Raw genomic sequence first — 70,938 nt, 5'->3', positions numbered from 1 at the left:
ATGATCCTATCCATTCTCATGGATTTTGTAACTCGAGAATGAGTGAATTGCCCATTGGATTCTAGTGAGATCCGTTAGTTCTCTGGGAACTGTTTCTTTCGTTGCTGCATTGTATGCATCGATCTCATTTTGTACTTCCGTGCATCCTGGAAAGTGGGCGACAAGTAAGGCTTATAGTGCCTCTCTGTTTCTTTCCGTCCAGCTGCCATCGCTTGTTTTGAGTTGGCATTGAATTGACGGTTTAGATAGTAATTTTCTTAACAAGCCTGAAGAGAATCTGGACGTTACGCTCGCTTTTTAGTTGAGGGGTCCATCAAGGTGGTTTCCGGCTTTGTCTCGATGGGATGCACGCTTACTTATATGCTTCTAGAATTTTGCTCCGTAGAGTCTCCACCACTCTTTCTAGGTTGCCTACTAAAGCAATTTAAGGACAAATTGCTAGACTTTTCTTGATTCTTTTTTAGTATTTTTGCCAATCGGTATTCCGAGGGTTTCTGGCTTATTTTTTTTTTTTTTGCTAATTTTCATTGTAAATGTGTAATGTGTAACATTTAATATATTTGTGGTCAGAGAATGAGGTGAAGAGCGAATGAGTTTTTGACTCTGACCTATAATATCTAGTACTTTGGAAGAAGTTGGGCCCACATACGAGGGCTCCTCCCCGACGATTTCTATACCTACATATGTAAAATCAAAATCCCCATTATCGATAGCTATATGTAGCTGTACAGCAGCTTATTCGTTGTAATATTTAGTAACTCTAAAGAAATACGAGTAACAACTTTTTCTTCGGTTTACGGAGCTCCTATTATTATTTTAATCGCCTTTCATTTTTTGAGCTTATTGCGCGTGGAAAAACAATTTGATCGAACTGCTCTGATAAATAGCGTAAATGATGCGTTCGCACAATGTACGATCAATTTCTAACCTTAAGTTGGGCCCCTAAGCTTAGCTTTTTGTTACGTCAATAGAGCCATCTATATACCTTCACATACCTTGCTGTTGGAGCTTCAACAGCTGATCGTAAGCTGTTTTATCACTTTTAACTTTATCTCTCCACATTCGCTTTTCTCATTTACGTCTGCCTTATTTATCTCGCCGCTGAGGTGTGTGCCACAACTGTGGGCTTGTCCATACACTTCTTGTTTTGAGTAAAACTTAATTTGTTCACTTGAAACACGTCTGTCGCTTGTAGAAGCCCAGCTGTATTCTCCACTAAAAGCAATTACAGATTTAAAAATGCGCGGCTATTGTTCGCTTCACTAAGTAAATAGACCAACAACAAACAGATAAAGAAATTCAACGCCATCACAGCGCTGAAAACTGTATGCACCGCACCAAAATCCGTAAGCTCCGATAAGCAGCCATACAGACTGGTATGGATCGCTATATCCAAATTAAAAACTACTCCAGACGTATTTTTCGCCACGGCAGCCAGATCATCTCTCGGTCCGCTAGGTACCAACAAAGGGCATCTCCTACGAGGAGTATGGAAAATCCACTCCCGCCACACTCAAAAAACGCTCAGCAGGTCCCAGGGCAGCCACAAACTATGATGCTTACCATTCAACAAAGTGTGATAGAACTCATGTCATTAATGAAAACGACCATGCAAACACTTGTTCAGAACCAGAATATGCTGATTCAGTTGCGTGTGGCATAGCAGTCCAAAAAATCATTGACCAATCTACGTATATCCATGTGGAATGCCAACGGCATTGAAATAACACAATTTCTGAATGTAAATCACATCGACGCCATGCTGCTGGTTGAAACGTACCTCACAAGCAGATATAACTTCCATATAAGGGGTTATACCTTCTACCGCACAGATCATCAGGACGGTAAAGCCAACGGCGGAACCGGCATCTTAATCAGAGAACGTATCAAACATCATTTTCACCAAAAGCTTGCAATCCACGTCCATCAAAGTGAAGTCAGGCAACGGCAACCTTTGCATCGCCGCTGTCACTGCCCACATCGCTTTACAATCTCTGAAGGTCAATTCATGAATTTCTACAACTCACTCGTGAATCCCAAGGAAAGGCAACTTTAAAATGCACTTACAAATGTAAGCAATAAATTTTACTACGTTTCTCCTGGTAGCCCCACATATTGGGCAGCAGACCCCAGAAAGATATCTGATCTAATTTATTTCGCAGTGACAAAAAACATCCCACTCAATCTAATAAGCGCCAAGGCCCTACTGGATCTCTCATCAGACCACTCACCGTTGTTGATAACCCTTCTTGAAAGATCAGAAATTACGGACCACCCCTATAGGCTGACGTCGCACAAAACTAACTGGACGAAATACAGGAATGTGAATGGAATGTGAAAATCCATTTTACCCCAATTCCAATCTTAAACAGAGTCAACGCCAACATCTTTTTGGCCGAACTAAATCACAAAAGTTATTAGGGAATTAAAACCAAAAAAGGCTCCCAGTGATGGCCTAATAACTCCAAAAATGATAATTGAACTTCCGAACTGTGCTATTGAAGTCATCTGTAAACTATTCAATGGGATCATAACTTATGATTCATAAGTCTCGGCTATTATCCAAGAAACTGGAAAAAATCTGCCTCCTAACGCGCATAATACCATACATATATGGGCGCTTACAACATTATCCCAGCCCATCAATTTGAATTCAGGAAAAAGAATGGAAATACACTAAAAGCAGGGACCAGATTAAGTCCAAGTTCACTGCTGATGTTTACTAAAATCAGCAACATTTTAAATCAATTAAATGATGCCTGAATATTCTCTGTGAGAAATCTTCAGTAAGACTAAGGCCAAAAATGGTCTATGTGAGGTCATTGTATTACCTACCAGGTTAACCTAACCAAACCTTATCTTAATCTAATTTTCCAATTTTCGTAAATTTTTAAAGAAAATTTCAGATTTTTACCTTTATTATTTAAAGGTAAAGCTGCTGTTAAGCAGCTTAGATCCGTCATTATCATGCTCGTCAGTCAGGATAAACTTTCACTAAAAATCAATAAAAAAAAAAATATAATGTTTTTGGCATTCGCCGGGAAATCCGAGACAACTTTTTATTTGTCTTAATAAAAGGAATATTACGAACAGCAAAAGAACAAAATCTGAAATGTTCACTATTTCTATATCAAAAATTGTAACAAGTATCAATTTCCCAAAGCTTATCAAAAAATGTAATAATATATAATTTTACAAAATGGAATAAAATTGTATTTTGAGATGTTCTAAACGTGCCGACTTTTTAATGTGCAACGATCAGGGAGCACGGAACGCGAAAATAGTTGGGGCATAGCCGTCTAGTTACTCTGTTCGGTTTTTAGTCTAAGTTTCAAGTGTTGATCTACCATGCTTTTAAATTACCTCCCCGTATTAGGCCGCCTGATTTTATGAGGCATCATGCTTATGATTAAATTAGTGATTGGTAAGATTGAGTCCTCATATTTGTGGAATCAACTTAATTTCTTAGTCTCTGCTTAATAAGCAACTCCGAGTACTCTGTGCGGATTACATCTAACTTTATTCTAAATTGTAGTTTTAATTAATCTTAAATCATTCTATATTCATTTCTAATTCTTTATTCATAAATAAATAATTAAAAAAAAATATGTGAAGTGGGTATCTAATTACCTAACTAACAGAATTCAAAGGGTAGTTTTCAAGTCAGCGGTTTCGAAGCCGGTGTCTTCATTGTGGAATTCATTGTGAATTCAAACGTTCTTATGTATGCTGATGACGGGAAGCTTTGCTTATCGTTTAGACTTATTAAACTTAACTGTTCTAAATGTAAAGTAATGTGCTTCCATAGACACTCGCCTCACATAGTAAACTACCACATTGATCAGTTACCTCCCATGATAGTAAGCTAAAATTTGACAAGCATATTTCTCTAACTGTCAGTAAGGAAAATCAAGTTCTCGGCTTTATCAAAAGATGGGCTAAAGAATTTGATGGCCCTTACACAACTAAATTACTTTATATGTACATCTCTTGTTCGTCCGATCGGCTCTTGTGTTTGGTCTCCACAATACTCGAAACACCAGAATAGTATTGAATGTGTCCAAAAAAAATTGTTAATTTTTTATAGCGAGGCTTTAACTGGGTTCCAGGAGTTGATCTACATCTTGTATTACTAATCGACTACTTTAATTAATCTCCATAGTTAGTAATCGTCGGATTGTTAGGCGTCATGTTTATGATTAAATTAGTTAAGGAGGAAATTGACTCCTCATACTTGCTAAGTGAAATTAATTTCTCAGTTCCTGCTGGGTACACTCGAAATTTTGTTCCTTTATCGTTTGTACAACTAATTATTCACTGCATGAACCCTTCGAGTACTCTGTGCTGATTACAACAAACTTTATTCAGAGGCCTCTGATTGTATTAACTAAAACGATTTATTTTAACTTTTTTAAGCTGCATTAACAATTAACACTAACTGACACCAACACACCCCTGATTCGGTTTTTGGATTTTCCCCAAATCTTCCAACGAATGTTGGGTCTGTTTACCACTCCCAATCTATAAGCTTATCAAATTTAGAAACAAAAACATAATTTCTAAATACTTTTAAATTTAATTTTAAAAATTTCTTCTTTTATCGTTGACAATTCATAGTTGACATAAAATAAATATATAAATAAATAAAAATGTACGTAACAGGGAGAAGGAAGCGTACAGGTACTATAAAGGGGATATATTCTTGATCAGCAAGGCAAACTGAGTCGATATAGCCATGTCTGGCTGTACATCCGTCTGAATGTATAAGCAACTGTTGTGTCATGTTTTTGACCGGTACCGATAATTTCAGATGCATAACATATTTACATTTTGTGGTAGGCAAGCTGCCTGCACATACCATATACATATATACATACATAGGGTTAAGCAAGCTACGCAATAACAATACAATAACAGTACATTGGGTTATGCGAGCTACGCAACTGCATGCACATACATACGTACATTCTGGAATGCGAGCTACGCAATAACATGCATAAACATACATACATTGTGGTAGGCCAGCTGCAGCTGCGCAGTGACAAACGCACATTCTGGAATGCGAGCTACGCAATAATATACATATGTATACTCACATGCACATACATTAAGCTAGAATAAGTTGCCCAGTTTACCAGCTGCATTCTTATATTTAAATGCGCAATAAATAAGTATAAAAAGAGAGGACGCGACGCAGGACAGGCAGTTCTGTTTCGGCTTTCGGTAAATGATGAGTGAAGTTAGTGAAGTGAAGTTTGTGTACTCATTTATAGCCATATTTTAAGCCTCCGACAATCTCAGAAGTGTGAACGATATACATACACCTACAAAATGAATAACAGTGAAATAAATGTCAATGTTGAGATCGCAGAGCTTTCGGTTATCCAACTGAAAACCTGGCTGGCGGCGTTGGAGCAACCTACCACTGGCACCAAGGCCGAATTAGTTGCACGCCTTAACGCGATCTCGCCACAAACACGTGGCGCCAGACCAAATTCAACCACAGAAGACCCTGACGCAAGTGGACACAACAGCGACATGGACGAGCAAAGCGTTATTTCATCACAAAATGAAGCGGTCGACAATTTAAATCAACAGGCACAAGACACAGTTGGCGACATACCAACAACTTCAAGCACAGACATACTCAGCCATGACGCGTCCGTGTTGCAACAGCTACGTGGGATACAGCAGATGCTAGCAGAACTCAAAATCCCAAAAGGAGAAGAGCACCACACCACAAATAGCAACAAAGGTGGCAACAGTAGCGATAACATAGAGAATCGAGCAATCTTTGATATGAATGCTAAACAACAACGAAGTGACAGCGCAGCTTTGGCTTTGTCACAAGCTAAAGAAATCGCAATGAGCTACGACGGAACAACATGTGCACGTCTTTGGGCAGCACAAATACAAAATATTGCAAATATGTACAATTTGGACAATGGCAACATGCGTATTTTGATAATCTCAAAATTAAAAGGCAGTGCTCAACAGTGGCTACATGCCAACACAGTGCGAATTATGGAACCAATCGACGCGATATTATGTTATGTTTTCCAAGAAACAACAAAATGCTATTTGAATTTGATAGTAGTTTCAAACGAGTCTTTGAGTCATGATGTAGTTTTAGGCAGAAATTTCATGGATGCATGTAATTTGAAGTTAGACCTTGACACGCTAAAAATGATAACAGTAGAAAACAGTCCACACCACAATGAAAATCTGTCTCACAATATTAAAAGGTTTAAGAATAGATCTTATACAGTAATTTGCAGAACTGAACCAAAGGTTAAGTCAATTCAAAAGTTTTCAACAGGATATAAAATAGATCGACTGGCAACTGATAAAACTAATACAACTGATACAAATTATACAACTGATACAACTGATACAACTGATACAACTGATTCAACTGATACAAATGATACAAATGATACAAATGATACAACTGATACAAATGATACAACTGATACAAATTATACAACTGATACAAAGGATGCAACTGATATAAATGATACTACTGATACAAATGATACAACTGATTCAACTGATACAAATGATACAACTGATACAAAGGATACAACTGATCAACAGAATAAAAAATTGGCAACTGAGCAACAAAATAAACGACTAGCAACTGATACAATTGAGCAACAGAAGACAGATAAGAAAGAAAACATTATCCTAAACAAGTGGACAGGTTAAAGTTGGGCGCCACCAACATTTAAATACACTTTGACTAGGGTATCGCAGCAAACACACGCGTGCACGCATGCACACATACACACAAAACAAAATATATGCTGCTCGTTTTCCCTGTAGCGTCAGCAGCGACGCGCCGCTGCGTCGCAGCGACCAGTTTGATGGCGCGTCAGCACGTGCACCCCGCTGTCTATATTGAAAATTGCAATGTAAATAATTCCTAAGCTATTTATCCGATCGTTCTGAAACTTGCACATGACTAGGCAACTTTGTGATTTATTTCAGATTTTTAAAGATTTTTTTACTGCCTTATATATCATTTTTTTCGATTTGCGGGGGAGGGGGGAGGAAATAAAAAAAAAAAAAATAAAAGCGTAGTGTCCTGGATATAGGAGCACCTACATACCAAATTTGGTTGCTCTAGCTCTTATAGTTGCTGAGGAACACGCACTCATACAGAGGAAGGAGACATGGCTATATCGACGCAGCTCGTCGAGCTGTCAAGAACTTTGTGGGAGTCTTCCACGCCTCCTTTCCTGTTAATTACAATTGAGCAACTTACATATACCTTTTTCATTTTTTACAAAAATGTCAAGTGTAACCATATAGAGAGGCTATAGAGAACGTATTAAAAAAAATTGAGATTCTTAAGCCTTATGCTGTAACTTATTGTTTTAAATTTGATTATTAAATGTGGGAAAGAAATTGAGAGTGAGAGTTGAATCTGAGGGAAAATAACATAAACGCAATACGACCGGAAAAACCAACAATCAGAGCAGAGATTAAACTATGTTTAGAAAATAGCAAGCCTTTTAGTTGTTCTCCACGACGACTGTCATATACAGAAAAAGAAAAACTACAGCAGTTATTAGACGAATATTTACAAAAAGACATTATTCAACCAAGTGATTCTGAATATGCTCCACCCATAGTATTAGTTAAAACAAAAACTGGCTACATGAGATTATGCAGTGAATTCAGAAAGCTAAACAAAGTATTAATTAAAGACAATTACCCACTGTCACTGATAGACGACTTGTTGGACAAATTAGTCAACAAAACGGTATTCTCAAAACTAGATTTAAAAATAGTTATTTCCATGTTTTTGTAGACAAAGAATCAGTGAAATATACATCGTTTGTAACGCCCCTTGGCCAATTTGAGTTTCTCAGAATGCCAATGGGAGTAAAAAACGCTTCCGCAGTATTTCAACGATTTGTTAATAAAATATTTTGGGATATGATCAGGGAGAATAAGGTTATTGTCTACATGGACGATATAATGATCGCTAGCAAAGACATTAAAGAACATTTAGATATATTAACAATAGTATTTTAAAGATAAACACAAAACAAATTAGAGTTACGCATGGACAAATTCGAGTTTTCGCAATCAAGCGTCAAGTATTTAGGTTTTTTAATATCGAAAGACGGAATTAAAGCAGACGAGAAAGGTATTGAGGCCGTACAAAATTTTCCAATACCAGATAAAGCCCCTGCTGTTCAAAGCTTCTTAGGACTATGCTCCTACTTTCGCAGGTTCATAAAAGATTTTTCAACAATTGCCAAGCCGCTATACGATTTGATAAGGAAAGATAGAGAGTTTAAATTTGAAGAAAAAGAACTGGAATGTTTCACAATTCTAAAAAACAAATTAATACAGTCACCAATCTTAGCAATTTATGATTATAAGAAAGATATTGAGTTACACTGTGACGCCAGTGCATTAGGTTTTGGAGCTGTCCGACTTCAGAAGCAAGACGATGGAAGACTACACCCAGTTTTCTACTTTTCAAAGCGGACAACAGAAACAGAATCAAAGTATCATAGCTTCGAGCTAGAAACCCTCGCAATAATTTATGCTTTAAGACGGTTCAGAATATACGTGCAAGACAAACATTTTAAAATAGTTGCAGACTGTAACTCACTGACGCTCACACTGAACAGAGTCGAACTCAACCCAAGAATAGCAAGGTGGGCACTTGAGCTTCAAAACTACGATTATGAAATCATTCATAGGTCAGGGAGTAGAATGCAACACGTCGATGCACTCAGTAGATGTAATAATATTTTAATAGTAGAAACAAACACTTTCGAAAATAATTTAGTCATTTGTCAAAATAAAGATACTAATATTGTCAATTTAAAAAAATCATTAGGGGATGCAGAGCACAAGCTATTCAAAATGAGAAACGGCATAGTGTATAGAAAAACAACAGACAACAGAGTCTTGTTTTTCGTGCCCGAAAGTATGGAAGACCACGTCCTGTACAAGTATCACAATGACATAGGCACATAGGCACATAGGCAGAGGTTTCAAAACATAAAAGAAAAATGTTGCTCACACATTCAAAATTGTCTCAAATTCATTGCGTTTTCCCCAACAACAGGAAAAAGTGAAGGATTTTTACACAGTATCCCGAAAGGCTCAAAGCCATTTGAAACAATTCACATTGACCATTACGGCCCAGTGAGCAATGCTAGAGCAAAGAAATACATTTCTGCCATAGTTGACGGGTTTACAAAGTTTGTAAGACTTTGCACAACGAAGACCACAAACACAAAAGAAGTAATCATAGCACTTAAGGAATACTTTAGGGCCAACAGCAGACCGAAGATCATAATTTCCGATCGAGGCAGTTGTTTTACGTCAAAAGATTTCGAGGATCCCCACAGGCCAATGGGCAAGTGGAAAGAATTAACAGAAGTTTAGGGCCAATGATTGCTAAACTGGTCGATACTGAAAACAACTTACATCATTAACAACGGACTCCATTATTGACAAGGTAGAATACGCATTCAACAACACACAGCATCGCAGCAAAAAACAAATGCCAAGCAAAATGCTATTCGGAACAGAGCAAAAGGGTGCAATAATAAACAGTTTAAGAGAAAAACTAGAAGAACTAAACACAACAGCAACAGAAAATTTTAAACAGATTAGAATAGAGGCCAAGGTAAATCAAGATAAAGCACAAAAGACATGAAACTTACTTCAATAGAAACAAGACTGAACCAAAAAAATACAAAAAAGGCGACTACGTAATGGTAAAAAATTTTGATACAACAATAGGCGCACCTAAAAAACTGAAGCCGAAAAGTAAAAGCCCATACAAAATAGAAAAAATTTTGCGCAATGACCGATTTTTATTAAAAGATGTGGAAGGTTTTCAAGCATCACGCACGCCATACATTGGCGTGTGGAGCGTTCAAAACATTAAGCCATGGTTCAATAGAAATAAAAATAAAAGCAAATAAATTAAGAATATCAACATGTATATTTAGAAATAATTTAACTTTAAGAAAAAAAAAAAGAAAATGTGAATATTAGATGTAAGTCAAAAACTGTTAAACCACATGATCAGGAGATCAAACGGTCAGGATGGCCGAGTTGTGGTAGGCAAGCTGCCTGCACATAAGCAAGCTGAACATAACATACATTGTTCATAATAGTTACATTGGGTTATGCAGCTACGCAACAGCATGCCATAACATAATGTACATTCTGGAGGCGAGACGCAATAACTGCATCAACATAATACATTGTTGTGGCAGCTGCAGCTGCGCAGTGATACGCACATTCTAAAATGCGAGCTAACGCAATAATATCAAAACCACTTGTAAACTACATAGCATAAGCTAAAATAAGTTGCGATGCGCAGGACATACGACATTCTGGAATGCGAGCTACCGCAATAATATTGTATATCACATGCACTCATAACATTATCTAAAATAAGTTTGCGCAGTTTTTTTTTTACCCGGGGGCTTTTGCGGGGGCTTTTTTTTTCTTATATTTAAATGCGTAATTAATAAGTATAAAAAAAGAGGACGCGACGCAGGACAGGCAGTTCTGTTTCGGCGTTCGGTAAATGAAGAGTGAAGTTTGTGTACTCATTTATAGACATATATTAAGTCTCCGACAATTTTAATTTTCAATATGACAGCGAGGTGCGCTTGCTGGCGCAGTCGTTAGCGTCGCTGTCTATCTGTTTTGTGTGTGTGCTTTTGTGAGTGCATGCATGTGCTTTCTGTGATGCCCTAGTCAAAGTGTATATAAAAGTTGATTGCTCCCAACTTAAATTTGTCCACTTGTTATAGTGATAACGATTGCTAATAACTTTAAAACTGGTAAGTACACACTCGTCGACTCAACCTCGAATCGATCGGTTTGTGTTTCGTAGATAATCGCAGTTTAGTTCAAAGCCTATCAACTCTTCAAGCGCACTCTCTTTTCACCATTCGTTCTCTTAACGAACAAAGTAACAAAAAAAAAAAAGAAGACAGTAAGTTCTGAAACAAAGACATGCCACCTGGGCGGACAAAATAGCCAAGAGGCTAATCGCTTTGCCATACTCAACGATAGCCCCAAAACCAAATCCTAAATACATCTTTATGTCAGCTACTGATACAGACAAACCCCTCTCCTCCTATTCATGCTTCGCAGACGAGAAAACTATTAAAATAATCACAGTCAAACATAAAAATAAACCAAATGCGAGACAGAAAACTTTATTTAAGCCAAGGAGCTTCATGGCATTTACAAAATACAATGCCAATACCACAACAACCTCAATCACTGCAGGGGTACAGTTTATGCCCCTTACCTCAACAACATCATAAACGAGGATATAGTGCAAGAGCTCAAGTCGCAGGGAGTTGCAGAAGTTTACTTGATGGCCAAACGGTTCCGATCGGCGTAGTCCAACTGACTTTCAATTTATACAGCCTCCCATAAAAAATTCATATCTCATGGTATCTCGCTAGTGTGAAGGAATATATTACAAGCCCCATGAGATGCAAAAACTGCCAAACTCCAGGGTACACAACCAAATATTGAAAATGCATCAAAATCTATGACCCATGCGCTTTTTTTTAGCTATTTGTTTATTTTTGCGAAATTAAAAATCGTTCACAATTCTGATTTTCGTTAAAGTTACGCGACGAGGCAAATACTTAAAGCGATATTTGAATGTATGTACATTTGCATTACAAGACTATTTTATTGTACTTGTCTCGAAGTAGACAAAGTAACCGGCGGATAGACTCGAATAGTATTTTCGATACGACGAACTTGATCAAACTAATATAAAAAATGCCCTTAGCAACAGGCTAAGGCTAAGTATAAAGAAAGTGATGAGATAGAGATCCAACGAAAAGTGAAGGTGCAGCTGTGCAGAAGGCAAGTGCTAGGCAAAAATAGTGAGAACGCACAAAAAGAGAGTACAAGCTTTTTATTAGTGCAGTACCGAATGCACGCACATAGAAGAGAGCGCGTGAGTGCAAGCACAAAGAGGAGAGTGTAAAAACTAAATTGTGAGCTTAATATGGATCAGCTGTTTGTAGCTGATGAGCTTAATTTATTTGGTCTTGGATGACCAAACATACTCCCCCCGTTGGAAGACAAGGGTTTTCAACAATATCCTGCTTCGGAAGCACGCATAGTTTCTGTACTGCTCGTCGGATGATGCCTGTGGACGTTTTGAGAACAGCAACACGTATATCGCCATCAGAGCCAGCGATTAGCTCCACGACACGAGCCAATGTCCATTTGAGGGGTGGCAAGTTTTCATATTTTAGCAGCACTATGTCGTTAATGATGATATGAGGCTGGGGTGCTCGCCATTTGGAACGCTGCTGAAGAAGTGTCAGGTACTCTTCACGCCAGCGTCTTCAAAATATTTGCTGATAGTACGATATGCGTTGCCATCGGTCGAGACGGTTTACGTTAAGCGAGGTGACATCAGGCTCAGGAAACAGCTTCATCGGTGCAGTGCCCAAAAAATGCGCAGGTGTCAAGACGTCTAGATCTGCGGGGTGTTCTAAAAAGGGTAAGAAGAGGTCTGGACTTAATTATTGCGCTAATGTGGCAGATGAGTGTGCGCAGGTCATCAAGCGGCAGAATTGAAGGTTCAACTGCTCTGTAGAAATGATATTTTGCTGTCTTCACTGCCGCTTCCCAGAGTCCGCCGAAGTGTGGAGAGCGAGGAGGGATGAATTTCCACTCGATGTCATCTGAGGGGCAAAATTCGAGGACCGAGTTGATATGACTTTCACTGAGGAACAGACGCTTGAGTTCAGCAAGTTCATTCTTGGCTCCCACGAAGTTGGTACCATTGTCCGACCATATGCAAGCAGGCTTACATCTGGTTAAAATGAATCGCCTAAGAGCATTGAGAAATGCTGCGGTTGTTAAGATCCGGAACAAGTTCGAGATGAACGGCCCACAGTAGTCCGACTCCAGTGACGGCAAAGATGGAGATGTAGCATTTTACAGGACCTTTATTCCGAACTTCACTTTTGTGATAAAAGGGCCCACAGTAGTCCACTCCAGTGACGGCAAAAGGATGTGATCCACTAACACGATCTCGAGGAAGATGTGCCATGATGGTCTCTGCTATGACCGGTTTTGTTCGAAAGCATAAGATGCATTTGCTTGTCACGCTGGCAACTGTCTTGCGACCTCCGATAGGCCAATATTGGAGTCGAATTCGCGCAAGGAGAGATCGAGGCCCAGCATACATCTGACGCCTGTGAAAGTCCATGATAATTCCACGCGTTACTGGGTGACTTCTTGCAAGTATTATGGGATGTCGAGCATTGAAGTCCAAGCTCGAATGCTCTAGACGACCGTCAACACGAAGAAGTCCAAAATCATCCAGAAATGGAGTGAGCGAGATAATTGAACTGGATGCCTTGATCTTCCTTCCAGCTTGAACAGTCTTGTATGTATCATTCAGATGAGCCATTTGGATACAACGCAAGAGCAATTGAGTGCCCTTGTCAATGCAATCTACTGTAAGATGAGGCTGTTTGATTCGATGTATAAACTTGTGTATGTAGCCAAAGACACGCCTAAGGTTTTTAAAAGAGTTCACAAATTTTCATCTTTGGCTGACGTCAACACATTGAGTGACGGCAATGAGAGCCTTTTGCCGAAGCTCTGGGAGCATCTGGGGTGGTAGACATGATGAAGGCCATGTGATGGGTTCTTCAATTAAAAATTCCGGACCGTGCGTTCATAAGGTTGAATCGAGCAGTTCGCTACTTCTCGAATGAGCTCAGATAGAAGAGCAGCAGCAGATAGATAGCTTGGGAACTGTAAGTGTCCTCAATGGTGCAACTCGGGATTTGGAGCACAACAGATGGGCCGTCCGCTTCTGTTTGTCCTTCGATACGACATATGTACATCCACCGTAAGCTTCGATGCATCACAAAATCCGTGTACTTCAATCACACCCTTTGGAATGATAACCAATCGAGGAAGCTTTATTCGTTCAGTTTGGCAAATGTCAGCACACAAGGCATTCCATGATGAGTGCAACGCTGCTGGAAGGCTTTCATCCCAATCCAAATGCTCCCCCCACAGGTGCTGTAAAAAGATCTTCGCCTTAGTTATGACAGGTCCGATCAGTCCAAGTGGATCATAAAATCTAGCAATTGTAGACAGTACGGAGCGTTTGCTTGGATTGCCAGGTGCTTTCATTGGCGAAAATTTAAATAGCAGGCAGTCTAACAATTTTAGATCCCATAGGAAATGAGATATTTTCATCAATAGCCAATTGATGCATGACTTGAACGGCTAAAAATGAGACTGGCTTTGTGCCATAAGTATCAAGTTTAAGGATTTGAATTTGATTTTTAGGGGAATCGCGCCAAAGAATGCACTGAAGGTACGAGTCAGACTCAGCCATTCTTACGGATCGATACATTTCGCAAATGTCGCCATTCAGGTCAATTGGAAATGTCCGAAACTGCAGCAGCGTGTTAAACAGCTTGGGTTGTATAGTGGGACCTGCCATGAGAGTTTCATTGAGAGAGTGGCTTGACGAGGACAAGGCAGAACCGTCAAAGACAACTCTGAGCTTAGTTGTTGAGCTATCTTCCTTAAGCACGCAATGATGAGGCAGATAATACTTGCACTGACTTCGCAGGCTGGAGTCAACACGGGACATATGCTTGAGTTCCACATACTCTTTGATAAATGCTGAGTGGTAGACGTTCCAATTTGCGTTCTAAGTTACAAAAACGGCGATATGCTTGCCCATAGGAATCACCAAGCATCTCTACACCTGGCTTCACTGGGAGGCGAATCGAGAATTCACCGGTGGGTAAACGAAAGTGAGTTTGCTTAAAATGCGCTTCACAATCAAGCTCCTCCTTAGTATATTTGCTAATATCATTAGGTAATCACTCTATTTCCCAAAAACAGCGAACAATTTTATCAAGATTGTGATCAGGATTTAAAGGCAATACTGGAGTCAGACGTGTGACCATACATGAGGCAGAGCTTGGCGAGAGTGCTCCTCCTGTTACTATCCAACCGAGTTTAGTCTTTTGCAGAATGGGCAAACCAGGGGCCATCTTTATTTGCCCAATGCACAACAATTCGAAAAATAAACCTGCTCCAATAAGTGGGTCGATTTGTTGCGGTTTGTAGGATTCGGGATCGGCCAAGCGAAGATTCGAGAGTATTTTCCAAAGATCGGTGTTGATGTTGTAATTGGGCTGATGTCCAGTAATCGACGGTGCTATCAACACGGAGATATTTGCAGAGTAGTCAGATACTCGCGATTTAAAAACAATATCTGCAGAATACCCATCTGCTGCCACGCTGGAATTACCCAATCCAGATATTATAGTAGGGGACTTGCGCTTACGTAGCTGGAGATGATGGGCTAGGCGAGAAGTGATGATGTGCACTTGTGAACCAGAGTCAAGCAGGGCACGACAAGGAATGAGATCGCCGGAGCGACTTCTCACATTGATGACAGCAGTGGCCAAAAGCACAACGTCATAGCTACTATTTTGGGCTATAAGTGTTGTCGATGAGTTATTAGCAGACACATGCGGAGAGCTATGAGCTTGGGTGGCGTCAAGCTGAGAATCAAAATGCAAAAGTGTATGGTGCCTTGCCTTACAGCGATTGCATGCACTAGAGCTACACTCCGTCATCCGATGACCTTGGCGCAAGCAGTTAATGCAAAGGGCCAATTTCTTAGCCTCGCCAAGACGCAGTTGTGGAGATAAATTACCAAAACGGGTACAATTGTAAATCAAATGGACAGTTGAATCACAAAATATACATACGTTTGAGTTAGTGTAAGTAGATACAAATGATTTTCTACTGTTGTTAGGAATTTTGATACTTTTTCCACCTCGTTGCTAGGCGCATATGTTGCCATAGCATGTTCTACATTCTCCAGCCTCCGACATCGTCGATCCAAAAATTCCAGACAGTTTTCAACTGTTGGAATAGTGTCCATTGGAGTTGTCTCCTCCCAATTGGCCTGAGTTGCTTTATCTACTTTTTGTAGTAGACTATGCTGCATGCATCAGCAATCTGGTCAGAACTGCCCAAGCTCGGCAACGCGCGAATGTTTGCGTTCACTGTGTCCGAGAGACTTCGTATTTTTACCGTCGATGTAGTTCAATGCGATCCAAACTCAAGATCTCAGTAACATGCGACTGGAAAATGAGCCGCTTGTTATGGAATCGTCTTTTTAACAAGTCTAGTGCCACTCGATAATTAGTACTGCTGATCTCCAGAGACGATACAGTATCCAAGGCTGGACCTTTAAGGCACGAACGCAAATGTTGGAGCTTTTCCACGTCAGATAACCCGGAGTCCTTATCAATGATTGATTCGAACATTAATAAAAAATCAGCGAACTTAGTATAGCCATCGCTAAACTCTGGTAACTTCAGCTCAGGTAACCGAATGCGACTCTGAGAAAAGCTCGCATGACTGTTGGCAGCTAAGTCTGAACGCATTGTAGAGCACAGGGGAGACGACAATTTTCGCTTATTAATTTCGCGTCGGAATGTTGTTTTCATTAACACCGCACGCTCATCAAATGTATCGCGCAGGGCACTCCCTATTTCGTCAAAATCCAATTCCTCCAATGCGTCGTGTAAGCTGTATAAAGACTTCTGAGCGCTCTCAAGCGCCTCAAGCCTAGTTTCTAATTCCTCCTCGCAAAGGGTAGAAATTGACTCGGGCGCTATAGCTTTGGCCATTCGTCTGACCTGCTCATCAATAGCCTTGGCTTTGGCCTTATAAAACGATGCGCCAAGCAACTGTGGTGGAGCATTGGTTTGCATTTTTATTGTTGTTAATTTGTTGCGCGCACTTCACAGCATAAAGTTTTGGTACAGTTGTAGATGCACTGGCGGTACTTTGCGCGACAAGGTCAATCAAAAACAAAATATACAGATGCACTACGGTAGAAAGTAGAAAGACAACTATGGTTTTATGCACTGATATAAGCGGCAAAGTCAGCGAGACACAGTATAAGTTTGGCGCACTACAGTTGCAGATGCATTGGCGGCACCTTACGCGACAAAGTGTAGCAAAAAATAGCATATATTTTATGCACGACAGTCAATGCAATTTACGCGGCACTTAAACACTGATATACGCGATAAAGCTTGATCACTACAGTTTTTTCATGCACTGGCGGCATATAACGTACTTTGAGCGACAAAGTAACTACGAAAACTACATACATATGTATGTTTGTGTTGTAAAGTTTAAATGCACTGACGACACTCAATGCACCTTGCACGACAAAGTAAGAGCAATAATCATATATGTGTGATGTATGTAAATATGTAAGTTTGTACACTACAGTTGTGCAGTCACAGGAAACTCTGCGCGAAAAGTAAGAGTAACAACCACAAATGTTTTGTGCACTGCTGTAAGCGTAATTATTATCCAAGTATGAAAACAATTGCCAAAGCAAAAGACAAATGTTATTGAAATGCTAATTTTCAACGAACAACAACCAACGGTAGGCTGTTGGTGCGTTTTACGCATTTGTTAAACAATTTATTCACGCAAGAATCACGTCGGGGTCACCAATGTTGAGCTAATAAGCTTTTTATACACTTTGACTCATTTCGTAAGTGCCGTCTCTACAATTTCTTGCGCTAAAACATTTGTGATACCAGAAAAGGCCTCTGATGCCGTGCAATTCGTATGTAAGTGGTTGCGATCATGATCTGTAAGAACTCTTCTAGCACTACACACGAGCGCGCCGAAGAAGGATAAGTAGTGCCTGTGCCGACGTCCTGACGCCAGCTCCAGAGCTAGATATGTTACTAATGACATATTCTCGATTAGACCTATCTACTCGCAGGCTCAGACTAGATAGTCTGATGTAGAGCCGCTGCGGTGCTAGTCCGCGTCCTGCTCCTCTCAGCAACTGTGTGCACTGTGGCGCGCCTGACGCGCCCAATATCCGCATGCACGGAGGTCGTCTGCTGCTGATTCCTTCAGCAACCTGCAGGATATATACGGTAGCTCATCAGTCAGCAGTCAGACATGGACGAGTACGTGCTTAGTAATGTCATTTTCTTTATGTATAGGGTGCTTACTTATATTCCAGGGACAGCTACGACTTTTATTTATTATAATCTTTTTGTTATTTCTCCCCCTCACCCTCCCTCACCAGCAAATCGAAATAAATAATGATATCTAAGAGCTCATAATAGTAAAAAATACTTTAAATCTGACACAAATAAATCACAAGTTGCCTACTCTCGGCAAGTTTTCAGACGATTCATCAAAGCCTTAGGAATATTACATTGCAATTATTCAATTATAAGACAAGCTCACACCACCCACACACAAGATCTTGAAACAGCAACTGGCGAGTGCCACACGTGCTGACCCCATAACCACATCGTCGCTTTGTTCCGATACGCAGCTCGGTGCGGTTGTCGCTGATGACGCGTACAGTCGAATTCGAGCTGTTAGAAAAGCGTTAGTTTGTTTTTGTCGTCTAGGTTGTTGTTGCATTACTCTTTGTGCCGTGTGTTTTGTTTCGTTAACACCTGTCAAAGATGTATTTTTAATGTTAAGTCAGTGCGAGCCCACACTATGATAATCCTAGGAATAGCCACTCGCTTTACTCTCATACGCTATTTCTGATTTTATATTTTATCCGAACTTTAAATCGTTACTACCATATTACTGAGACTTGTGTTGTTAAGGTAGCTCCAAAGTTTGTGCATGTAGTGTAGAAGTATTCTGGAACCGAGAACCTAGTGCTCTCGATAAAAGACGGATGATTTTGCGCAACATGTATGTTAGATTGATGGTATTGTACAGACACGATGCTTTCATATGATGTAGTGGTTGTCTCGTGCACAGGTGCTCGCCTGGACAGCAGGGCAAGATGACTGACCGCACAAAAGAATAGTGAGAACTAACGCACAACAACACACGCGATAGCTTAGTTTCATTAGGGAGTCAGACAGGCATAGCAACGACGTCTACCACGCCCATTTTATGACAACTCGAACACTTACACAACGAAGACGAAGAGATCGCACCAAAGGCTGAGGCGTGGCCAGGTACACTGAAGCACACAGAAGAAGAGGTGAAGAGAAGTTTGGAAAAACTAAATATCTGTGAGCTCTTAATAGTCGTTGCATTGGAAATACAGACGCTTGTTTGTAGTACAGTGATGATTGACTCTCATGGTGGGTCGCTTGGCGGCTTGTTGGAACCCGAAACAGACGCAAATAGGCTCATGACAAAGTTGTGTCTTATCTTATCACACTCACACAGCCTGTCTCTAGCAGGTGTCTTATTTTTAATTACCCACACATCCCTAACCACATATTGTACAAATATACCCTGGCGTGCTCTTGTGTGCCACGAATGTCGAACGGAACGAACTCTATCATAATGAATAATAAGTCTCAGGATATACGATACACCTGCACCCCATTTACACATATGTAAGAAACACACATGTACAAATGTAGAAAATTAGTGACACTACCATACCAAAAGTACAATAGCTTAAAACACTACAATTAGTTATTAATATACAGCAAACAAAACACTAATAAGTTAACTTAACTCTATAATAAATATACTAAAATGCTTAAGCAGTACGCACCTTAAATATGTAGCGTAGTCTCTTAAAAACATCTTAAAGTCAATAATATCAAAAGTAGATTACGGTCTCTGTATATACGGCAAAACAACTAAAGCAAACATATTAACCCCCTGTCACACCTCTATGCGATATCTCTTTAGGCGCAAAAACAAAAAACGCCACAACCCTCATCGTTGTTAATGAAGAAAACACTATCCTTACACCAATATACACATCCAATTTAACGGCGGAGTTCGAGCTGGCAAGCGCATTAAAAAGTGAAAAGCACATCATATGTACGGACTCCCTCTCCACTCTTCTCGCTATACAGAACGTCAACAACAGTGATCCCACAGTACGAAGGATACGTGAAATTATCACCACAAATCACAAAAAAATAAAATTACTGTGGACACCAGGACAAGTAGGAATAAAAGGAAACGAAGAAGCAGACACAGCAGCAAAAATCGCGACAATAGAGCCATTAATAATTGGTTGTAATATAGAAATAATTCTAAGTTACAATTAAAAATAAATAAATGTGCATTAGACTAGTAGATAAGGCGCAAGCTCCTGAGCTTTCAAGTCTATAGATCGATTCCCGAAACGGTGATGAATAAATATAATAAAATATATTAATTAAATATAATTTTAAAACCAATTCGTAGATGACACAGCACTTACAGACAACTAATTTTTCAATATATCAAATTCCACTCATTCAAAAATATTTACTTTTTTCGTAATGTCTTCAAATATGATTCTAAAACTTTTGTACCTATTTCAAATTGCGAAATATTATATCATATTTGTGAATCATCGCTTATTATTTGAATACCAACAAAATTAAAAAAATTGTACAGCCTAAAGTTTAAAGTTGTATGTTCTTTTACTTGACAATGCCTAAGTTCATTTGTTTATATTTAAAAAGCAATATTTAATTTAAGGTCATAAAAGCATGGCACTTGCAAGATTAAAAGGTGTAATATACAAGAGCAGCTATATGTTAGAGGATCCACTGAAGCAAGCCGACAGTACGTATGTTATTCTAAATAGTATACTAAATATAAATAGCATTTCTATGGAGAGATTCTTGATGATCTTTAATTTATCTAATATTGCAGCTGGCATTTGGACATTGATTCCACTATTAGAGTCTAAGCTTTGCCCACGAGCTTGAGCGGGTCTGGTGACGTTTTCAGACCAAAGTATGCAAGTGAATGTAAAACCGACTGACTTGAAAACTATTTGTATGCCCTGGAGACATTTATGGGAACTCCATATAGGAATCCCTTAGCCTGTACAGGTCAGCATCAGAGAACGGCATGAGTGTACGCACCCCTAAAATCGCCATGTTACTTACATGGTGTTACCCACACAATCAGCCGAATTTGCGGCTCTTGTTGCCCGACAATTTTTCATAAGCCTTTACAAGCCTTTTGCTTAGGTAAGTCAAAAAGGCTCGAAAATGAATGTGAAGAAACACAAAAAAAAGGTCATGCAATTTTTTACTCGCCTAATGTGCGCGTCTCTTTCGCTACCTGCTGTTGCGTCGGCGCGGCTGCCAGTGCAGACAGACCGAGACAGCAAGCGAGATTTTTTCTCGCTTATGCTTATATGCCTGCCGATCGCATTTTGCATGTGCGCACATTTTCTTTTGCCCTTATTTTTCGGCACTTGCAAACACCCAGGCTTGTCTTGTGTATATGAGTAAAGGCATATGCCTCTTTGCTTGCGCGCGTATTTACCCACACCATCGATTTTGAAATGCCACCAATGGGTCAAAAAAGTGCCACCTCCTGCCGTTCTCTGGTCACACACATGTTCCTTAGACAATGCAACGCATCACACAAAAGAATTCAGCGCACTTGGTTTTGCGAACATTCGTGAGATGCGAGTGCCGTTTCCATCATCCCAGCGTGCATATGTGAAATGCTTATAAGCGATACAGTGCATCACCATCTTGCATGTGTCGTGCATAGTGTATCTTCTGTGCCGCTGTTTGCTTTCACATCCATGCTCTAAGGCGCACCAATACATAGAAAATATCAACGCCGCTGCGCACGGGAAACCACCTCATCGTTATAGACTCCTTAAAGATTCAACACTGCTTCGAATTTCCGGCAAATGGATCTTCGCCTTCGGCGAAACTTCACACAACTCAAACAATAATTCCGGGTCAATCGTTCAAAAATTATGCAACAATTACATTGACCCTTAAGTTTCTTAGTGATATATATACGTGGGTAAAATTTATATATAATTTATATCTATATATGCTATGCACGATTTAAAAAAAGGAATTTATATATAAATAAAATAAAATAAAAATATAATTTTTTAAATATTATTTTTGAGCTAAGAGTGCAAACTAGAATTTAAGATTTTATTATAATTTATTTTTATAAATCGCTTTGTGTACTAGGATGCTCTATATCACTTTTTGTAGCTTCACACGCGTTTACTTTATCGAACTGGATACTATTTCGCGTTATAGGATTTCTGCGATGTACTTGCATTTTCTCCGATATTTTTTATTTTTAAAAATTTGGTTATGTTCTTGTTTTATACGTTATGCATACGCAACGTTGTGCTATGTTATGCTAATCAAAGCAGCGCTATAATTTCTTTTCGCATTTCTCCCCCAGGCGAGAGCTTTTTTTTTGTCTTGCTAGACAGTGAGTTATTTTTTTCTTACTTTTTTTTGCCTAGCAACAGACGTAGGTTGCGCCTGCTTGGCGCCGGCGTCAACGTTTGATTTTGCGCGGGTCTCTGCACTTTAGCTTTCTCTTTTGAGCGACGTTCTACTAAGAGCGCCGATTTACATTTACGCTAAATGCGCTAAAAGCTTAATAGCTTTCATATGTTTGATTGCCTATGCGAAAAAAATAGGAGTGTGTACAACCTAACTTTTATGTTGGTTTTATTAAAAGTATTATTATATATATATATCAGAGCTCCCAAAATATGCTCAACCAAAATTTCACAAGCTGTCTGCTCACTGAAATAACAGGAAAATATTATACAGACTCGCTCACTCTTGAACAAACATTCAAACTGATTTCACTCGTGTTTTCTGTTTTGAATGGGATATTTTTGCTTGGCGCTCTTCAACTGAGCCTCGGCAAGTGAGCAAAAACGATTTGCGTTCAAGCACAAAGTGTCTTTTCTGTTGTTGCTTCATTAAGCTTAGTATCTTGACTCCAAGCACTAAGCATACAACACATAGAGGCTTCAAATCGACTAAAAAGTGGCTGCATAAAATTTCTCGACGATTGGGCCCCAGGCAAATTTTTATATTTTCTGCCGCTGACCGCTTCTAGGGTATGTAGGGTATATTGAATTTTTCCAAGTTCAGCAACAGGTCAGCACCAGAGAACGGCAAGAGTGCACACACCACTAAAAACACAACGCGTACACCATGGTAGTACTGCAACACACAAGCGATACCGTCGAGGATTTTGAGGGCGACAGGGCCATTTGTATGTATGCGTCCATATGTGTGTGCTTCTGTTTGCAAGCCCAAGCACTTCAAAAATTCAATCTTTATATTTTCTGCCGCTGACCGCTTCTAGGGTATGTAGGGTATATTGAATTTTTCCAAGTTCAGCAACAGGTCAGCGCAATATTTTATTACTTGAGCAGGTCAAATTAAATATATTGAAATATATTTTAAGGGAAGGATGACACTTTTTAATAAAAAAAAATGCAAGTGAAGCGCATGTGCATGTTAATGTATACTCGTTGCAAACATTATTTTATGATAATTAATTATTTATTGCTATTTAAATATTTCTTTCCTAGATAATAAAATAATATAATAAAGCATTGGAAGCATTCTGCTAGAACAATAAAATATATTTCAATATATTTATTTTGACCTGCTGCATTTGGGAAAAGTCAATATACCCAATAACCCTACAAGCCAGCCGCATGAATGTCTAACAGTACAAGTGCGCGACAAATTCAAATTCAATTTGCCGGCGGGAAAGACAAAATAGGCAAACAAGCCATCAGACGCTGAAAATATAAGAATGCGAACAGAAGCACTCACATATGCACGCACACATGCATGGGGCCTGATGCAACTGTTCATTCGCACTCATAAGTACTGACATATGCAAATGGGACCTGATGCAACCGGCCACTCGCACTCACGAATGTTCGCAAAACCAAGTGCGCTGATATTCTTTGTGTGTATGCGTGCATGTCTAAGAACATGTGTGTGAACAACAGCGCACTCATAAGCAAGTGTGACACACAAAACACACAAAAATCTAATTTTATTCCAGAGCCTGTGATTACCGATGAATCGATATTGCGTGAAATAAATTTACTGAAACCTGTATTCACTCCCTAAGCAGTTGCATTCGTAAATTCCTACGCCTCCATATCTGATATGGATATGATGTCATTCGAGAGTAATGTGTAGTTGATTGGGATAGGTATATTGTTAAGGTAGTTTAAGTTGGTTAAAGTTTCTTATAATAATTTGGAGCTCAATAAAGGTTTTAGTGTAACCGCGCATATTCCATTGGATGATGGTGAGTGGCTTTGTTTAGTGATGAGAAGCTTAATTATATTTTAGTGAAAGCTTAACATACATATATTAGATTTATAGATATATTAGATTTGGTGCTATTGAAAGATTTTGACTTAACCTGTGTTTTTAGTGCCTTATTATTTTTAGCATAGAGTTTGATTTTGGTTTCGCTCAGTATGGACCTATGTAATTCTTGGAAATCTTTAGTAGGTTGGTGCAAGATGTGTTGTCCATATCGATGTCAGTGCTGTGATGATTAGAGTGGGTGTTGTAGATGTTGGGATGTTTAAGATGTGTTAAGGTGCTTGGGCAGCGATTGTAGTGGGGGGTATAGGTCAGAGTAGTCGCATTGTTGTTGTTCGTCGTTGCTGTTTCAGAAGTTTGGGGGACTTGAGCGGGCAGTGGTCGAGTAGAACGTAGTGAGTTGGTGACGTTCATTGTTAATGGAAGTGGCATTTTCCATGGTAGTTCGGCATTTTGCAAGTACCCAGGCTTGTCTTGTGTATATGAGTAAAGGCTTATGAATCTGTGTTGTTTGCGCGCGTATTTACCCACACCCATGATTTGTGAATGCCACCATGGGTGTCAAAAAAGTGCCACCCCTGCCGTTCTCTGGTGTGAACAACAGCGCACTCATAAGCAAGCGTGAGTGCGAGTGGCCAGTTGCATCAAGTCCCAGCGTGCATATGTCAGTACTTATGAGTGCGAATGAACAGTTCATCAGTCCCCATGCAGTGTCGTGCATATGTATGCTTCTGTTCCCGCATTCTTATATTTCAGCGCTGATGTTGTTCTATTTTTCTATTACCGCCGGCAACTTGAATTTGTCGCGCACTTGTACTGTGAGACAATCATGCGTGCTGGCCGCTTATAGGGTATATTGGTATATTGAACATTTCCCAAATGCAGCAGATTAAAAAAATTATATTGAAAAATATTTTATTGTTCAAACAGAATGCTGCCAATGCTTTATTATTTGATTTTATTACCTATCAAAGAATTTAATATTATAATATAATTATCATAAAATAATGTTTGCAACGTGTATACAATAACGTGCAAATGCGCTTCATTTGCACTCCAAATTAAAAAGTGTCATCCTTCCTATATATTTTTCAATATATTTATTTTGACCTGCACAAGTAATAAAATATTGTGCTGACCTGTTGCTGAACTTGGAAAAATTCAATATACCCTACATACCCTAGAAGCGGTCAGCGGCAGAAAATATAAAAATTGAATTTTTGAAGTGCTTGGGCTTGCAAACAGATCGGCACACACATATGTACGCATACATAAAAATGTGTTCTTATTGCAACTGGCCACTCGCACTCACGATCGTTTATGAGTGCGCTCGCAGCTGTTGCTTCACACACATGCTCTAAGGGCTGCACGCATACATAGAAAGAATATCAGCGCGCTGCGCAGCGTAACCACCCTCATGCGTTGAAAGCCTCTTAGGCAATGATGTGTGCAACACTGGCTCGATTTCGGCAATGAGTCTTCGGCTCGCGACTTCAACACGAAACTTCACGAAGTATGCCTGGGGCTCCAATCGTCCAAATTTATGCAACACATTTTTTAGTCATTGACGCCTCTATGTGTTGTATGCTTAGTGATATCATCCATCCTCGCATCGCTGAGCTCAACGACGGCAAGGAGGAATTTCAAATGAAATGCTGTAAGTTAATAAAAAAAAAAAAAAATATCTATGTATGCGTGTGTGCAAAGCTGAACATTTGTAATAATTGCAAAGGCACACATGCCTCTATTTTTTATTCCTAATTTTTGTCCGTAATTAATTATTTTAAATTTTTTTAAATTTAATACATGCTAATGCGAAATTTACACTTATCTAAAATAAATTTTTAGAACAATTTTTTATTGTTAAAAATGAAATTATTAAATTTAAGCCAAATCTAAAAGCCATGAATTAACAGGCCATAAAATTGTTCCCAACCCCATATTTGCCCGACCAACTAATTTAGCCGGACAGCGCGTGCGCCTTGACTGACGCAATCCAGGAGCGAGCTCGCCAGACTAGTAGGTTGTATACTACAATCTATAAAAAAAAAATTAAAGTTATATCTTTATACATAGCACCAAAAATTCAAGGAATATAATCTTCACAACGTCCTTAACTTTCAATCCAAAGCACTAATTCTTGGCGACTTCAATAGCTGGAGCTATTTATGGGCCTCTCCAAAATATACTTCTTCAACACCATTATACCACCATCTACCAACATAAACAAAGAAGCTTCAAGCATCAATAAAATTATAATTCAAACAAAGTGCACACTTCACCATCCCACAGACCTCAAATAAAAAACAGATCACAAATGTCTCGTGGTGGTCTCAAGAATTACAGATTTTAAATAGGAGCAAAAAAAAAAGGCAAGTAAACTAAAAAGCCGAATTACAAACGAAAATATAATAAATTTTCGAAAAGCAGCAGCGAATTTCAGCAGGACGCTTGGAATCGAAAAGAGAAAAGCAATTAATGAGTTTACGTCAAATATTCAACCGCAAACAAGCTCTAAAATAATTTGGTCCAATATCAGTTGGCTATCCGACAGTGTTGACGTTTTGGGGTTTTATACCCCAGATTTGCGGTTTTTTTATTTGGGGTGGGGTGAAAATTTTGAATCTAAGGGGACCAACACCTGTGAAAAACAAAAAAAAAAAAAAGGAAAGGTCTGCGGCTATAAATTTGTAATTTGGTTATTGTCTAAAAATTTTCGGCAACACTGCTACCCGTTAGCAATAATACAAAACACATCAAACATCAACTCCAACCACTGATTCATAATTCTGGTCTGAGCAATTCATAGACAACAACTTTTCTCCACAATTTATAAACAATAAATGCATAGCAACCCTTTCATACTTCTCTTGCCCAAAAATGGACAGCTTATGAAATCCAGCCTAACTACGATAGAACTAAAACTAAAAGTAACAGCGTACCCTGATGGCCTTAGGGTACTTTAGAGGCGCTGGAACTAGACCATGGTCGGGGGTGCTTAGCGGTAGGCCTAAAACGCTATGGGTGATTCCCTGAAAACCAAACAATCAACATGGACGTTCAGAAGGATGACTGGTACTCGGACTCGTACCACCGGCATGCACGGGGCAGCAATCCCCTCTGCGTGTCGCCAGCGGCCACACCTCTACCATGGTTGTTGTTGTACAGCTACTGCCAAACTACAACGTAGCGCTGCCGTCAATACATGCAAGGACAGGCCCGTAAAGACTAAAGATGGCCTTAAAGCCTAAGCAAAACACCAAGTAGCTCTCAAGATTAGGGACCGGCTCAAGAACAGTGGTATCATCTCCCCAGCAGAGAAGAGCTAACTGGCCTGGTCCAAGTCACCGTGGGGGTCACCGAGCTAGATATACCTTTAGCACATGAAAGTAGTCCAGCTCAAACTACATAAAACAAGCAAGCATCGGCGGAGGAGGAAGAGTCCGCAGATTTGGCCTTAGTCCAGGAGCCCTGGATCGTGTCGGGCAACAAGATCTCTGGACAGTGAGGGGGCGTTAAATGCCTTACTTGCAGCTCACTTTCCGGGCTGTACAGAAGCACAAGAGGACAGTGTCGCACTCGACGCAATGGTGAGAGAAACGGTTCCTGGAGAACTAACTGATCCCACCAAAATCGATTTATCCCCAGGTATGAATAGAATAATCCCAGCCATGCTGAAGACGGTCAAATAGGATGTAACGCCATGGCTAAAAGCCATATTTGAAGCATGTCTGCGGTTCCTGTCAAAAGCAGGCAAATGTAACCACGGGCAACTGAAGGACTTCAGGCCAATTAGCCTCACCTCATTGAGATTCACATTAAGAATTCGGAGAGGTTCAAACTTAACCAAAACCAACACGCGTACACCAAAGGAAAATCAGTGGAAACGGCGTTGCACAGGGGAACACCACAAGGGGGTGTCCTGTCGCCGCTTCTATAGAACATGGTGGTGGACGAAATAATAAGCAGCTTTCACAGGAAAGCACCCAAGATAACTGCCTATGCGGACAAAATAGGTATAATTATCACGGGAAAATGTCCATCGACCATCAGCTCGGTCATGGAAGAAGCATTAAAAGATGTGCTAATGTAGGCAAAAAGAGCTGGCCTTGACATCAATGCAGACAAGTCTGAACTGATTCTTTTCACAAAGAAGTATAAAGTTCCCAGATGGATTCCGCCAAAAATAAAAAACATACAACTAATACCGTGCAAACAGGTAAAATACCTAGGAGTAATATTGGACTCAAAACTTACATGAAAGTCTAATGTGGAGGACAAGATGAAAAAGGCTACTGTGGCACTCTATACATCACAAAGGATGTTAGGTAGCACATGGGGTATATCACCCCGACTTACGCACTTGATCTACATCTCTGTAGTGACGCAAAAGTCAAAAGTCAACATTCCTAAAAACAATGGAGAAATTACAGCGGCAGGCATTAGTCTGCATAACGGGGGCGCTGAGAACAACTCCAACGAAAGCGCTAGAAACAATTCTGGCTGTCCTCCCTCTGGATATCTAAGCCCGCCTAACATCAAAAAAGGCAGCGCAACGCCTAAGTGCGACGGGCAACATAAGAATACAACCCTTCGAGCACAGCTCAATCGGCAAAGGCTTCGAAAGACTAACAGATTATATAACTCCCAGGGACAACTTCAAAAATTTATTTATACAGACGGCTCCAAGATGGTATAAGGTGTCAGAACAGAAGTCTACTGTGCGAGGCCGGAAACTACCTGTTGTGCTCTCGCACAAACTACCTGCTTACTGCGGCATATTTCAGGCGGAAATATTCGCTATAAGGAAAACCACAGAAGCGAACAGCAGATACGTTCAACACGAGGTATAATAAACTTCTTTGTAGACAGTCAAGCTGCTATTAAATCACTCCAAGCAACACACGTATCATCCCAAAATGTCATGGCTTGCAAGGATGCGCTGGATAAACTAAATATATCAGAGAAAGTGTGTATCTACTGGATACCAAGCCTCCAAGACATAGAGGGCAACGAGACGGTACATGCTCTTGCCAAAAGCGGAACAAGACAACGAAACATTGAGGAGCATTGAAGATCTCTATATAACGATATAGAGGCAGAACTATGGTGGAATAGCACAACCAACTGCAAGACGGCAAGAATAATGTGCTACTCAGGGAATGATAAACTCACCAGATTCCTAATACAACTTCAAAGAAAAGAGTGGAGGCATCTGGTAGGGATAATAAAGGGACACTGTCTATCAGCGTCTCACGCAAAGAAACTGGGCCTGATAGAAGAGGACGGCTGCAGGAAATGTAAGGAACCAGGGCTCAGGGAGATAGAACACTTGCTATAGATATATAAGATTCCTAAAAGAAGCAAACATTTTTCATAATAGTCATAATAATAAAACTATAAGATATTTGTTAACAGTTAACAACATAGCCAAAGGGCCCTGCTGCCAGTTGCTATACAAAACTTAAGCTAGATGTCAATTATCAATATTAAATTGTCAATATTAAAAATATATATTCAATACTTTCAATACTCAATTCTATACTAAAATATATTCAATACTTTTCTGATTTTTCTGTCCATTTTTTCCACAAATCGTTGGCAACACGGCTTAGCGGAGTAAAATTTAAGTGAAATTCAAGCAGAAGTGATTTCGATTAATCTCCTTCTATCTGTAACACACACATCACATTTGACTACATAAAAAAATATCGATAGTTCCCTCTATAAAATCTAAAACATCATGAGCGCATAGATTAATTTAAATACATAAGTTAAATATACATATACAATTTTTAAGACGCCTTCAGGTTAGGCCGGGGCTAAAAAATAATGTTACATATGAGTATATTTCTACATACATGTACATACATATGTATGTACATATTTTCAAAGTTACATAAATGGCAAAGTGCGAATCACCTTCAACTTTTAAGCACAATAGATTAGGTGCCCTTAATTTTAAGTTAATCACCATTGATACCAAATTTACATAAGCTAGGAACAATGTATATACATGTATGTACGTATATACATATGTACATATATGCATTTGTAAATACCATTTGGATATACTGCCTTTGACAAACGTACATAAATATGTACATATGTATATAAGGGTTGTTAGACGTATTCAACTTTAGGGTTGCACTATTCTCACAATTGTGTTAAGGCTAAACACAAGTCAAGGCAAACACAAGTCCGTAACAAGAGTCTTAAGGAATACTTTAACTTGTGCAATCGTCAATCGTAAAACACAAAAAAAAAACCTATGAATAACGGATGGCAACAAAATATAAAACTTTTTGCGTAAATTTCTTGTCAAAAACCCCTACAAAAAGCTATGTAAGGCCGAAAATCAATAAATACATGTGTACATAGTATATGTATGTACATATGTATATGTATGTGTATTTGTATATATATTTGTATATAAATACAAATGTGAATCTCTTGACTTTGCTTTTCAACTTCTTACAGCTCGAACATTTAAATAAAAATGGATAGTCAGACCTGTAATTCAGATGTGGTCAGCTCAAAATTTATACAGGATGACTTGCAGCTTGCAGCTGAACTAGGGAAAACATTGCTGGAGCGAGCCAAGGAGTTAGAACTTCTGCTAGCTGAGGAAAAGACCAAAAATGAAGAAAAGCAACGCGAAATTTTGCATTTACGTAAACAAATTAATGCCATGACTGAGGTAAACGATACGCGTTTAAAGGTATACGACCAGCTAGAAGTTGGCATACAAGAATTGGAGCGCAGTAATCATCGTCTTACATTAGAGAAAACTCGCGATAAGAAACAAATAAAATCGTTCAGTGCCACCATTGAATCTCTGGAGACGCGATGCGAAGAACTAAGTCAACTCCTAGAGGAAACTAAGCATTCACTAAGCTTGGAACGCCGCAAGAATAACAAGCCTGCCCAGCAGCATCCGCAAAACACTGTGGCAAGCAAAACGGGTCAACTGAGTTTGCCTGAACCATGGATTGGACTCAACCGCGATAAAGCGGACCTGAACGCTACGACGTCCTTAGATAACAGCTCATTTACGGCCAAAGCAAACTCAACCGGCCTAAATGACATATCGTTATCGCAGTCCAACGACAAATCTTTGATTATCAGCAAAGCGGGTAACTCCTCTCAAGAGTTACCAGAGGCAGCTGCCAGTTGCGCTATTAAAGGGGACGAGGAGCTAATTGGGCTAATAAGTGACATGGAGAATATTAAGCGTGACTATGTTGCAGAAAAGCAGCGTTGCTGTGAATTAGAAGATCAGCTGGTAGCCATCATACAAGAGAATCAAGACCTTCAGGGTCGCGTCGCCTTAACAAGCACAAATGAAGATATGATGTCTATGCACGATGAATTCTCACTGCTTGACGATGTACGTCAGGGTCAGATGTGTAGTCGATGCTTACGCGTTATGGAGGAACACGAACAAACTTCCAACAATGATGGCCAGTCGTCAATAGCACAAACTGAAGATATGAGAGATGATGATGAACGCAGTTTGCTTGGTAGCGAACTTAGTGCAAACTTTCCATTGAAGAAACCGCTTCAAACAACAATACCAAATGCGGATGCAAATACAAAAATGTTGGCAGATAACCCAAATGTTTACCGTGATTTAATTGAAAAATATGAAGCCTTATTGGAAATGCAGCGCAACTCATTAGTTCTTAAAACGAATGTCGTCATCGATAATAACTTGCAGCAACTTGCAAAAAGTTTGAAGCCAGATCCGTCACAATCTGGAAATGAAGCATGTCTGATAACAAACAAAAGCTCAAAAACTGTGCGCGGACGGACGTCAGCCGAATATTCTGAGGCAGAGACTTCTTCATCGGGTTTTTCTGAAGAGATCAGCAATAAGTACACTCAAACGGATGAGCGGCCAGGGTACTTTTTGTGCTCTATTAGCAATGGCGAGGAATGTAAGCTAAGCATTTACGACGATGTAAGCCCAATTGATTCGCATTTCCATAGCCGTCCTGAGTATAGAGAGCTTTTCAAAGAGATTTTCGGCATTCTTAAAAAAGCAGCTGATAGCAAAGAAAATGTTCAGGATCATGATCCGAACAGTTCGCAGCCTACAAATGATGTCATGACGGGACGTGATGCTCATGGTGTCGACGAGTTTTCAGTTGACTTTGGAGATGATACCCAAAGCATTATCTCATCTGTAATGTCGAATGAATCATTTGCTATATCTGAGTGTGTTACAAAGCTCGAACGTAAAACCGCAAAAAAGCACATAAACGAATGCAAAAATCAAGAAAATCGAATCTTACAGGCAAGTTCCATATTTGCATCAACAGCACATATAAACGGCACTGAAAGAACAGATGAAATTAGATCTATTGAGGAAAATAGCCGGGTATTGACACCACTTAAGCGTGAACCTCTTGAGTATTTATCCATTGGTGTTGGTATTAAGAAAAAAAATCGGAATCGGAGAAATAGAAGTCAACATAATAATGGTGTGCGTGTAGAATCACCGTTAGCGCAGCGTACACCAACGCATCACGTGCGCCGGACACGTAGAGATTTTGCTCCCATTCCACCAGATATGTTAGGAACAGAGTTCGTGGCACGCCGAGGCAAGGAACGTTCTAACACCGAATGGGATGGCTCACCCATGATTATTTATAATCGCACTATAAGCTCATCTGGGGTCAAGCGTACAAGTCGTGTTTTCGAATTAAATGGCGTTGAGTTTCATCCAAATACGGTATCTCAAGAGTTCCACAAGCTGAAGCGTCTCGATCTATCTTACGCAGAGGTGTTACGGCGCTCCGATGCATACGAACATCAACATCAAAATCAATCGATACGTGGTCAACAGCGCACGCAGCCACCCCGTTGGAATGCAAACAAACAAAGTCAAAATAGTCGGCGCTAAATATGCAAATGTACATACTCGTAACTCAATAGTATTTTTTTTTTTTGTGTTTTTAATTTGTTACATTCACAGCAGCGTCATTGTGTTTCTATTTTAGTTATTTTTTATTAAATTTTATTTAAGCCAACTATTTTCCAATATCTTCGGATTTCGAAGTAGTCATTTATAAAGTGTCTCCCTCTGTCATTCGTTTAATTATTTAAGATTTAGGTCTATATATGTATGTAACCTCGTTCATTCCGATCTAATTACCAACTAATTAAAGACTATCAACCTTAATTATACTTGTACTTAAATACTTTAAGGTTTTCTCAACATTTTTGCATTAAGAATATGAATATTCTGTACGATTATAAATAGGTAATATTCATCCAAGTTTTCTATAAATAAAAAGCATATGTGCCAATTCGAATCCCATACATCATAAGTAATGAAACACACAGTCATAATCTTATTCGTAACTCTGACCTGCTTCGATAAAGTTTACAGTGGATAATACACATATGTAGTTAATAATGTTCTTATCTTGTATTTAGAATGCAAATAAAATAACTAAATTAGATAAAAAGCTATTAAAATATAATTATATTGATTAACAAGCTAAAATCAGCATAGAAAATATAAAAATGGCTGACCAATTTGTTTTTTTTCCTTTATTTAGAGTTGTATCTAGTTAACAGATTATAATTATGTATTATATAGTAATATATTATTTAGTCATTTAATGAGGATTTTTTTCTTGCAGTTTGGAATCTGTCGAATAGGTTGAGTTGTATGTATTTCAAGAATTCGAACGCGAGCGAGTTCGTCGGCGTTTCTTGTCATTTCTATTCCTCTGGTGACTGCGACAAGAGCTACTTTGCCGAGTACCATGCCTGCCGTAATTTGAACTTTCGTCACATGACTGGCTAGATTCACGGTCTCTTCGCTCACGTTTGCTATTATAGTAATGATAATAAGAATGCCGATCGTGCCCCATGTTCTTTTGATGACCGTCCCAGTTGTGTCCACTATGATGGCTGTGTTTACTCTTGTTGCCACTATGCTTTTTGTTATTTTCTCTGCATCGACTGGACTTTTTCGCAACGCTACGTTTATCATACTTGTATGATTTTGAGCTGTTAAAGCTGCTGCTTCTTTCGTTACTTAAGATGCTGCTCTTCCTGCTGCTGTCGGTTGAAGATGAAGAGGACTGGCGACTGCGATTTCTCTTTGATGATTTGTTAGCCTTGTCGAGTGCCTTGTCCGCAGCGTTTAGCATGGTGGCCATGGATTGAGGTATCTGCAGCAAGTCGTTGGCTAAATTTGCTACACTTTTCACCTGAGGGAAAATGCTATTCTGCGTGGTAGCACCTGCAGTGATCGTCTGACTTACACAACTTATCGCATGTTTACTGTCCTTATTATCACTGAACCGTGTGACACGCTCCTTACGGCTGGCTCGTTTTCCTACGTAATTAAATCAAGAAGTAATATTTTACATGTGCCTTTTTTAAAACGGTTTATTTTAATTTTTACCATTAAAGTGCGGCAACTTATCATTATGAACGCTTGTTGCATTGGAAGTTGAAAAAGATTCTGCGTTAGACTGTGGCTGAAACCTTTGTTCGATAATCAGTCTAGGCTTCTTAGCGTAGTCCTGTTCCATTTCCAACTTGCGATCCTGCTGCAAATTCTGTTCATCAATTTGAGCTTGATGCGAGACACGCTCTTCAATTTCATCAATGACTTTCTCAAAGGCGCGTTTACTTTTACGTATTCGCAGCTATAAAAATAAAAAGTTGAATCCATAAGCCGTATTGTAAATCAGCTTATAGCGCTTACTTTAAGTTCATCTGTGACAAGCTCAACGCTTCTATTTGTTTCCTTGGTGGCAGAGTCATGGGTATACTTGCCTTTATCTTCATCCTCACTCTCGCTCGATGAATCGCCATATGCAGCTAAACCTATAAGTCAAATCAATCAAGTGCTAATTGTTTCTGCCAAAAATAAAATAATTGCCCCTGTCGTGTTTGTCAGAGTGGATATTTGTTTTGAAATAGCTTTCAATTCTTTATTTTAAATGTGATATTTAAAAATCAATGTGTGTAATTGCCGTCGCTACAGGCGGAATTAATTTGGAAAGGCTTTAGAGATCTGAAGTGTGAACGAGCCCATCTTAAGCAAAAGTGTAACGCCTACACACTTGGTTGAGAAAATACAATTAAATAGTATGATCTGTATCCGAGAGATTAACAGATAGACAGAGCTTGGGAAAATTTTACTACCTTAAGCACAATAGTGTAGAACTTATTGTAATAGTATAGGAATTTGTGACTTACCCAGGTTGCCGGTAATTGAGGACAAGGCGCTTTTGCAAATCACTTGGGCTGATGACGCTTTTGATTGATATACACATTTATATATATTTTTACATAATAGGTTTAAATGATGTATATGTTTTTTTTATATAAAGGGAAGAAGTGCCTGTTGAGGAATGCCTTTTTGTTTCTACACAGACCTAGAAGGTGTTATGCGGACATACGCTACAGACCTATGGTTGGTACTAACAAAATAAAAAATACAATTTTTTAGATTGTCACTCTTAATAAATCGGCTCCAATTAATCGAAAATTTAAGCCAAAACACTTTGCAAAACATATAAGCTTTAAGAGGAAAGCATAAACACAATAATGTATTTGATTTAATTTTGTAAATATACTTATTTATATTTTTAATTAAATAAATGATGGCTATGAAAATATAGAATACATTTTATTAAAACCACAAAAATGAACGAAGTTAGTGACACCCATAACTGAATAAATTTTAGTGCCCACAACCGAATTGGAAAGGCATTTTAAAATGTCATGAGATTTGTTTCAATTAATGTAAATTGCACTGAATTTTAGTCGTGATGCAAATAAAATATAAAGCCTTAATTTCCTAATTTTTTAAAAACTCCCTTTAATATTTTGGTTATAACAAATCGCAAAAGGCGTCTGAAGCACCAGCAAATGTACATACACCCATATCTAACTCTCAGAATTGTTCTTTGTAACCTTTGACGCTTTGACGCAAAAGATACACTTGGGTGTCCACAGAAGTAACCCTCCGCTCACCGCGCACTTCTCCCCTATGTATGGATGTACAACCCTTACGCATATACATATAATAAGATACTTAATGATGTACTTTAACGTATTATTTTTCAAAAATATATAGTATTTTTAAACAAGTAACGCTTTACTTTCTATGTACATATATACAACTATTTCACATTAGATGCACATGAAAGCGAGGCGATTAACATACAATGTATGTACTTTTGTATTTATGAATATGTGCATTATCAACTCATATTCAATCAAAAATAATCTAGAACTGTAAAAATGTACCTTCGGCGCGGTGTGCTTCGATTGTTTCGTTAGCAATTGCTGCAATCTCTTCATTTGTGGTTTCCAAAAGTATTTCAGTTAGTGTACGACGCACAATAAGCATCTAGAGGATAGAGTTTGTGCTATTTCAGAATACTTCTTTTTCATATAAAGTGCCGCCAGGCAATAAAACCTTTCAACAAAAAATTTCGCACAACAGAGTCCGTTATAAATATCACATAGATTTTGCAACCAATTTACTTAAGTATAGGTTATAATAATTTAATGTAATTCAATAATCTTTCCAATGTTTATTGGTTTAATTGCCTGGAACATTGCACATTAAAGTCATTATTATGCTACCTACCAAGTTCGCAAGTTTTGCTTCGTAGCTTTTACCGGTTATTGTCGCTGCTTCAACGTTTCTAGTGCGTGCAACTGAAGTATTATTGACAGACTGTTGTTGTTGGCTTCGCTGACATCTATTTTCGTTTTCCTCATCACTGCTACTGGATCTACTCAATTTATTATTACCTATAAGCTGGGCCATGCTGGTTTCCACGTGTGCAGTTTCTACAGGGCTGTTAAAATCTTCTTCGCTGTCGCTAGCCTGAATTTAAGCTCGTGTTAATGTTTAATGGCTATTGAGACACACTCGGAGCATGTTATGTATTGTGTGCAACAACAATTCAATTTTAATTTATATTTCACTTGTACTTAAATATTAAATAAAATGCACACAAAGAGCACTGCTCTACTTACCACATTTAAAATGTTCAAGATATTATCAGGTTTTCTTATTGTTTGGCTTGATACTTGCTTAAAATCCGTTGCTGAAGACTCAATATCCAGAATCGGATGTACCTCACGTTCAAGCCGCCGTTGCTTTTCCCGTTCCATTTTTTCCAAACCCTCTCTGCAATCCATACTATACATACATATTACTAAAAATAATCAAACTCTTACCTAATCCATGCTGGTAGCATTTTTCGTTTGTTAGCATCAAGTTCGTTGCCTGAGGTAACATTAACTTCCGCGTACTTAGTTTGTAGTGAATCTTGTGCCTGTTGTACTGTTAATTGGTGTTGCTCATTAGGATTGCTAATATTCAACTTAAGAAGCGATGGTATATGAGCTGTGGGGCTGTTTTGCACTTTTTGCCAATTGTTCCATTGTTGTGGGTCTATGGCGTCCGCTGTTGTTTTTTGTTTTACTTAAATACAATACCATATAGGTAATTCATGTGTTACTTACTTATATTCTTGGATAATACGGCAATTGACAACCGTTTATTGTTATTGCTGTTCGTCCATGGCTGTTTAGAAATCAGGGAATCTGGCGTCTGACTCTCAGATATAACCCCTACACGTCCACCATTTTCATCTTCATCCATGTCCATTTCTGCTTCACCCTGTTCTTCATAGCGCGGTTGAGCTTTGGAGAGTTGGTGTTGATGTAGCTCCAGTAAGTGGCTTTGATGGCGGTACTCTGGCACATTGCCGATAATAGGCGGAGGAGGGGCCATGGGCATATTGATATTACAATTAGCTATTGGCAAAACGCCTGATGGATTCAAATCTCTCATATGTATCCACTGTTGTGCAAGCTTTGCCCAGTCAATGTCACCTTGCATGTTTAGTGGCATCCTCAACCCACTATTTAGGTAATTGCAGATGTCAGGACCAGGACCAGATGTGGGTAGAAAAACTGGTGAATTTCCCACATTCATGTATTGATTATGTTTATTGTAACTTAAATTAGGGTTTATATTCTTTTTATCACCCGGAAACATATTATATATTGTCTTGTGCAATAATCTTAAAGAAAATTTTTCGTTTTTAGTATTCCACAATATTTCAAAACACTTTTTTTGTCACTATAGATTTGACATTGGTGATGTGACAAACCTCGATCCATTTTTTTGATGATATTATCATATATTTTCGAATGTTTATATCGATGTTGAACGAAACATCGATGTTACATGAGGCATCTGATAAGTTTTACTTGATCATGGAACAAAAAATGGTTTGCATGGCTATGGAATAGGCAAAATGCATGACCACTTGCCAAACGTCCTCAAAATCAACACAACACGCTCCTACGTTAATATATCAGCATCAAGTCGCATCATGCATATACAAAACTTATGTAAAACGATATTGTGTAAAAATATGGTTGCAGTCATATTAAAGAAAAAAACCACTGCCTGAATATAAATTTTTTTTTGTAAATTGTGTAGATAATATGAAAAAACGTTTCACAGACAATAACGAACTCAAGATTTTACCCGATGTTCAATGTTTCATTTTAAAAACATCGCCATCGGTGTTTCTACCAGTTGACAATAGTTGGCAATTGTCAATAATCGATTGCAATAGAATATCGATCGATAGAAAACCAAGTGCGAGTCCGTACGCGGACACACAATACAAACGAAATACTTTCTTGTGTGTTGTGCTTCAGTCAAACAGAAAACAAGAGTGAAAATATTTGCAAACACAAAATGCGATCGGCTGGTTTAAGTATAAGTGAGAAATAATCTTGATTGCTCTCTCGCCCTGTCTGCACTGGCAGCGGCGACGACAGTTAGCGAAACAGAAACACACTCATATTTTTTGGAAAGCCAATGCAAACGAGCAATAATTGTCGTGTAGTCATCAGACACACACACACAAGAAATATTGCTCAGCCACACTCAAGCAATTGTCGTGTGGTCTCAGCCACAATTTCGGTTGTGTGAGGCAGTACACATTGGTAGTACACATTGTGTCTGTGGTGTGGTTCTCAGGTTTGTTTGTTATTAAACGGTAAATGGATAGGGAACAATTTTAGTCAATGTAGTAATATTTTATGTATTCTTATTTCAAAGAGCACTATTAATCGCTGATGCTTACAACGCAAAACACAATTATTCTAAAAACCTTAAAAGTATCTGGTTCTTCAAATAATTTTGTTATGTGTTGTAAGCATTAGCGAACGTCAAAGCTGTACTACTTAACATGTAAGACAATCAATAATAATAATGATATATTTTCCGAAAATTAATCGTGATGAAAAAGAATCTGTAATATAGATACCAATATATCAAGGACGTCCAATATTACTCATTCTGTCAAGATCTACATTTCTTAATAATTTAATATTCTTTAAAAAAAAAAATAAGGATATAGAATCGGTAATATATGTTTGTAATTACAAAATATAGTGGGACTCCTACACTACGCTACATAGTAGTGGCTGATAAGAGTAGAAAAACAATCCACTGTATCAATGCTTTTCCCATTCCAAAATCTCTTAATAAGCACTGGTACATTATTTGTTACTAAATTTTCAAAACAAAAAGGGTGCAAAGACTTTAAAAATTGTATTGAAAAAGTTAAGTAAATTTTTTGTTACTTAGATCTGATAGTCTATAAAAATGTAATTTAATGCATTAATTGCAATTATTTTGTAAAAAAAAAAGTCTCATAGCCTGTAGAAAATATTCTGAATCATAAATTTGTTTAATATGTTAATTTATTCGTTTTTTTAATGGTAAATTTGATAAATTATAAATTATATTTAAAATAAATACTTATAGAATGTATTATTATTTAATTACAATATCTGTAAAATACAGCTACTATTATTTGAATTGAATCGCCTTTAAAAATTTTGTTAGAAAAAACGATTGCTTGAGAATGATAAAACCTTCGAAAACAACTATGGTGACCACCATCGATTCTTTTCTAGCTGTTTGAGCAGGAAAATCATCGAAGTTGACCCACATGGATGAATCGATGTTTTTCACAAAACAACAAGAAAACGATACATTGCAGTTTTTAACATTTTTTTTTTAAAGTAATTTACTCTCATATTATAAAAAAATATATTATTAAACAAATCAAATGTGTAAAAGTTCTTTATAAAAAATTACGCTCTGCTTGAGACCCAAAGTTTTCTGAATTTATATCTTCAAAAGTCAATATGAAACCTAAAACTATATCGTTCAACACAAAAATTAAAATTAAATCACAATTCAATTAAAACGAGAATAAAAAACAACATCGCGTTCCACTCAAAAAAGAGTAAAAAAAGGCAACACCGCGAGCTTCGCTTTTCGCTAACAAGTTCTGCTTTTCTGAACATTCTCTTATTTTTAGTAGAGGTGACCGGTACGCAAAATTATGTATTTCATAACGCATATGCGGTGTCAATTGATATAAAAATTTGATAAAAAAAAAAATATATTTGTTTAGCTTGTTTATATATTTGCTTAGCCCTGCCAAGAAGTTCTGGGTAAAAAGGAAACATAGAACAACGATGTTTGAAAACCTCGATGTTTCCGAGTTTTTGAAAATATCGATGTATCGATACATCGCCGATGTTTTTCCTGCTATACTAGCTGTCTCTAGGCATTATCGCAACCAGACATTAGAGCTATAATTCATCGATGGTTGCGCCATTGAAAGTTTACGATTATTTTTGGCGCAGACCGATACTATTGTGATAGTATCGCCCGTAAGTAAATTTAATTTTCAAATATGACAAATATTTATTTATTAATTAGAAAGAAGTTCTAAAGGCTTAAGCGCTGCTCTCCGCTCGGAGACACGCTTTTTGGGCACACAGGGCAGTCTATTGGCAATTTGGACCAGTGGACGCATCTCAGATAAATGCTGCTGCAATTAAATAATTTAAGAGATAATAATGTAAGTAATGCTTATAGGACTAATTTTTATATTACCCTCCAATATTCCAAAGGGTCGCATTCAATTCATCTACTCGGAATGTTAAAATTGGGAAATTGTCGTAGCCATGGACTATCACGATAGTCTAAAAACTGTCGAGGGTACTGATCGGGCGCCTCCATCGATGGTATCGATAGTACAATCGATGTTTTTACAGCTCTACCAGACATAAAGGACAGATTTTAGGACAATTTGAATATAAAGGCCGCAGACAGATTTTAGGACAGATAGAATATATAGTCCGCAATTCGTTTCCTTCCTTTCCACGAACACGAGATTTTGCAGACATTGGTTATTTTATTCATGTCGACATATGTATATATGTTGTTTTTTTTAAAGTATGCCAGGCAACGAAGAACAAGACCGGCACAAAAAACATCGTGCATTATTAAAATATCGATCTTTGCATCGTTAGTTTGGCAGCTCTAATGGACATCAATATTGTAGATAATACTCGCAGAATAATTTCGGTGAACTAAGTCTTTCCTGATTTTTCGTTACGCATTTTTGTTTTAGTAAATAATTGAAGTTGTTATTGCCGTCATTCAATTAATATTATTATTGAAATAAAAGAAATCCAGTTCAAGTAAGTTTGGTAACCCTGCGCTCATACATACACATACATATACATATATACCTACGTTCTTCACATTTAAATAAACGGCATTTTATTTTCACTGAATGTGACTACAATTTTATGACTTTCCATATAATAATATTTCATTGCTTAAACATTTAGATCTTAAAACATGTCAGAAAAAGCGAGCAGTGTACTATGTGCTAAAGAAAATCTTTTGAACAAGTCAGAAACTTCTAGCTCAGCATCGGCTGTCACAACCATGCAGAAAAGGCAATTTCTTACTAAAAAGGTTTGTACCACATATGTATAAAAAATACTATATTAAAATACATTTTGTGATTACATTTATGTATGTATGTATGTATATGAATATGCGTGCGTGTAAATAGACGATTAATGAGAATATAGCGCCTCTTGGATGCAGCATCAAGCCAGTCTTGCAAGTAACAGCTACCTCCAAGATCTTAGCTAATACAGAACAAAAGCCACAATTGATAGTTACAACTGTTGACACAGCGATTGCTACAGGAAACAAAGATACGCTTTTAGCTTGCTCGGAAAAGCCAATATCTTCAGCAATGGCGGTAGAGAGCTGTGGTAGCACAAGTAATGTGAACAGAGAAATCTCTGTTAAGGATAAGACTGGTAAATATTCCTATTATGCATGATTATTTTCAAAGATAATATACTGCAATGAATTTACTGTATTGCAGAAAGAATTATCACAACAACGGCAAAGCCAAAGAAAACATGGGCACTGAGCAACTTTGATATTGGTCGACAGCTAGGACGTGGAAAGTTCGGAAATGTATATTTGGCTCGTGAAAAAGAATCTCAGTTTGTAGTTGCGCTTAAAGTACTTTTCAAAAAACAAATTGGCGAAACAAATGTGGAGCATCAGGTGCGCCGCGAGATTGAAATACAATCGCATCTACGGCATCCTCATATTCTACGCCTTTATGCATACTTTCATGATGAAGCCCGTATTTACTTGATACTTGAGTATGCTCCGCAAGGTACGCTATTCAGTGCACTGCAGGCACAGCCCTTAAAGCGCTTTGATGATCGCCAGTCGGGTACATATATAAAGGCTTTGTGTTCGGCGTTATTGTATTTACACGAACGCGACATTATACACCGAGATATCAAGCCTGAAAATCTGCTACTTGGTCATAAAGGAGTACTAAAAATTGCCGATTTCGGGTGGTCAGTTCATGAACCCAACTCAATGCGCATGACGTTGTGCGGTACAGTCGATTATCTACCGCCTGAAATGGTACTGAACAAGCCTCACACAAAGAATGTTGATCTATGGAGTCTGGGTGTGCTCTGTTATGAGTTGTTGGTGGGCAACGCCCCATTCTATTCTAAAAATTATGAGGAGACCTACAAGAAGATACTTAAAGTGGATTACAAACTGCCAGAGCATATTTCTAAGGCCGCTGCTCACTTGATATCGAAACTATTGGTGTTAAATCCTCAGCACCGCCTTCCGTTGGATCAGGTTATATTACATCCATGGATTGTGGCACACACGCAATGAAACAAACAAATTAAACACATAATTTAATTTTCAAGTTTTCTTAAAATTTTGAATTTTTAAATTATGTAAGAAATAAAAAATCTTTATTTAACTTTGTTGCAATTCAATTTGTTAATTTTTATATATCAATACTTACAATCAATCAAAACTTACAAGTAGCAAAAAAACAATATAAGCAATGTATATTTGACAAGTCTTGAAGGAATGGCCTAAAAACAAACTGTAAATCTAAATTTTTCTAAAAAAAAATCTTTGATACTACTTACAATTTCATAGAAAGCTTCTACTAGTATTTGCTAACATATGTATATGGATATAAACCACGTCTCAAAAGAGACAGGAAACTTTTCGTTTATTACATGCTAAGCATTTAGTACAATTAAATTTTGATGTATTTTACTTAAATGAAAATTTATAGCAATATTGATACGATCTTTTATTCGAAAATTTTTAACTTGTCAATAAATATATTACGGTGTCCTTTATTTGTCAACATTTTTGTTTCTAAACCTGTTATACTATACTATTATACATTATATTATAAATTTTACAATTATTTTGAATTTCAATTTTAGAATTTTTTATTTTAACTAAAAAAAAACATCGAATTTGTTTAAGCTTTTGAAGAAAAGTATTTATCTACAATATAAGAGAGTTTGTCCTGACCAGAAAACGGCAATTATGGCAGTACAAACAACACGCGACAATATACGAACACAGACACAACAAATAATTCTGTGTGCGGCGCACAAGCAACCCACCCAAACACACCCAAACACCCTAGAAAGGTCCGTTCTGCTTTCAGCCACAACGAAGCAAATGTTTGCAAACCCAAAATGCGATCGGCTCGCTCTGTCTGCATTGGCAACGACACCGACGCGACAGCAGGTAGCGAAACAGAAGCACGCAAAAAACATACAAGACATTTTTTTACCTTTTTCGTCTCTTTTTCGGATCTTTTTTCTACCCACAAGTAATTATCTTGTGGTCTCAACCACAATTTCGCTTGTGTGTGGCAGTACTAATATTGTAGTACGCTTGTGTTTTTAGGGATGTGTGCACTCTTGCCGTTCTCTGGTCCTGACTAACGGGTGAACGCCGTACGTCAGTACCCATCAGAGAACGGCATAAGTGTATCCACCCCAAAAATTACCAAGACACTTACGTGATATTACCCACACAAGCGGCCGATATTGCGGCTGCTGCCGCCTGACAATTTTTTCATGGGTAGTCTACAATTATTGCGTGGGTAAGCACAAAGTCCCGAAAATGTATGTGAGGAAACGCAACAAAAATGTCATACATTATTTTGCGCGCCTTATGTGCGCTTCTGCTTCTTTACTTGCTGTCGGGTCGGTGCCGCTGCCAGTGTAGACAGAGCGAGACAGCAGGCTAGATTATTTATCGCTTATGTTTTTGACAGCCGATCGCATTTTGTGAGTGCGCACATTTTCCTTTTGCTTTGTTTTTCAGGACTTTGCAAGTACCCATGTCTTGTCTTATGTATGTGAGTATAAGCTCATGCCTCTGTGTTGTGTGAGCGCGTATTCACCCATACCCATGATTTGTGGGTGCCACCATAGTACTTAAAAAGGCCACCCTGCCGTTCTCTAGTACCCATCAGAGCTAGAGAGCTGAACAAAGAATTGCCCACACAAACAAACAACTAATCCCTAAGTATGCACATGCATACTTCATAAAAACATACAGATGAACCGTTATGGCAAGCTATTTTTAATTTAGTTAAACATTCAGATTCCGGTTTTTTTTTTAGTAACATTTTCATCCAAATCTTATGACACCTGCCTCATTTTTTTGGTGCGCTAACAAAAATTTTTGTATTGCTCGATAGATTTTAACATTTTTGGGCCTTTTCCTCATAATTCAGAAAGAAACTGTCGATATCATTCAAAATCTCGATCTTTTTTTACATCTTCGATAATGCATGGGCTTATCGATAACATATGGACTTATTGTTGTAATACCTAAATTCTTAGTGCAAATTTCAGACTTACTCCGTTCAAAATGTTTAAGCATTTTTATAGAGAATAATTTTCTGGAGTTCCTAGGGACGTTTACCAAATCTAAACATGCCAAGCTGATTAAATATTTTATAGTTTTCTTGAATATTTTTTTATCTCCATTTTTTGCCTTACCTTTTGGATTATTTTTCAGCTTATAAAACTGCAAGGATCCATACTTTAAACTATTGCAAAGCATACAAATTTTGACAAACTGATATTTTTTACTAGCTTTTAATTAATACAAAATGGGTAATAGATTTTTATTATTAGACTTTTGATACACCATAAGAAATAAATTATTTGAGAAATTTCTGGTTGTATAAACTATGCCTATAAATCTTTTGTTTTTCATTCTCCTCCACATATCTTCCAACATAAATCGGTACAGAAAAATGTATTTTTAATACGGTCTAGTAGTCTATTTTTTAAAAATTAAATTTAACAGCCAAAACAACAGACACCTCAACATATATATAAATAAAAAAAAGTCTCTTAAATCAATACAGAATATTAAAATAAACTATATCTTAAAAGGACAGCAAGGCGTGTCGGCAGAAATTAAAATTATTCATTAGCTGCATTTCATTTTAAGCTAAGCGTTTAATCTAATTTCTTATAGCCGCATCAGCCCCTCGTTTACGTGCAGGCATGTTGTAGTCATCCTCTGGAATATTTATAGACAAATAATAAATGTACAGAATAAGTGATATTTGAAGTCAAAGCAATTACCATCTTGATCCTCATCTATACCATCATCTAGATGCACACCATCGGCAAAATCTTTGCCTTGATCACCTGCAATTTCATTGTTTAAATTTACGCCATCAAGTGAATTTTGTGGCTTAAGAGCAACGTCGCCCAGAATGACATCGTCATCGCCGATAGCTGCCGCCAATCGTTTGTTATTTAAAGCGGGTTCATGACCCACGTTCAGATCACTATCAAATAAATTATGCTCACCACCCACAATGGGCAAATCAAAGTTCTGTTCATTAAGAGCATCTTTAACCTCATGTGCTCCGGAGTCGACAGCTTCCAAGTTTTTGTTCAATACTAAGTCGTTTACCATTTTTAAATAACGATTATTATTCTTATTTTTTGGCAGTTCCTCGGCTGCTGTATCTGGATCTAGCGCCAATTCAGCCTTTCCATCAAAATTATAAGGAATAAGCGGCGCCACATTTTCAGGTAGTTTGCGATCACTTCTAATCTCAGCCGATGGCTTGGCTGGTGGAATTGCCAAAGATGGCTGCCCACTACTGCTGCCCTTAGGAGCTTTTGAAGCATTTTCTGTATCCTCAGCTATTTGAGTACTGGAGTTGGTCTCATGTGACGAATCTACCAGCGAAGAGGCCACTAGACTAGAAAGTATTTGCATATCCTGTTGTTCAGTTACATCCTCTATTGCCTTAATCGATTTGGGCACAATCTGAAAATTTTCAACAGAATTTAGTATGAGGCTGTTATTTTTAGGCGCAGAAGAAGGTTGCATTGATCGTAGATCCAGTCGCTGATCCGCTTCACCGCCACTGCCACTATTAGTTTTAGTTGCTGTGTTAGTTATTTTAATTAAATTGCCGATGTTGACTTTATACAGCCCTGCACTCACTTGCACTTGCTCGTTAAATGACTTATTGTTACGTGACCTTTCAAGACTGTGAGTAATCTGAGATGTACGTGATCGCTGCGTGGGGCTCGCATTTGGCGTCGCTGAATGATCAGCATTAAGAAACTGTTGCTGCAATGATGATGGCACATAGTAGCAGTGAGCCCTGAACTCTGTAATTGTAGCCTGTAGATCACGAATCTTTTCCTCATATTTGCCCTGAAAAATTTCAAATTTTTCCTAAAAACGACAATTATTGAATAATTTAACAGCTACTAGTGCTGGAGAGTCTAACAACATACCTTCCATGCATCCGCTTGCTGTTGTTGCTTGCCTTGTTGCAGTTGTTGCAACTGCAATAGCAACGCTTCCAGCTTTTGCTCAAATGCATTTGTGTCTTTGATATGCTGCTTCTTACTCTTAACACATTCAGACTGCAGCTCAATGTACTTGGCGTTGAGTTGCTTAAACTTATCCATTTGAGCTTCGTTTTTCAGTTGCAACAAATTTTCTATATTCTGCTGCTTATCATAACTTTTTTGAATATTATATTTTTCGACACGTGTAATCTCCAGTTTTTTTTCTGCATCCACTTGGTCTGTTCTTACGGCTGTATATAAAGTTATTGAATCATTAACGTCACTTAAAAAATCTGTGTATTTAACGTACATTGTAGTTCCAAGTTCAAACGCTCTTGGTTCTGCTCGCAACGCAAACGAAAAGCCCGAGTCTCATCCAATTGCTGTTGTGACATATGATAAATAACAATCATCATAAGGAGCACGACAAACATGCTCATTAGGATGCAAATGCGAACGCGGCCTTGACGGGCAAAACGCGCAGTGCTCATTATTATATTTTAACCAAAAATATTTTAAAACCACTTTATTATTTATCGTAGGTAGTGAAAACCTAAACAAAAATTTAAGTGTGACCAAGTGATTAATCAGAAAAACAGTGAGGACTGCTATCGGTATATATTTCAGCCTTAAAAGCGATATAATGGTACGACATAATAATTGATTATTTTATAATAATAATAATAATTTTTCTAATATAACACTAACGTACTAAAAGTGTCGACGAACTACCTAGCCCACTGCTTCCTAAATTGTAACATACATACACACTGGACCTAGGGAAACCCTATTGGATTCGAACGGGGATTTACCCAGCACAAATATGTATGTATTGGCTTAAAAGCGCTAACGAAACGTTACAGTGTATTTTCTAAATAAGGTATATTTAAGATAAAAAGAAATAAATAACGACAGCACTGGCTGTCTATAGTTTTTGTTTAATTTAATTGTATCGGTTGTGAACATTATACATACAGCTTGTGAGTGAGTAAATAGAATATACAAAACTGTTTTAAGACTTAAATTAAATTAATTCTAAGGTAAGACAATTGTTTATTTTATCATTTGAGTATACAATATGTACAATATGAAAGGCATATAAGAAGGCTGAAACAGCAGCACAAAACGAAATGTAATCAAAGGCTGTTTGGTCTTGAAAGACCAATAATTGGAGCTCCTCAGCTATGAACAGCTGATCTAGGCCTAGTATTGTATTTTGGCTTTGCACAGCGGTGAACAAAGCTCGCGCGCGCTCAACTCGGTACGCTTCACGAGCTATTTCAACCCCCAGTTGTTTCGCAAGACCAAACACATGAAATTGTTATTGCCACGCTCGCGCAGTCGAGACAAGGCAAAAACAAACATGTGAAACAGAGAACGGCAAGGGTACACCCACCCAAAAAAAATAACATGGTACTAACATGTTGACATCCGTACACACAACTGAAAACGCGGCTACAGGCAGCCTATGCTTATTGCGCGGCTATTTGTTGGACAGCCTACAATTTTGTGAGGGATGTCAAACAGACACCCGTTGAAAGTACGCAAAAAAAAAGGTCATTCAATTTTTTGTGCGCCTTTTATTTGCTTCTGTTTCGCTACCTGCGGTCGCGTCGGCCGCTGCCAGTGCAGGATAGAGCGAGAGAGCAAGCGATTATTTTTCTCGCTTATGCTTATATCCCAGACGATCGACATCGCGCACGCGCACATTTTCCTTTGCCCTTGTTCTGTGGGTGTCTGAAGACATCCCTTCTATTTCTTTGCATACGCGTATTTGAGTTTGCTCATGCTTGTGGATGTGTGTATGTTGCTGATAGCCTCGACTTGTGTTCGCGCGTACATACCCACACCCATGACTTGCGGATGACACCATGTTGCTAAAAAAGTGCCACCCCTGCCGTTCTCTGATGTGAAAGTGTTCTCGCTATGCTCGCACAGTCGAGACAAGAAAAATAATACGAAAAATTGTTTGTGTAATTTGCATTGGCTTATGGCTCTTCCTATTCTCAAGAACACTTACAAAAACAAATTAACATACTAAGTATAGGGCTTGGACGCTTCTGCAATAGGTTATTGAAATGTAGCATTGTTACCTCTTGCTGATCTTCCACGCTGGTTTTATTGAGTAGAAAATTCATAAATTCATGTCGGTCATCAGTTAAAAAACAAGTGGAGAAATTAACGTTGGGCGCCACCAACTTTTAAATACATGCATGCACTCACAAACACATACACACAAAACAACTAACGCGTCACAGCTCGTTTTGGCTGTAGCGTCAGCAGCAACGCCGTTATTTATCCGATCGTTCTAAAATATTCACAATCGGTCTACATGACATGACTATGCAATTTTGTGATTTATTTCAGATGTTAAAAAAGTTTTGTACTGCCTTATATATCGTTTTTTTTTCGATTTGCGGGGGAGGGGGGAGAAATAAAAAAAAATAAAATAAAAGCGTAGTGTCCTGGATATAGAAGCACCTACTACCAAATTTGGTTGCTCCAGCTCTTATAGTTGCTGAGAAATATGCAATCATACAGACGGATAGACGGACATGGCTATATCGACTCAGCTCGTCGAGCTGATCAAGAATATATATACTTTACGGGGTCTGCCATGCCTCCTTCTCCCTGTTACATACATTTGCACAACTTCATAATATTCTTTTTCCATTTTTAAAAAAATGTCAAAGTGTATAATAATTGAATAATATTTCTTGAATTTTAATTTCGAATAATTAAAATCAAATCCAGAATTGTCGCATCTCTCAATTCATAAATTCTCGCAGTGTAGTTTCTAGTGCTCCCAAAGTATCTTTCTGGTTAGATTTAAGACATAATTAAATTGAATACGTTAGATTCGAATGAATGCCATAATGTGAAACATGCAATGTTGCAGTGTTGCCATTTTAGCATTTTAATAGCATATAATTTCACTCAGCTTCTTAGAGATTTAAAAACAAAATCTGAATAGTTTTAAAGGAGTTTCACTCTTATTGTATTTTAAATTTAAGCGATCCACTGAAAACAATTTTTGCTGCTGTAAATGTTTTAGAGTTTTTAAGAAACCTAATAACGAAATATACATAGTTGTAAAAATAGAAAACTTTAAAAGCACTGCATGTTTGTTTTTTAATATTTACTTTTGTAACTACAATATATTACTATATTATAACATTCGAAACTTCATATTTTTAAATCAACTACCTATAGGCTACCAATTTTAGTTAAGGAGCTCGTTTAGTCGATCTCGTGTAAACACCAAAAATTCTTGAGCGTCAACCAAAAGGGCTTGTTTCATCGCTCAGCTTGAGCCTTAACCATCATTAACATGCATACTGAAAAATTTGTGCTTTTTGGCAAAAACAAATGTGAATTTTTATATTAGTGATCCTATGAAAGCATCTTTAGCATTATTTTTTTTTTCTCATTTAGCTGTTTCCAGCAATTTTTAGCTGATTTAGCTATTTTAGTCCACGAAGTTCTGGCAACAGTGTCTATCTACATATCCAAAAAACCTATAATATATACTATATGTTCGTTATATGCCGGTTAGTTGCATTAGAGCAAAGAGTCAATAAAGGTACTAAAGTTGAGATTAAAATTGTGAGTATCTTTCTGTTGCCAAACATACTCTTTACATATATATATATATGTATGTAAATAAATGTAAACGTAGTGTATCATAAGTACATACCGATGTACATAGTAAATATTAAATAAATTAATATTACGTAATAGTTCGTAATAGGTGTTAAAATCAATTTTAATCAGGTGTATATTGTAAAAAGTTATTAAAGTATGTTTATATATATGTACATACATACAGTAAATAAATTAAACAAGTCTGCCGACAAACGACAAGCATACACTTCATATATTGGCTAAATGTTTATTGTCAGACATTAAACGGTACTCAATAACATAAAAGTAAATGTGCATTCATAATTATGTCCATGGATACTTATTACAAATTCACTAGTGTATGTATGTATGTACATACATACATACATCCATATTCACATCCGTATCTAAAAACCAAATTTACATTTATCGGCTACCAAAGATACTATTTATCAGTAGGTGAATACTTGGTTTAAAATAGTTTTTTCAAGCTGATAAGATGTGATAAACGTAAGATTATTTATATAAATACATATGTACACATGTATGTATGTATCTATTATATACATTGTACATGCTCGAAGCGAGAGCGTAGCCTGTACATACTACATATGCATGTACTTTGTACAATAAAGTTTACCCGGGATGTAATAATTAAATGCTACATACATACATACTAAATACTCTTATGTATCTATTGAATGTATTATATGTCCAATCAATAAAGTTTAATAATATAATAATTTTAAATAAAATTGAAAAGGGTATCATTAAGTTGTGCAAATGTATGTGACAGAAACAGCTACTCAAAGAATTTAAGTGCTAGAGGCATCAAATTTAATATGGCATCCCATTTTCAAGACAGATTGCTTTTATTTTTGAAAATTTAACTTCTCTCCCTATAATCGAAGGAAAAACAATGTACATCCACAGGGATTTGTTTCACATTCTGCAAACACAAGATTTTACATGATCCAATTGCCAAATCAAGTAATTAACTGCAGAAATATTCAAATTTAATTTTTCCATTTAGGCGGCGAGAGGTACTTTCTGATGCAGTAGGCAAGCCTCCTTTTTGACTTTGCACCGCGCTGGGCTGTGTAAGCTGTTATGTGTGAATGTTAGTGTAAGCGTGAGATTGTTGCAATTCTCTAGTCAAAGTGTATCAAAATGTTTGCTGCGTTCAACTCTAAAGAGATATTTAAAAGAAAAAGTGTATCAAGAAATTTTGTACATGTATGTTGCTCGTGCTACACCGTACTGTGATGCGATAGCTGTTTAACTAGCTGTATAGCTGTATGACTTTGCTGTTCGTTCTTCTTTCTTGGACGCCGTCGTCAAAACATTAAAGCTTAGAGGACTTAATTCAGTCAATAAATGCTACAATGAATGTGAACAAAACGACTGCAGCGAAAAAAATTGATTTTCCAAGACTTTGAGATGTTTGTATGTGCGATGCATGCTATAAATTGATATGTTATAATAAACATCTAAATAATTTTTTGATTCCGTTACTTTATTTGCAGTAGCATGGCAACGATACAGCAACAATCACCAACACAAAAACAACCACTTCAGCAGCCGCAACAACACCAATTCGCGTAAGTTTTCGATAATGAAAAATTAGGTCATATAAAGTAATTTATAGCGTAACGTACAATTTTGGCCAAAAGTAATTGGAGAAAAGTTAAGTTAAATGTACTTACCATTTGAGCTTACTTTATTGACATTTTGGTATCAATAGAAAGTAATTTTAAAGACCAATATGTCAATAAAGTGAGTTCAAATGGCGAGTACATTTAACTTTACTTTCGTCCAATTACTTTTAGACGCTATTTTACATACTTAGTAATACGTATTCTACAAGCACCTGTATATACATTGTATGTGCAGTGCAATACAGATTATGGATGTAATCTACATATATGTAAGTATTCTGGCTTTCTTCCAACTATTTGTTGCATGAATGGAAGGCAGTTTGGTATTTTATCTATTTGAGATACGGATTTGTTCTTAGTGTTTTTTCAGTCGCACATACAACTTGAATTGAGGGGTTTAGACAGTGCACATATTTGATAAAGAGCCAACAAAAATAAAATAATAAGCAAAAAAATGCACGCAGCCAAAGTCACACGAAGTAAACTTTATATTACACTCTGACTAGGATTCCGCAACACATTTAACAAATTTTTAAGAATGTCTGAAATTAAATAATATTAAATGTTGTCAATTTTTTTTTTATAAAAATGTCAGTATTTTCTTGGTAACAATATCATCATCACTTGCAGATTGCTTCCAAAGATTATAAATGGCGGTATTGCAGGCATAATTGGTGTAACATGTGTATTTCCACTGGATTTGGTAAAGACGCGGCTACAGAACCAGCAAATAGGCCCCAATGGCGAACGCATGTACAACAGCATGTAAGTAGAGTGTCAAGAGTAAAATAATTCCTATGCTTAAATAATATAAATTCTAGGTTCGATTGCTTTCGGAAGACCTACGCAACAGAGGGTTACTTTGGGATGTATCGTGGATCCGGTGTTAATATACTCTTGATCACTCCAGAAAAGGCCATAAAACTGACTGCAAACGATTACTTTCGCCATAAGCTGACCACCAAGGATGGCAAACTTCCCATAAGCAGTCAAATGATAGCGGGCGGCTTGGCTGGCGCGTTTCAAATAATTGTAACAACGCCCATGGAACTGCTAAAGATTCAAATGCAGGATGCTGGACGAGTGGCTGCTGCTGCCAAATTAGCGGGCAAACGCGTTGAGAAAACCTCAGCCACCCAATTGGCCACAAATCTGCTTAAGGAGAAAGGTATTCTTGGACTATACAAAGGAATCGGTGCTACAGGACTTCGCGATGTCACATTTTCAATAATTTACTTCCCACTATTCGCCAAGCTTAACGAACTTGGTCCACGGCGCTCAGATGGCTCCGGTGAAGCAGTTTTTTGGTAAGCAATTAATTTAAGTTAAATGTGCACTATAAATATCTATTTCGACTATTTTTTCCCCCGTATTAAAGGTGCTCTTTCCTGGCAGGGTTAGCAGCAGGCTCGACAGCTGCGTTGGCGGTCAATCCATTCGACGTGGTTAAAACACGCTTGCAAGCTATTAAAAAAATCGATGGTGAAAAGGAATTTAAGGGAATTTCCGATTGCATTACGTAAGAGAGAATCATCAAATTCAAAACATATATAAGAATTACATTGCACCTGGGATTTTGTTGTATTTATTTTTTTTCTTTTTTATTTACTTATAGTAAAACCTTACAGCACGAAGGACCCACCGCATTTTTCAAGGGTGGACTTTGTCGTATGATTGTGATTGCTCCATTATTTGGAATTGCCCAAACTATTTACTATTTGGGAGTTGCCGAAGGCCTGCTTGGTGTCCAAAAAAAGTAACTGACGATTGAGAGTCATAAAATGAAAATGCTTGCTCTCTATGTATTTAATGTATATTGTGTTATGAAACTTGTTGTTTTTAATGTTATAGCTTGATGTAAATAGTTTCCAATGCTCCACTGCTCTAGATTTATTATGCTATTCCTCTTCGTAGGAACATGGTTTAATTTTTGCATGAGGTTGAAGCAGATAAATAAAGCAAAAGATTAAAGTAATTTTATATCCAAATGACAATAAGAATTAAAAGAAAAGCAATGAAATAATTAAAAGATGTGGCGTGTTCTTTTACATATAACATTTATAATAAGTCACATTTCCATTTTTATTTGCTTTTAGACATCGCTTTTTGTTAAAAGCACTCAATTATGAGGAAACCTAAATCTAAGTATACAAAAAAGTAAATCAACAAATTATTTAGAATTTTACTTTTTAGATGCGCATTGTATTTGATTGTTGATTCAATAAATAGTGTAATAAAATTCTTAGAATATTCTTTGATTATAAACAATAATATTAAAGTAATTTTTTTTTAGTTCTGAATGGCAGTTAACAATTCATCGGGAAAGACTACTAAGAAGCCAGCTACATTTGCGTAAGTTTTGAAACCTATTATTTAAATTCAGTGCTTATAGAAAATACAGTGTGCTCCCAAAAATCATTAATGGGGGAATTGCCGGCGTGATTGGGGTCACCTGTGTGTTTCCCTTAGATTTGGTAAAGACTCGACTACAAAATCAGCAAATTGGACCAAATGGCGAACGCATGTATACCAACATGTATGTGAATGCTTGAAAAGATAAAAGTTCTTGGCAATAAAACTACATCCTTTCAAGGTTCGATTGCTTTCGTAAAACGTACACTGCCGAGGGTTACTTTGGCATGTATCGTGGATCGGCCGTAAACATTTTACTCATTACTCCCGAAAAAGCTATAAAGTTGACTGCAAATGACTATTTTCGTTTCCATCTTGCTTCAGAGGATGGAAAGTTACCATTGAAAAGACAATGCCTTGCTGGCGGGTTAGCAGGGGCATTTCAAATTATAGTGACCACGCCCATGGAACTTTTGAAAATTCAGATGCAAGATGCAGGCCGTATATCAATGTCCGCGAAAGCTTCGGGTCAGCAGGTGGAAAAACTTACGGCATGGGTACTTACTAAAAATCTCTTGAAGGAGAGAGGTATCGTTGGTTTATATAGAGGATTAAGTGCCACCGCCGTGCGTGACATTACCTTTTCTGTAATTTACTTTCCTTTGTTTTCCGCTGTAAATGATAAGGGCCCTAGAAAAACTGATGGCTCTGGCGAAGCTGTGTTTTATTGGTCGCTGCTAGCTGGATTGGTTTCTGGAATGACCGCGGCTTTTTCGGTTACGCCCTTAGACGTAATTAAAACCCGACTACAGGCTATAAAAAAAGCTGACGGTGAAAAGGAGTTTGATGGAATTGTAGATTGTATTCGGTGAGTACTGGTTCAATACTTGTTCACCATTATTTTTTAGTAATTTCATAAGACAGTAAGACATTGAAGCACGAAGGACCCAAGGCATTCTTCAAAGGTGGCTTTTGTCGTATTATAGTTATTGCTCCATTGTTTGGCATTGCACAAATGGTATATTTTTTGGGCGTAGGAGAACTTATCTTGGGAATCGAGCAGAAGAAAACCATTTAATTTATTTTTTATAGTAGTCAAATCTGACTGTAGTGCCCTTTAAGTCTTTCTTAAACAATTTGTTGTACAATATTACGACAAATTGCAAATAATAAAAAAGGCAAAATCAAATATATATATATTTTTATTCATTAAATCCATTATAATTATATTTTAGTAGTACATAGGAAAATAAATGAAATTTAAAGAATGAAGATATACATCAGATATGTATCATAGTTTCAGTGCTGCCAACTTTTGATGAGGGAAAAAGGCTGTTTCTAGCAGGAAGCAAAGGCAAAAAAGACTGACTCCGAAAAAGAAAAACAGGTGGAGTGAAAATCTTGGGAAAACTGAAGCCAGCGACCTTTTTTTTTTATTTAGTCATGAACGGCAGATTGAAATAGGTTGCTTTCATTTTCAAAAATGACAGAATTCCCGCCACCTGCTAGCTTACAATTTTTCCTGCAATTGACGATTGAAAACTGCTAGATCTGGCCAGTAAAAAGCTAAGTTGGCAGCACTTTTTTACATATCAAAATCTATAGAATTTATAGGCTACGTTGCTGTCCTAGATTACGTGGGAGTAGGATCCATAACTACAATAAAATTCACAAGCTCCAAAGTGCGAGCACTGCTAGACCATTCGATACAGATTGCCTGGCGGTAAATAGTCATGTCGATTTGCAGTACTCAAAATTAATTAATTAATTAATTAATTAACAAGTGGACGCATTAAAGTAGGGCATCGCAGCAAACACACATGTGCGCACTTACAAAGCCATATGCACAAAATAGCTAACGCGTTACAGCTCGTTTGCGCTGCAGTGTCAGCAGCGACCCTTGTATGGCATGTCAGCAAGCGCACCCTGCTGTCTATATTGAAAATTGAAATGTGAATAACACTGAAGTTATTTATCCGATCGTTTTAAAATGTTTGGTATTGGTCAAAAGCAAGACTAAGCTTATGTGGTATTTATTTAAGATTTTTGAAAAAATATACACAACGTGTTTAGGAAATAGGAGAACATACAAAATTTGGTTGCTTAGCTCTTATATTTGCTGAGAAACACACTCTCATAGAGACGGATATGGATATATCGAGTCTGTATTGTTTCTCCCTGTCACATAAATTTGAACAATTTCATAATATTCTTTTCCATTTTTTACAAAAATGTCTAACTGCATAAAAAATATTTAATTAATGACTTACACGAACGGCAAGAGATAAAAATAAATTTTTATCGAATATTCCAAGGTATGAAAAGATTTAAAAATAACCGAAAACCCAAAAATGCTTGCCTTAAAATGTGACAGCTGATAAATATCGATGAAAGAGGAACTTTTTGCATCCAAATATTTTTTCCTAAAAAAAACTAGAAATAGAAGTTCAAAATCCTGTATTGTATTGATTTTTATACTATACCATATATTGATACCAATATGTCAACAAAGTATGTTCAAATGGTGAGTACATTAAACTTTAGTTTTTTATATATACGTTTGCTGTGGAGCCCTGTCCTGTTAAAACCAGAAGTTTTCTAGTTTTTTAATATTAAATAATACTAAACGTAACTAACGGTTTTTTAAAATTAATTTTTTTTATTCCATATTTCATTTTAAAAAAAAAGTCTTTTGGAGACCGAGCACAAGAAAGACTTTAAAATGAAATAGTTCTTTACAATACATTATGTTGTTTGGGGTCTAAAATTCTAACTTATTTCGTAATTTAGTTTTTATTAATAAAATATATAAAATTTTAAGACTCACTTTGGCACATCATCGGCAATTACTTACCCAGCATTTGCTTCAGTTGCGCTTGAAGCTGCAAACTGCCTTTTTATACACTTTGACATTTTTGTAAAAAATGAAAAGGGTATTATAAGTGCTAATTGTAAATGTAACACAGCAGACAGCGTGAGACCCCAAAAAGTTATATATTCTGATCATCTCGACGTAGCTGATCTATATAGCCATGTCGTCTGTCCGTCTGTCGTCTGTCTCCTATTCCAGGACATACGCTTTATTTTATTTTTTTTAACATTTCCTCCCGCCCTCCCCCGCACAAATCGAAAAAAACGATATTTAAGGCAGTACAAAAATCTTAAAAATCTGAAATAAACACAAAATTGCTGACCTATTTTCAAACGATCGGATAAATAACTTTGGAATTAATATTTCAATTTTAATATAGACAGCGGGGTGCTGACGCGCAATACAAACGTCGCTGCCGACGCAGGCGGTGGCGGGCTGCTGATGCTACAGTGAAAACGAGCTTGTGACGCGTTAGCGTTTTTTGTGGTATGGTTTGTGAGTTCACATGCGTGGTTGTTGCGATAAAAACCCTAGTCAATAGTGTTATTTAAATGTTGGTGGCGCCCAACTTTAACCTGTCCACTTGTTCATAATGTTATTAGGTTCATTTTTATTTTTTAAACTTTGCTGTTTTTATTGAATTTTCCTTTAAATTAAGACTAACAATAAGTATACAAATCTTATAACTAAACATTATCTAACAGTTTCTTTAAACTGTTTTAGATTCTATCGCTGGTTGGTAGGTCGTTAGCCCTCGCGCGAGGGGATTAGGATGCGAAGAAAGCTTGCTGTAGTAGTTTAACCTTGTGTTCAAGCTATTACATCTCTGACTGGTTGAATATTTAGGTCTTTCTGTATGTTTTCGTTTCGAACGTACCGCGGTGCCCCGGTGATAGATCTAAGGATTTTTGACTGAACTTTCTGGACAACTGCAACTGCTGGCGTTCCCCCATAGTTGGGAGCCATAGGTCCAGATCGGCTTAAGTACGGAATAGTAGAGCAGGACCTTATATTCAAGGCTGAGAGAGGATCGATCGTTGATAAGCCAGTGGAGGCTATTGGCTTTTAGTTTTAGTTGCGTTCTCTTGGCTTCGATTCTCGAAACGGACACACAAGTCTTTAGCTATTTTCGTAAGCCGGCCGTACCGCATAGTTAAAATCGTATATTATACTCGACACATTGTGAAATTAACGAAACTAACGCACATAAACAAATGCAGAAGGTAGTATTACTAAATCCACATATTATAAATAAAATCTCGTCGTTTTATAATATAAAATTCTGGCGTTAAGTCGCGATTCGCAACATTACAGCTAGCGACAAGTCGTTAGCTCAACATTTGGTGACCCCGACGTGATTGTGTAAATTAATTAATAAACAATAAGCAATTAACTTTACGCGCTTTACTAGTGGTAGTGTATTTTATTACCCTTACTTGCGTTATTTGCTTCTCTTAGCGTTCGCAGAGTCGCTGCAATAACCGTTTCGCTCTTGCTCGCATATTGCTTTACATTGGTTTAAAGTACTTTGAACTCAAATATAACTATTATTGGTACAGTCTACCAGTTACATTAACTATTGTACTTCTTACCTTTGCACCGCGCTTTCAATTTATATCAACACCAGTGCATCCAAAACCTCTGCCTAACAATCAGCTCTGTGTTAAATATAATCACTAAGCATACAAGCCAATAATCAAAGAAGAAAATAAAAATTAATACAGTTTTTAAGAAAAATAAAACTGTAACGAATCTAATATCCTAGTTCTAATTAATTATAGTTCTTAATAACTTATTTGATTTAGGTTAAGCTTATTATTAAATTTCCTTTTTTTTTGCATGCATAGATAGCCATATATAGATATAGGATTATTATAAATTTTTCCACAGCCAGATAACATCCATCCTCGCATCGCTGAGCTCAACGACCGCCAGGAGGAATTTAAAGAAAATGCTGCAAGTTAATTCAAAAAAACTAATAACTTAATCTAAGGCCTTAAGCATATACCTTATCCCGAATACAATATCTATATATGCGTGTGTGCAAAGCCATGCCTCTCTTTAAAAAATAAGTTTTTGGTCCGTACTTAATAATGTTAAATTTTACTAAATTTTATAAATGCCATAAACAAAATTTACACTTAGTTATAGCCCAAGTCCGATTAAGCTAAGCACGCGAAATTTTTTACAAAAATGTCAATAGTGTAATTAAACAAGTCAGAGTAAGCGTCTCAGTGGCATTAAATTTGTTCCCACCCCATATTGCCGACAACTTAATGAGCCGGAAGCCAGCGCGTGCGCTTTTGACCTGACGCAACCCAGAATCAGCTCGCCAAGACTAGTAGGTTGTATACTACAGTACCGGCCAACATTCGCTTAGTTGATCCTTGATTTTTTTTCAAGCCATAGCATGTTCTACGAACGCTATGCGCCGGCCAGATAAGACTAGCACCAGGCCTGCCAGTCATCCAGGAAACCAAATTGGGGTGGATTATGACTGGAGGTGGTGGCCAGAGTCATCGCGCAAGCCACACCTACAAAACAAGAAATGAATGTTGATCAACTACTTCGACGCTTCTGGGAGATTGAAAGCTGCAGTGAGGTTGTCGTTAGTCCTACAAAGGAGGATATTAACTGTGAAGACTACTTTAAAGCAAACTGTACTCGACTACCCACAGGTGCTTATTCAGTCCGCTTGCCATTCAAGGAAAATGTGGATCTTCTAGGAGGCTCTTATCAATCAGCAAATAGACGGTTTCTGAGTTTAGAGCGCAAGTTGGATCGCCATCCTAGCTTAAAGGTTCAGTACACTAACTTTATCAAGGAATACCATGACTTGCAACACATGTCCGTCGTCGCTAAAGGGGATTTTCATCAGTGTCGTTACTTCTTGCCTCATCGCGTTTTGAAGGTAGATAGTTCAAGCACTAAGCTTCGAGTTTGTCTCCGCAGCTTCGACGTCTGGCTACTCGTTGAACAAGATACTCATGGCCGGACCCACATTGCAAGACAAGTTGTTCAACACTCTTCGGTTTCGCACATTTCCTATGACACTTACAGCAGATATCTGCAAGATGTATAGATGTGTCAAGGCGACAGAGCCTGACAGCTACTTTCAGTGTATCTTGTGGAGAGACAGCCACCTACAGGAAGTTACGGTCTACAAGTTTCATACAGTTACATATGGCACCAAGCCCGCGTCATTTCTTTCGATCCGTGCCATCGATGAACGCTGTTCATTCCCAATCGGTTCTGCAACAGTACTGAGGGACTCTTACGTTGGTGATCTCAGCACTGGCGGTAACTCATTAGAAGAAGTAAGGGAGATCATGAGTCAAACTACAAGCCTGTAGGCCAATTCACTCTGAGGAAGTGGTTGGAGCGAATCTACAGTCCTAAAGAACGTTCCAGATTGCGACAAGGAAAAATTCCTTAAGTTCGATGATGGCAGCGACTTTACTAAAACTCTTGGGCGGCATGGGATCCTGCATCTGACAACCTTATTTTGTCGATTGCCCCCAATGATCCTCTATGATCCCTTAGGTCTTATTGGTCCAGAGGTCACAAAGGCTAAAATCTTTTTGCAGCAATTGTGGAAGGACAAGCTTGATTGGGATGAGCAGCTACCTGAATCTCTGAGCACCGCTTGGACAGCTTTTTGTCGAAGTTTATGCACGTCTCATCGCTTTAGTTTCAAGCATCTTGCATTTCTGCCCAATAGCACTTGCGAAGTGCATGGATTCTGCGATGCCAGCATATGTGCTTGTGGAGCCTGCATCTACATATTATCAAGAGCGATGGAATACTCACAGTTGCCATGTTCAAAGTCTCGAGTAGCGCCTGTAAAAACCTTGATGGTACCGAAACTAGAGCTTTGCAGAGCGGCCTTGTTGTCTCAGCTTATGAATGAGATCTCGCAGTTGAAACTGTTTACGGGTCAGTTCCACTGTTGGTGTGACTCAACTGTAACCTTATCTTGGAGCCTGCAAAATTCAATGTATTCGTCGCTAACCAGGTCTCATCCATTCAGGAGCATACTGCTGGCATGGAATGGCGCTACATTCCTACCTCACCTAATCCTGGTGACATCCTGTCAAGAGGCGCTTTACCAGATGCTTTATTTGATTCTGACTTGTGGATGCATGGTCCAGCAATCCTGCATCGGCCTCAATCTGAGTGGCCTGTGTCTGGCGATCGAGAAATCCCGCTTCTGGAGCTTCGAAAAACAGTGTTACTTGGAGTATCTCCGCATATGGATATGTCAACACATTGTAAGTTTCGCAACTCCTTCGCGAAGCTAGAACGAGTTTTCGACTATATTGCCAAATTCATTCGGCGTACTAAGTATGTCGGAATGACGATGTCGGACTTGCAGTTTGGCTCTCGATTACTCATTCGTTCTATACAATAGGCTCATCTCTGGGATGACTACAAACACATCTTACCAATAAAGCATCCGGTAACGCATGCATTGATAATGCATTTTCACTACCGTAGCCTACACAGTGGGCCTCGATCACTGTTAGCAGCTATACGGCATCAATATTGGCCAATTGGAGGGCGAAAAACCGTGTCATGTGCTGTCAGTAAATGCCTACGATGCTTCCGTGCTAAGCCTCATTACGTGGAACACATTATGGCTGACTTGCCAAGGGAGCGCTTGGAGTTTTCACATGCCTTCATGGTGACAGGAGTGGACTACTGTGGACCGTTTTTCTACAAGAGTGGCGTCCGTTCCAGATTTCCAGTAAAATGCTACATCAGCATATTCATTTGCTTTGCCACTAAGGCTGTGCACCTTGAGCTTGTGCAGGACCTTTCAACGCCAACATTTATTAACGCCTTACAACGCTTTGTTCTGACACGTGGTCGACCGAAGCAAATATGTTTTGATAACGCCACGAACTTCGTGGGAGCAAAAAACGAGCTGACGGAGCTTACGCGTCTCTTCCTTGACAATGACCTTGTGAAGTCTGTGCGGGACTTTTGTATCGCTGATGTCATCGACAGGCGGTATATTCAACCTCGCTCGACCCATTTTGGCGGCTTGTGGGAAGCTGCTGTTAAAACAGCCAAGCATCACTTCTACCGTTCAGTTGGCACCTCTCTCCTTGGGTTCGACGAACTGAGAACACTCGTCTGCCATATAACCGCAATCATTTACTCAAGACCATTGTTACCACTTTCAGAGCATCCTGATGACTTAGATGTGCTGATCTAGCTTTAAGCTCGTCTTTGCCGCCGCATAAGCTTGCGCTCTCTTTGTGCACTTGCCTTCTGCACAGCTGCACTCGCTATCACTTTATCTTTCAGTTATCTATCGCTAAGAATTATGAAGTCGAGCTTATAATTCTCTTCACTTTACTTTACTTTAACTTTGATTCTCGAAACGGACACATATACGTCTTTAGTTATTATCGAAGGCAGTATTAATAAATCCACATATTATAAATAAAATCTCGTCGTTTTATAATATAAAATTCGGGCGTTAATTCGCGATTCCCAACATTACAGCTAGCGACAAGCTGTTAGATCAACAATATATTTATTATATAAATAATTTGTTGTTTTTAAAGACACTAGTTACTTACCTATCCATCAGAATATATCCTTTAAAAACTTTTTAAAACAATATTTTTGTAAGAACTGGGTCTGCACACAACATTTTTCGTATTTCACAAGAAATAACTATTTACGTGGACTTTATATTGGTGGCCAATTTGGCCCATACTTATTTTTTCAATTGACACGAAACTTTGCAAATAGTCATGGTTCAACTTATAACAAATTTAAACTTTGTTCCCGGTGGACCAGAGACATTTGTTACAAAAAAATGTATGAACAAAAAATTAAAAAAAAAAATAATAATACTAGACTTAGCATCTTAAAAATGTACCAATTTGAAAAAAAGTACCAAAGCTAAAAAAAATTACCGCTATTGGTACATTGCACCAAAAGTGGCAACCGTGGTTATACCGATATCGACTGTTTCACCTTTTTTGACGAAGTAAGGGCCGAAGATGGTTGAGGTACAAACTCCCGCACAAACTATCACTTTCTCGACTTGTAATGGTTCCTCATAAATGACGTGAGGATTCTCAGTGCCACAGATGCGGCAGTTTTGTTAATAGACGCCGCCACATAGGGTGAAATACGCTTCGTGGTCATCAAAGTTTCATGCAAAAAATTCGGCTCCGTTTCGAGAATTTCGGCTACAAGCGCCAATTTTCGATAAACAAAGTTTTTTTGGTGTTAAGTTATTCAGAACTCAAATTGTACTGAATTGACCTTTACAAAAAAGTACCTACACAAGCCAATCGCTTCACAAACGTCAAAGCTATTCAGTGTTTCTATACTGAAGCTCGAGATGGCGCACCCCGTATATTTGAGCAACACAGCAGAAATTCCAACAAGTAGACGACTAACAACATCCACCCTTGCTGACGATACAGCTATTCTCAGCCGTTCGAGGTGCCCTATGCAAGCAGCAGCGTAACTGGCTCTTCATATGGTCGAAGTGGAGAAATGGCTCTCTGGCTCTCTCTTAACATATGCATATGCTTAGTGATGTTACGTTAACCCTAAACAGGCAAAATTGCCCACCGCTTGGAGTACACCTCGACAGAAGACTCCCATGGCGTATGCACATCGAAGCCAAGAGAACGCAACTAAAACTAAAACCCAATAGCCTCCACTGACTTATCAGGGCTCGGTCTTCTCTCAGTCTTGAATACAAGTCTTGCTCTACAATTCCGTAGTTAAGGCCAACTGGACTCCCAACTATAGCGGAACGACACAAGTACCAATATTGACATTGTCCAGAGAGTTCAGTCAAAAATCCTTAGAACTATCACCGGGGCACCGCGGTACGTTTGAAACGAAAACATACAGAAAGACCTAAATATTCAACCAGTCAGAGATGTAATAGTTGAACACAAGGTAAATACTACAGCAAGGCTTTCTTCGCATCCTAATCCCCTCGCGCGAGGGCAGCCGTCCCTGTCTCTGTCGTAACGACCTACCAACCAGCGGTAGAATATTGAACCGTGCAATCCTAAAACAGTTTGATGTTAGATAATGTTTAGTTATAAGATTTGAATACTTGTTAGTCTTAAGTTAAGAGAAAATCCAATAAAAACAGCTATGTTAAAAAAAATTAATTATTTTTAAAATCCTCAGATCCTAAACAGTATTTGTGAAAAATAAAAAAAATATAAATATTATATAGAGTTATTATTAAAGACATTCATCAAAACTTAATATTGAACTTAGCTTCTGTAATACAAAATCTGTATACAATTTTTGACTTATAATATTTTTTTCTTAAAATTTGAATGCAAATTTCAGATATTTCTTTCTACATACAAATTTTATCCGTCCTTTGTCAGCTTAGGTTATTTCAATAGTTATTAAAATATTATATTGTAAACATTTGCTGATCTTGCAAGCTATTTCAATTGAATAGAAAAAAATTTATATTTATGACAGTTTTCTCCTTATATTCAATAAATTTTTGTTATATATACATATATATAACTTCCAGACGAAAACTTTATAGCTACGCTTTTTGCATCGCTATGTACATACAAATACTTTTGAGGGTCGCGAGGGAAATATAATGTGTTCTACTTTTTTCCCAGCGCTTATCTCGAGCCTTATGGCGTATACGTAAATGTGTACATATTTTTGTCGTTCAAAAAAGCGTCGCTTTTAAGCGATCGTCTGCGGGCACCTTTACGGCGAGTGACATGAGTAAAGAGCAAAAAAAAACAAATTTAATATGGTCTTTTATGTAGTGCGCTGCCACATATCACTACTACATAAACAGAGCCTAAAAGTAGGCAAACGTAGAAACTAACTACTTTAGTGGCTGGTTTAGTCTAATTGTTAGAGAAAGTAGCAGTGCCGTTTCCCAAAGCCAAGATATTCAAAGAAAGCGCCCTATGAAACTATGTTAGTTAGCTGACGGATTCCTTGCCTGCATAGCCATCTTCCTTTTCACGAGTGGACCTCAACAAAGTCGTTATTTAAGCAGAAAAATTGCTAAAAGTGCTACCACATATAAATAGAGTTTTCAAGGTGAGTAAAAGAAGAGTGAAATAATAAAATAAATTAAAATAAAATAGTTCTGGTTTGGATATAGGAGCACCTATGTACAAAATTTGGTTGCCCTTGCTCTTATAGTTGCTAAGAAACAGTTGCTCAAACATTCAGACGGACGGACAAACGGACATGGCTAAATATTGACATTTTGTAAAAAATGGAAAAAGGGTAGTATGAAGTTGCTCAAATGTATGTGGAACAGGAAAGATGAGGTGTGCGTGCAGCCCATTAAAGTAATATATTCGCTATCCCCGTAGCGCGTGCGTGTTGGATTAGCTATGTCGTCTGTCCGTCTGAATGTTTGAGCAACTGTTCTCCCAGCAAGTATAAGAGCTAGAGCAACCAAATTTGGTATATAGGTGCTCCTATATCAAAACACTACGCTTTATTTTTTTTTAATTTCCTCCCCCCTCCCCCGCAAATTGAAAAAAACGATAAATAAAGCAGTACTAAAATCATTAAAAATCTGAAAAAATTACCTAGTCATGTTTTCGACAGATTGTGAAAATTAGAACGATCAGATAAATAACTTAGGAATAATTTACATTTTATTATCAATTTTCAATATAGACAGCGGGGTGCACGTGCTGACGTGCCATACAAACGTCGCTGCCGACGCAGTGGCCGCGTCGCTGCTGACACTACAGCGAAAACGAGCTGTGACGCGTTAGCTGTGTTGTGTGTATGCGTTTGTGAGTGCATGCGTGTGTTTGCTGCGATGCCGTAGTCAAAGTGTATCTAAAAGTTGGTGGCGCCCAACTTTAATTTGTCCACTTTTTTAAGTGTACAACAAGAAAAAAAATACGAAAATCTGTTTGTGTAATTCGCATTGGCTTATGGTCGGAGCACGTACATATACACGCATTTGCACTTCCTATACTCAAGAGCAATTACAAAAACAAATGAGCATACTGAGTATAGAGCGCCACTGGCAGATGCACCCCGCAGCAGCTTGCACTAGTAGTAGCAAGGGATCAAAATCAGAAATTTTCACTACAAAAGATTAATAGATATCAAAATGTTTAAACATTTTCAAAATATATCCATTTTTTTGTTTTCATCAATGGAATTTTATTAAATGAATTACCTTGCAAGATAAGCACTTAAGTACAAGCATTAAAATAATTAAGGTGCTTATGCTATATTATTTCCCGAGACATGTTGGTTAATAAATACAAAATTGTTTTTTTGTTATTTCTTGGGCTGCAACTTTTGGAGAGTGGAAAGGAAAGAATGGACAGGATAGTGCGGAGAATATAAAAAGACGAGGGGACCATGGAAATCACTATTGAGTTCTTAAATGTTTCAGAACTTCGACTTATTTAATTTTTTGTCCGCATATATAACTGCGAATCTTTTTGAACTTGGCTTTTAAGGTTGTCACTTTTAAGGGTTTACTCAAATGCTTGCTTACCAATACCCCATAAATGTTATAAAACTATGTGGAGTTCATATTAATGTTCACCACAATTATTTACAACAATGCTGACCTGTCGAACAAAGAAACCCTTCAATATTTAACAATTTTCTGGGCTTGGACACCATCCGAGTTTTGGAAATTTGTAGTGCCAACTATTCAGTTGCACTGGATTTACTTGACAAGCGCTTTATCATTTTCCAGAATCATACATATAAGTGAGATTCAAAGGTTCAGGACACTCGAGTTTTCGTCTGTAAGGTTGCAAATGCGCTCACTACTGACTCTTGGCAAGTCGTAGAAAATGTTTCGTTGTTTGATGCCAATGGTTGGAAAATATAGAGCAAGCCACGGATAGGATCGGTAAGTCAAGTCGTAGTAAATCATTTATGGTTATTAATAAAGTTAGCTGCGTTTTTTGGTACCCAGTGTTTACATATCGTTTCGGTAGACTCTCAAACAGTCTCACAACGAATGCAAACGGGAGTGACAGGAGAGCGGGGCACTGCAGCTACAAGAAATAACAAGATCGTTCTTTTACATTGAAGAAGTGTAAGTGCGAAATAACCAAATTGTAGTGCGTACGTATTGGAATAAATTTTGTTAATTCAATTACTCGTGTATTACTGTATGTGTATTACTTCGAAGTCGTGCACTTTTTCCCTTCTTCGAGGGCTTATCTAGTCGGATGGGGTCGAGGCTCGTTCTTCGTCAGTTAAAGTACACACAAGCACAATGATAAGTGCACTATACGGAATATTAGCAGTTAAATTTATATGTGTATCAGTGTAAAGCTATCAAGCCTTGACCGGTAATCAGAATCGAACAATAGTAGGGTATTCGCGATGTTATTATACCCTTGTGTCTAAACTTTTCCTAAATTGATTGCACAGAGACGATTTGCGTCCACCCGATACCTCGAATCTCCTGTTTCTTCAATTTCGACCTTGCATAATTTATGCCCCATTAGGTACAGGTGACGAACAATAAATAGTTAAATTAGTTGCACATATTTAAATTTACTAGAAATGTTCATTTAATTTTTGTACGCTTTTTGTATGTCATGTTTGTATCAGAGAGCGGCAATAGTGCACTCACTCTTAAAAACACTGTGCGTACAACCACTAAGCATACAACACTTACATTTTCAGCCGCTGGCCGCTTATAGGTTATACTGTGTATATTGAACTTTTCCCAAATGCACCATGTCAAAACAATTATATTGAAAAATATTTTATTGTTCAAACAGAATGCTGCCAATACTTTACTATTTGATTTTATTACCTATCAAAGAAATATTTAAATATTAATAATATAATTAATTTGACAATTTATGCAGCAATTGAAAAAATGTGAATGCGTTTCATTTGCACTCAAATCCTATATATATTTTCAATATATTTTTTTGACCTGCACAAGTATAAAATATTGCGTGACTGTTGCTGAACTTGAAAATTCAATATACCCTTACATTACCCTAGAACGTCAGCGGCAGAAATATAAAATTGAAGTGCTTGGGCTTGCAAACAGAAGCACACACATATGGACGCACAAGTCGTACATAAAAAACATAAGAGCGGTTTACAGGACCTGTGCGATAAGAATCCAAGCGCGTTCCGCACAATATCAGAAGACGCAGCTGAAGTGCTGGCAAGTCTGACGCCCTTCGACATCCACGTGCGATAGCTTGTCCGTAATGGAAACACGCATCGAGTGAACAGGGAAGAGAGTAGGCGGATCTCCCTAGAAGAGTGGCAGACAGGTAAACTACTACCTGACACAGCTCCTGAGCGGCCATGGATGCTTTAAAGAATACCTCTTTCGATACGGACACGAGGAAGATCCGTTCTGCTGGGCGTGCGGCCCAGGACACGTAGAAAACGCTGAGCATGTATTTCTTAATGCCACGTTTAGATTTGAAGAGGAAGCATACAGGAAGGTATGGAGACCACTGGCCCGCGAACCTTGGTGCGGTTCTGTTGGAAGCGAGACAATTGGGAAGAGATGACGAATGGCGACTCTATCATGAAGGAGCTGGACGAGAAGGCAGACCCGCAGATCCAGACGGCAGCCGTAAGGCATGCTCTCCGCAAGTATACGGGAGCGAGTAGTTCGGCGGAGAGATAACGATGATAAACAGGCTTGTTCCTGGTTTCGCAGGGCCATTGTACGCCTGCGGGGGTACGGTCCTTGTTATTAAAAAAAAAAAAAAAAAAAAACTTGAGCATATTAAGGTTTCTTATTGCAATGCCTCCACTATGATCGTTTGAGTGGCTGGCCGCTGTTGCTTCAACACAGCTCTAAGGCATGGCACGCATACGTAGAAGATATAGCGCGCTGCGCAGCGCACCACCTCATGCGTTTAAAGCTTTAGGCAATGACTGTGCAACACTGCATTGTTTCGGCAAGAGTGTTCGGGTCGCGAACTCAGCACGAAGTTCACATGGTTGATGCTTAGTGGTACAAACCAGTACTACTGTACATATAAGCAAACAGTGGCTGATGGGAATGAAAATTTGTATTGTTGTCGTGACAAGTGCACAGAAAAAGGTTCGAAAAGTGTTTCAAGTGTTTCTACCCTTCGCGGCGGCGTTGCAGTCAGTGCTGACAGACTGCAAAGGCTAAACACAAAGTAGTGACGGTGAATGGATCTGGTATAAATAATTTTTCATTTCATATTACATCACGTTCACATGAAGTCACGTTCACATTAGGTAAGGTTAGGTTAGACCGGTAGGCCACCATACAGTGGCCTCACATAGACCAATTTTGGTCCTTAGTGTCGCCGGAGTCTGTCAAGGAGCGTTTAGGTGTTGCTTAGCTCGTTTAATATGTCGACGCTTTTTCCGAACTTAAGCAGTGAGCAGGGACTTATCCTCGCTGCTGCTTTTAGGTTGGGGATCTCATGTTTGTTAAGGTATTTTGTGCGCGTTCTCGCAAGTGCCGGACACTTGCACAACAGGTGCTCTAGGGTATCCCTGATTCCTGGCTCGTTACATTTCCTGCAGTTGTCCTCTTCTATCAGGCCCAGTTTTTTCGCATGGGACGCTGACAGACAATGTCCCGTTAGTATCCCCATCAGAAGCCTACACTCCTTCCGTTGAAGTTGTATTAGGAATCTGGTGAGTTTATCATTCCCAGAGTAGCACATTATTTTTGCCGTCTTGCAGTTGGTTGTGCTGTTCCACCTTAGTTCTGCTTCGGTTGTTGCTTTACTCTCCATGTCGCTGTATAGAGATCTTAGTGGAGGTCTGATTTGGTCCTCAGTGTTTCGTCGTCTTGTTCCGCTTTTGGAAAGAGCATCTGCCGTCTCGTTGTCTTCTATGCCTTGATGGCTTGGTATCCAGTAGATACACACTTTCTTTGATACATTTAGTTTGTCTATCGCATCCTTGCAAGCCATGACATTCCGGGATGAGATGTGTGCTGCTTGGAGTGATTTGATAGCAGCTTGGCTGTCTACAAAGAAGTTTATTAAACCTCGTGTTGACCTTAGCTGCTGTTGGATCGCTTCTACGGCTTTCCCTATAGCGAATATTTCCGCCTGAAAAATGCCACAGTAATCAGGTAGTTTCTGCGAGAGCCTTAGTTCTGGTCTCGCGCAGTAGACTCCTGCTCCGACACCCGAAACCATCTTGG

The 70,938-nt window shown here is 38.1% G+C and overlaps 7 protein-coding genes across 15 annotated transcripts in view; 5 read left to right on the top strand and 2 right to left on the bottom strand.

Annotated features, from left to right (window-relative positions):
- Positions 1-20,126, top strand: part of LOC117135093 — a 92,906-nt gene extending 72,780 nt beyond the window's left edge. Inside the window, exon 3 of the mRNA XM_033295042.1 lies at positions 19,759-20,126. Coding sequence (XP_033150933.1) covers positions 19,759-20,126 — 368 coding nt within the window. The remainder of the gene's footprint in view (positions 1-19,758) is intronic.
- A 10,109-nt stretch (positions 20,127-30,235) lies between these two features.
- On the top strand, positions 30,236-33,637 carry LOC108604630 (cerebellar degeneration-related protein 2-like). The gene is made up of 2 exons (XM_017994178.1): positions 30,236-30,509; positions 30,645-33,637. The coding sequence occupies exon 2, from the start codon at positions 30,664-30,666 to the stop codon at positions 33,070-33,072; it is 2,409 nt and encodes an 802-aa protein (XP_017849667.1). The 5' UTR covers positions 30,236-30,509; positions 30,645-30,663; the 3' UTR covers positions 33,073-33,637.
- Positions 33,638-33,761: 124 nt separating this feature from the next.
- On the bottom strand, positions 33,762-38,270 carry LOC108603508 (arginine/serine-rich protein PNISR). Its single transcript, XM_017992382.2, has 9 exons — positions 37,683-38,270; positions 37,395-37,623; positions 37,191-37,344; positions 36,796-37,038; positions 36,450-36,552; positions 35,394-35,450; positions 34,897-35,018; positions 34,591-34,837; positions 33,762-34,521 (listed from the first exon to the last, which is right to left on the bottom strand). Exons 1-9 carry the CDS (start codon positions 38,218-38,220, stop codon positions 33,854-33,856), a joined length of 2,361 nt encoding a protein of 786 aa, XP_017847871.1. The 5' UTR covers positions 38,221-38,270; the 3' UTR covers positions 33,762-33,853.
- A 3,388-nt stretch (positions 38,271-41,658) lies between these two features.
- On the top strand, positions 41,659-43,300 carry LOC108603510 (aurora kinase C). 2 transcript variants are annotated; one of them, XM_017992387.1, is made up of 4 exons: positions 41,659-41,747; positions 41,901-42,030; positions 42,131-42,386; positions 42,455-43,300. In XM_017992387.1, exons 2-4 carry the CDS (start codon positions 41,911-41,913, stop codon positions 43,282-43,284), a joined length of 1,206 nt encoding a protein of 401 aa, XP_017847876.1. In that variant the 5' UTR covers positions 41,659-41,747; positions 41,901-41,910; the 3' UTR covers positions 43,285-43,300. The 2 variants fall into 2 exon arrangements, with proteins under 2 accessions (XP_017847876.1, XP_017847877.1); XM_017992388.1 differs by lacking the exon at positions 41,659-41,747 and having other exon boundaries at positions 41,866-42,030.
- Positions 43,301-45,776: 2,476 nt separating this feature from the next.
- On the bottom strand, positions 45,777-47,814 carry LOC108603509. Of its 3 annotated transcripts, XM_017992386.1 has the most exons (5): positions 47,584-47,812; positions 47,217-47,524; positions 46,918-47,154; positions 46,038-46,737; positions 45,778-45,972 (listed from the first exon to the last, which is right to left on the bottom strand). In XM_017992386.1, exons 1-5 carry the CDS (start codon positions 47,762-47,764, stop codon positions 45,914-45,916), a joined length of 1,485 nt encoding a protein of 494 aa, XP_017847875.1. In that variant the 5' UTR covers positions 47,765-47,812; the 3' UTR covers positions 45,778-45,913. The 3 variants fall into 3 exon arrangements, with proteins under 3 accessions (XP_017847874.1, XP_017847872.1, XP_017847875.1); XM_017992385.1 differs by having other exon boundaries at positions 45,777-45,972; positions 46,038-47,133; positions 47,584-47,814; XM_017992383.1 differs by having other exon boundaries at positions 45,777-45,972; positions 46,038-47,154; positions 47,584-47,813.
- A 2,963-nt stretch (positions 47,815-50,777) lies between these two features.
- Positions 50,778-54,694, top strand: LOC108604545 (mitochondrial glutamate carrier 1). 5 transcript variants are annotated; one of them, XM_017994065.2, is made up of 6 exons: positions 50,778-50,879; positions 52,424-52,498; positions 53,186-53,320; positions 53,377-53,862; positions 53,934-54,074; positions 54,171-54,694. In XM_017994065.2, exons 2-6 carry the CDS (start codon positions 52,428-52,430, stop codon positions 54,313-54,315), a joined length of 978 nt encoding a protein of 325 aa, XP_017849554.1. In that variant the 5' UTR covers positions 50,778-50,879; positions 52,424-52,427; the 3' UTR covers positions 54,316-54,694. The 5 variants fall into 5 exon arrangements, with proteins under 5 accessions (XP_017849554.1, XP_017849555.1, XP_017849557.1 ...); XM_017994066.2 differs by having other exon boundaries at positions 50,823-50,879; positions 52,427-52,498; XM_017994068.2 differs by having other exon boundaries at positions 50,841-50,856; positions 52,427-52,498.
- A 55-nt stretch (positions 54,695-54,749) lies between these two features.
- On the top strand, positions 54,750-56,086 carry LOC108604546 (mitochondrial glutamate carrier 1). Of its 2 annotated transcripts, none has more exons than XM_017994069.2 (5): positions 54,750-54,785; positions 54,849-54,907; positions 54,957-55,091; positions 55,149-55,775; positions 55,832-56,086. In XM_017994069.2, exons 2-5 carry the CDS (start codon positions 54,855-54,857, stop codon positions 55,983-55,985), a joined length of 969 nt encoding a protein of 322 aa, XP_017849558.1. In that variant the 5' UTR covers positions 54,750-54,785; positions 54,849-54,854; the 3' UTR covers positions 55,986-56,086. The 2 variants fall into 2 exon arrangements, with proteins under 2 accessions (XP_017849558.1, XP_017849559.1); XM_017994070.2 differs by having other exon boundaries at positions 55,828-55,919.
- The last annotated feature ends 14,852 nt before the right edge of the window (positions 56,087-70,938 follow it).

Source organism: Drosophila busckii, chromosome 2R (genome assembly GCF_011750605.1).
Source record: "Drosophila busckii strain San Diego stock center, stock number 13000-0081.31 chromosome 2R, ASM1175060v1, whole genome shotgun sequence".
NCBI classification, from domain to species: Eukaryota; Metazoa; Arthropoda; class Insecta; order Diptera; family Drosophilidae; genus Drosophila; species Drosophila busckii.
This window is presented reverse-complemented; position numbering and strand designations above follow the sequence as displayed.

What these genes read in the sequence shown, in the direction of transcription:
- LOC108604546 (XM_017994069.2), top strand. Translation starts at nt 54,855, where the DNA reads ATGGCAGTTAACAATTCATCGGGAAAGACTACTAAGAAGCCAGCTACA. An exon ending in AAGAAGCCAGCTACATTTGC is followed by an intron (nt 54,908 to 54,956) that starts GTAAGTTTTGAA and finishes TAGAAAATACAG; the next exon opens with TGTGCTCCCAAAAATCATTA. An exon ending in GAACGCATGTATACCAACAT is followed by an intron (nt 55,092 to 55,148) that starts GTATGTGAATGC and finishes CATCCTTTCAAG; the next exon opens with GTTCGATTGCTTTCGTAAAA.
- LOC108603509 (XM_017992383.1), bottom strand. Translation starts at nt 47,764, where the DNA reads ATGAGCACTGCGCGTTTTGCCCGTCAAGGCCGCGTTCGCATTTGCATC. An exon ending in TTTGAACTTGGAACTACAAT is followed by an intron (nt 47,525 to 47,583) that starts GTACGTTAAATA and finishes CTTTATATACAG; the next exon opens with CCGTAAGAACAGACCAAGTG. An exon ending in AGCAAGCGGATGCATGGAAG is followed by an intron (nt 47,155 to 47,216) that starts GTATGTTGTTAG and finishes TGTCGTTTTTAG; the next exon opens with GAAAAATTTGAAATTTTTCA.
- LOC108603510 (XM_017992387.1), top strand. Translation starts at nt 41,911, where the DNA reads ATGTCAGAAAAAGCGAGCAGTGTACTATGTGCTAAAGAAAATCTTTTG. An exon ending in GGCAATTTCTTACTAAAAAG is followed by an intron (nt 42,031 to 42,130) that starts GTTTGTACCACA and finishes GCGTGTAAATAG; the next exon opens with ACGATTAATGAGAATATAGC. An exon ending in CTCTGTTAAGGATAAGACTG is followed by an intron (nt 42,387 to 42,454) that starts GTAAATATTCCT and finishes ACTGTATTGCAG; the next exon opens with AAAGAATTATCACAACAACG.
- LOC108603508 (XM_017992382.2), bottom strand. Translation starts at nt 38,220, where the DNA reads ATGTTTCCGGGTGATAAAAAGAATATAAACCCTAATTTAAGTTACAAT. An exon ending in CGTATTATCCAAGAATATAA is followed by an intron (nt 37,624 to 37,682) that starts GTAAGTAACACA and finishes AAAAAACAACAG; the next exon opens with CGGACGCCATAGACCCACAA. An exon ending in AAGCAAAACTTGCGAACTTG is followed by an intron (nt 36,553 to 36,795) that starts GTAGGTAGCATA and finishes TCTATCCTCTAG; the next exon opens with ATGCTTATTGTGCGTCGTAC.
- LOC108604630 (XM_017994178.1), top strand. Translation starts at nt 30,664, where the DNA reads ATGGATAGTCAGACCTGTAATTCAGATGTGGTCAGCTCAAAATTTATA.
- LOC108604545 (XM_017994063.2), top strand. An exon ending in GAACGCATGTACAACAGCAT is followed by an intron (nt 53,321 to 53,376) that starts GTAAGTAGAGTG and finishes TATAAATTCTAG; the next exon opens with GTTCGATTGCTTTCGGAAGA. An exon ending in TCCGGTGAAGCAGTTTTTTG is followed by an intron (nt 53,863 to 53,933) that starts GTAAGCAATTAA and finishes CCCGTATTAAAG; the next exon opens with GTGCTCTTTCCTGGCAGGGT.